This window comes from Rhinolophus ferrumequinum, chromosome 22 (assembly GCF_004115265.2).
Source record: "Rhinolophus ferrumequinum isolate MPI-CBG mRhiFer1 chromosome 22, mRhiFer1_v1.p, whole genome shotgun sequence".
Lineage (NCBI taxonomy): Eukaryota > Metazoa > Chordata > Mammalia > Chiroptera > Rhinolophidae > Rhinolophus > Rhinolophus ferrumequinum.
Window position 1 is genome coordinate 47,214,221 of NC_046305.1, and position 71,318 is coordinate 47,285,538.

General features: G+C 47.8%; 1 protein-coding gene and 1 long non-coding RNA gene across 3 annotated transcripts in view; one reads left to right on the forward strand and one right to left on the reverse strand.

Moving 5' to 3' along the window:
* The window catches only part of LOC117014258 (uncharacterized), a 12,208-nt gene extending 9,745 nt beyond the window's left edge, over positions 1-2,463 (forward strand). Inside the window, exon 3 of the long non-coding RNA XR_004421482.1 lies at positions 2,362-2,463. This is a non-coding gene — a long non-coding RNA (uncharacterized LOC117014258). The remainder of the gene's footprint in view (positions 1-2,361) is intronic.
* A 6,154-nt stretch (positions 2,464-8,617) lies between these two features.
* On the reverse strand, positions 8,618-58,570 carry VTCN1 (V-set domain containing T cell activation inhibitor 1). Of its 2 annotated transcripts, none has more exons than XM_033091932.1 (6): positions 58,469-58,570; positions 28,168-28,232; positions 18,182-18,529; positions 15,213-15,491; positions 10,436-10,596; positions 8,618-10,126 (listed from the first exon to the last, which is right to left on the reverse strand). In XM_033091932.1, the coding sequence occupies exons 1-5, from the start codon at positions 58,498-58,500 to the stop codon at positions 10,472-10,474; spliced, it is 849 nt and encodes a 282-aa protein (XP_032947823.1). In that variant the 5' UTR covers positions 58,501-58,570; the 3' UTR covers positions 8,618-10,126; positions 10,436-10,471. The 2 variants fall into 2 exon arrangements, with proteins under 2 accessions (XP_032947823.1, XP_032947822.1); XM_033091931.1 differs by having other exon boundaries at positions 10,427-10,596.
* Between the last annotated feature and the right edge of the window lie 12,748 nt (positions 58,571-71,318).

Sequence of the window (71,318 nt, forward strand, 5' to 3'; positions counted from 1 at the left end):
TTTCGCTGCCTCCTGCAAGGAACGTTCTCCTTCTCCAGGTCTTGCCTGTCTTGGTTTGGTCCCTCTCTGCTGCCCCTAAACTACTTGGGATTGCCTCCCCCTACCCAACAGAAGCTTAACGTTATTTGGTGCATTTCGTCAGGACCCGGTGACAACTGACTGACTAGGTCTCTTACCACTGCGCTAGGTTCTCCGGAGCATGGAAACGTGCGGTATCTGTGGACAAGTGGCTCACAATAAAAAGGGTTTTCTTAGAAACAAAGCATTCTTAGCTGAAGCAAAGTGTTAGGAGTTAAACATTTGTGTTAGAGATCTTAGAATTTATCTTACTTTACATTTGTATAATTGGTTAGTATATTAATATTGTTTCTAAAATTAAATTGGAATAAGAGTTTATTCTGTTTCAATCTGATTTATTTCAGTATTGTGTTAGATCTGTTTATCTTCTCATGCATTCTCAGTGGGAGTGATGGTGCCTGTTACGGAGCAAACATTCAGTCTTGGGTATGAAAAAAATCTTACTCTTTATAGGGTGTGTGTGTGTGTGTGTGTGTGTGTGTGTGTACACAGTACAAAACCCGATATACAGTATATCAGTATATTAAAGTTTCCTGAGGGAGACAAATAGAAAAAAAAGGTCTGAAAATGTTCCTTAGGGGGTTGGTCATGAAAAAATAGGTTGAGAAACTCTGGTTTATCTGGACTAGGTATTCCTAGAGTGTGCACATAACACCAGCATGTTTTTACAACCAATTAGTCTGCAAGTTTCTCGAGGATGGAGAGGAGGAAAGACATAGAAAGATTTTACTACAGGTTGGGAAGAGGGAGCATCTGAAGAGTGTTAGAAATCTCTACCACCAATTGTTAATATTTTGCCAAGTTAATTGACTGATTAATTAATTAATTAATTAATTAATTAATTAATATTCCCTCTCCCTGCCATTATTGAGATGAAGAGTATATAGATATTTACTGCTCTATTTTTTCTGTGTTTTCTAGGTATGAATATTTGCAAAATTAAAGTTGGGGTAAAATGCCATTCTTCTCCATAGCCTATTTCTACCCACTCATGTACCCCCTATTGAACCACAATTTCTTGGTAGCATGTTTTCTCTCACCTTTGACCTTTTGCATATATTGCTCCTCTGCCTGGATATATCGTCTGGCTTCCCCTTCTTCCTTCATGCATAGCCTTTGCCTGGACAACTTCTAGAAGTCTTTTAAGGTTTCACTTCCTCCAGGAAGCCCTCCATGACCACCCAGCCCCACTCAACTCTAAGTTAAGAATCCTGCATATATTCCTTTTATTGTGATTGTCCTTATTTTTGCCCTTGTCATATAATATTATACTTGCACATTAAACTGGTCTGTCTTCACTGGACTATGAGTTCCTCAAAGGCAAGGATTATGAGTTATTCATCTTTATTATCCTCTGTGGTCACCACAGGGCCTCACACAACATTTATGAAATAAAGCAACAATACATTTTTCTATGAGATGCGTATTTGTTTTATGTAATTCCAATTAAAAGGGAAAAAAAAACCTTGATGTTTTATTTAGCTTGGAAAGCTTTATTGCTGATAACAGTATAATTTCAGGATAGACTTTTATAAATATTAAAAATAACTCCCAGATCGCTATTGTTAGCCCTGTAAAATTCTTGATGAACTGTCCCTGACAATCCCAGGAAAAATTGGTTGGTTGTTTCTCTCAGTTCCAACAGAGCTCTGTTTTTGCCTCTATATTAGAGCATTCTGGGGCGTGGAGTGGGGGATAGAAAGATAGGAGCCGAGAGTGTCGTTATTCAGGACTGTGGCGTTTAGTGAGAAATACGAATTCATGAGTGATGCTAATAGTTTTTCCTTAACAATTGTATCATTTTTTAAATAGTTTACAGTGCAATTTCACATAATTTATTCCTGACAAAAGCCCTGTGAAGTAGATACCATCTTTCCCCCCGAAAATAAGACCGGGTCTTATATTAATTTTTGCTCCAAAACACGCATTAGGGCATATGTTCACGGGATGTCTTATTTTTTCACGTACAACAATCCACATTTATTCAAATACAGTCATGTCATCTTCTGGAACATTGTCATCACGTATTAAGTGCGTCCGTCTGGCTGATGGTCTTAACTGGGGCTTATTTTCGGGGTAGGTCTTATTTTCGGGGAAACATGGTATTATTAACCCCATTTAAAGGATGCTGCTAATAAAAGTCAGAAGGTGCTATGAAGGGAAGAGGGTCTCTTTTTCATTTTCTAGACTTTAGGCATTTTCCCCATATCTGGGTTCCACCAATTTAAAATGTACAGCCCCCTTACCTGATTTCACACCTTTCCTTTATATAAAATTATGCAGGTACCACTCAGGCCGCAGCGTTACCCTTCGCCAGCAGGAACCACTGTCTAACGAAGAATGTCCTCCAGACTGAAAACCCCCGGGTGAAATGCATGAGATGAGGTAAGGTCAATTGTTTTTCTAACTTAGTAAATCTTTAGGTAGTTACCCAACCAAAGGCTATGTATGATTGCAGCTACATGACACGTGTGTGCGGTGGGCGAAGACTGGGAAGGCACGTACAGACACGGTAATCATTATTAGGCTGGTGGATTTAGGAGAAACGTTTTTCTCTCGAAGTTAAAAAAGTTGTTTGTTATGTTTAGAGTATTACGTACCCAAGTTCTTTTTCAGTGAAGGAAAGCTAAGGGTCACCTATCTTGAGTCCTAAGAGGTTCTTGGTTAATTTAACCCATTAGTCGAATAGCCATTTTCCTTCTGTTTTCCCATCAAGAACATCTCCTTCCCATTTCCTCTCAAAAACATGCATACAACTCTGCCAGAATCATTCGCTCAAACTACAGCACCATGCCACACACACTGGGAAAGACTTGGTCCTCTGTTTCTCAACTTTGTCACTCTTCTGTTGTGAATCAGGCTCGGTGAGTTCTTGCTTCTCCCTTACTGAAGCAAACTACTGTGTTCAGAAGAGCTCAAATTGATATTGCCTCAAAGGGGTGGTTCTCGGATCAAAAATCAAAAATCAAAAGGAAACTGGAGGCAGGAAGATGAGTTTAGAGGCTGGGCAGTTGTTCTCTTGAGAGAAGATGCTGAATTAAGGCAGGAACAATAAGGATGAAGAGGAGTGGATAGATGATAGAGGCATTTTGGCAGGAGAGTTGATGAGAGTCGATGACCAATTAGTTAGGACATGTTAGGGGTCAAAGATGACCCCGAGAGCTTGGATGACTTAAGTAGATATTGCAACTCACAAAAATGAGTTTGTTTTGGATGAGTTTAGAGTGAGGTAACTTTGGGTGGAGGTGCCTGCCTGGTCAGTCGTTGGGACCATGTCTGGATCAGGAGAGAGTGATGAAAGCTGGAGATTGATAATAATAATAATAATAATAATAATTCATCATCATCATCAGAGTTTTGTTGTGGTGGTAACTACAAAAAATGTGTGCGTTCTTTCAGTGAAAGTGTCCCTCTTCCTTTGGTGTAAATTACATCTGCTCCACACTACATGTTTGAGACATTTCGACTGCTTTAATACTGTTAACGATAGGATTCTGGACCACCATTCGCCTAGGGAGCAACTGAATACCTGAAGCAGAGAGGAAAGTCAAAGGGAAGGATTCGATCATTTAGTGACCTGAGAACCTTTCTGTGCGCCGGGAATGAGACCGTGTAGTCTTCAAATGACAAAAAAGAACTTAGAGATCCACTTTGGCAGCCCTTTCTGGCAGTGTGACTCCAGAGACGTTTGGTAGGGGGTTGGTTGGTGTTTTTGAATCACAACTTGGGCCCTAATGCAGATCGGAACAGACTCTTGCAGGTGTCCTCCTTCCACCCCGGCAGGGAGCTGGTCAGTGTGGTCTTACCCACGTGAAAACCCTTAAAGAAACGGTCACCCTCTGTGCTGCCATTTCAACCCACCGATAGTGCGATGCCATTTGTATGCAGCTACGATGGCTGGTAGGTCGCAGTGTGATGATGCCTTTCCCTTGGCTGAGGAGCTGCACATCTGGAGGGCCCTGGAATCCTCCAGGGGAGAATAACCTAATACCAGCTCCTGAGCTTTGGGAGACCCTCTTTCTCACAAGGCCGTTTCCTCAACGGGTCGCTTTCACAGCCTCCCAGCTCCTGCTCTTCTTTTCCTACAAACACACAGCATATACGCAGCATTACTGTGGGGAAGGGTCACTCCTACTGGAATGGGGGCCGGTGATCACGCCCTACCCAAACGCTTGGCCCGAATGAGTCCAGAGCAGCTCTGCCTTCCTCACTGCACGACTCTGAACAGGAGCTCAGGGGCTTGTCCTGCCCCTTCTTCAGGTCTGCTCGGAAGTTTCTCCCCAAATAAGCTCTCCTTTATGTTGACGTTATTTTAGCACTAGGAGTGAATGTACTTGTCCCTTTTGCATGACTTTGGCCAACACATAGATGTTTTCAGTCTTCAAGGACGGCAAAAGGATTTTAGTGAGAAGGAGAGAAAAAAGGAAAAAGCTATTTTCTATCCTGAAAGCCCCAGGACAGAACAGATAATAACCTACCTTCAGCCCAGAGGCAGCTTCGTACTTGGCAATTTAGTTTAGTCACATCGGGCCCAACTGCCCCTATCACTCAGTTCTCCTCCTTTGAAGATTGGACTCACAGTGGCGGTATTTTTTCATCTTTTCACGCTCTATGGTCTTTTGTAACATTTAAAATAGGAACCTGCAGTTTGGGGAGGCCATTAGCCAGTTCAGTTCCCGTAACAGCATCCACCCGCTGAGCCACTGTGCTCTAGTTTTCAAGTGTCCTCTGACCTGGTTTGAAGCAGTAGCTGTTTGGACAAGGCTTTCAGTGGTGCCCCAACTGTTGAAATGTTAAACATTCTTGGTCAAATTGGTGGGACGAAAAAGCAAAGTTGTTCATCTTTTCTGTCTGGTTGCCTTGATATGCATTTGCCCTGCCCAACACATGGACTTAATAATAGCTAATTTTTATTAGTTCCTTCATGTATGCCCGTGTTATGGACTGAATTGTGTTCCCCCAAAGTCATATGTTGAAGGCCTAACCTCCGGGGTACCTCAGAATGTGACTGTATTTGGAGACAGAGCCGTTAAAGAGGTGAGTAAGGTTAAGTGGAGTTGTGTGGGTGGGCCCTAATCCAACGTGGCTGGTGTCCTCGTAAGAAGAGGGGTACCAAGGATGCATGTGCCCAGAGGAAAGGCCACGTGAGGACACAGCAAGAAGGTGGCCGTCTGCAAGGCCAGGAGTGAGGCCTCAGGAGAAACCAAAACTGCTGACACTTTGATCTTGGATGTCCAGCCCCAGAACTGTGAGAAAATAACTTTCTGTTGTGTAAACCACTCAAATAAGGCTATTTCATTATGACACTCCTAGCAAATTATTACAGCCAGGCAATGTCACAACTGCTTTCTCTGAGCTATCTCTGTAACGGTCATAGTTACAAATGAAGCAGGTATTATGGCGGCAGGGACTCCCTATGTTATTTTTGCCCACAGCAGGAACTCTGTTCAGAGTATGCTCAGATCTGACCCTGAACATACGTAAGTAGAATACTCTGGCTCATGATTGGGTGAGGTGGGAGAGGAAGTAAAGGGAGCCGCGCATTGTACTGACACATGTATCTCTATCCCGATTGTGTCTAACTGTTCATGACATAAGGGAGAATGATAATATTCTCCCTAATATTCACCAGTGCAAATTCTTACAAGGGTTTAGTTATTGAACTGACAAGCCCCTTCGGGTCATTCATTCTTTGCTTCTAATTTTTTCCTCTATTTTTGGTCTCCCTCACTGACAATCACTGGTCTATACTTTGATGACCCAAGGATCTCTCACCAGTTTGATATTTTTCTTTGATATTTTTCCTTATAACTTCATTTCAGTGAAGTAAGGATTTGCTTCCATGGGATGGCTGTCAATTAATTACCTTCGTATGTGTAGCTGGATGCCACGGAGCATTTTTTTCTTAGCTGGGGGTGGGGTGGTTAGCTGGGTGGAGTTTGATGGAAAGAATGGTGGAAAGACTGAGAGTACTCAGGGCCTAGATTTGGGTTGATTAGGTCAAATGGGAAAAAATGGATAAAAGGAAAGCTGAGAGGACCTGAAGACAATAGTGATTTTCCTCATGGATCTCATTTAGCAGGCTGTCACTGCGCTGCGTCTGGGGCACCTACTGCCTCTCAATAGACACTGCTATCTTTATGCTGTCATCCCGTCACACTTCTAGTCTCACACCTTAGGTATGAGACCTGGACCCACCACTTGAGTGGTGGACCCACCACTTGGCTACCTGAACCATCTCAACAAAGTCGTAAGAGCCATAAGCCCCTGGAATTTTATCTGTCAAAACCTAAATAATTCTCCTTATAATGGTACTGAATGGTTATATATAAAAAAAAAAAAGGTTGGTAACTGCAAATATGGAAGGCAAAGAGAAAGGACATGGTCTCAGTGTGCCATGAACCTCTCGCAGGCTAGCTTAACTGAGCACCACTTTTGTCTTGTTCTAAAGAAGGATATGGGACCAAGGTGGCCATAAATTTCTTACTTGAAGTATTGTTTAGAGTTTTGGGTAAGAGACCTTATAATTGAAAATGCTAAAAATACTTCTTAGCCAGGCAATTCGGTTTGAATTTAAGAGATAAGATAATGCTGAAGGGCAAGTTATGATTTGAGAAAACACAGGCATATCATTATTTGGGGGAGCCAGGCCTTTCAGGAGACCCAGGGGCTTTTTTCTAGGCTGTTACTGAACCGCTTTGGCCTACAGACACCGTCAGTAAGCAAGACTTCCTGGGAGTATCTGCTTGATCCCACTTTTAGAGCAAACTTCTAAGGGCTGCCTGAGCCCCCATCCTTATTTTGTCATCACCTTCAAGGGAGTCCAACTGCTCAGCAATGAAGGACAATAGACAAAACAGCAGGTGATTTTGTGCTAAACTGCATGTACATGTGAAAGAGGAGAGTAAAATCATGGTGCATAGGACCACTCAGAGGCAGCTTCATGGGGAAGGAAGAATCTTTGCTTGAGGGTAAGTAGAAAAGAGAGAGCATAACCTAGGTTCTGTTTTCGTGACTTAATTTTCACTCATGGCAGCCATACTGAAACTCCTGGAGATGACTGATGTGAAAGAGGACGTAAGACAAGGTTAAAGGGAGCAAGGAGCTCAGGCACGTCGTAAGACAGTCTGAGTTAGAGCAGCCAGTCGGATGTGTGGAGACTTCACCAGCTAGAGGGAGGGTGGGAATTACAAGTTTCATCAATAGAACCAAAGCACAGCACATGTGCCGTGGGGCAGAAGCCTTGTTACCGTGTTTCCGCAAAAATAAGACCTAGCCGGACCATCAGCTCTAATGCGTCTTTTGGAGCAAAAATTAATATAAGACCTGGTCTTATATTATATTATACCAGGTCTTATAGTAAAATAAGACGTGGTCTTATATTAATTTTTGCTTATATTATAATATGTATTATATTTAATATATTATATATATTAAATTATATATTGTATTATATTATATTATACCTGGTATTATATTATAGTAAAATAAGACCGGGTCTTGTATTAATTTTTGCTCCAAAAGACGCATTAGAGCTGATTGTCCAGCTAGGTCTTATTTTCGGGGAAACACGGTATGCATCTATACCTCCCGCACACCCTGTCCCCCAATTAACAATGCAGTTACAACAAATCCTCATACAACCTGGGTGTAGCGGGTAGCCTGCACTTCACCTTGAAGTCTGACTTGTTTGTTCCCTCAAATGTGTTAATTTGTCTGAAACGCTTCAGCTGTTGGCTCTAGATTTGAGCTTTCCCAGATGTTTATGGTGTACGTAATACTCCGGTCCTTGCACTTGAGCTGACGTAATGCATCTGTGGTGTAACGCACCTGCTCTGTGCTCATGGTCAAGGCCAAAGAATTGACCTGGGGTGGGAGTGTCCATGTTTTCACAGTTCCCTTTCTTGGTTTGGTTCCGTGTTGGTCTCTTCTTGCTAAAGGCCCCGTGGGAACAAGCCGGGAATGCAGCCAAAAGTCCTTCCAAAAGTCCCTCGGGAATTTGAAAATTAAAATTTCTATAGGTTTCATCCTCCCGTTGACTCCAGTGTGATTTTTGGCAAGTGATAAAACCTGAAGATAGCCAGTTACCCACACTTCAGTTCTGGGTCTTCATCTGAAAAGTGAAAGAACTAGGAAAGGTGACTTTGAGCTTTTTCCACCTCTAAGATTGGAGAATTTGATGATTTCTGAGAAGGAAAAGTCAGATGTTTTTTGACACTAGAGCCATGTGTTTGTCCACCTATATGTATTCAAGTCCACTGTCACCACTTATTTTCCCAGATGGATACATGCCAGGTTGGTACAGCCAAGTGGAATTTTCCTAACACACTAGACCCAGCTGCCTGGTCCATGATCACAGCCTCCTCTCATTCTCTCCCATTCGTTTATCCATTCATCCAACATTTATCCAAGGCCTGTTGTGTGCTAGGTACTAACCTTTAGAATATGACCTATGGCTTTTTATCCATCTTCCTGTATACTCACTTTCTTTGACAAACCAGGCAGACGACAGTATAGGAAATATGTATTTAATCATTCTCTTGAATGGTCGGAACTCTAAAATCAAATTTTCTATAACAAAATGTAATATAGTCATGGCAGGTCAAAAGTGCTAGGGACGCAGTGTCCACCCACGTGAAAAGTGTCGGGAGAGGGCTGCAAAGCAAACATTCTTTCCCACCAGTTTCATTCCTCAGGGCCTCGTCCCAAAGCTCTATTGTCCCTGCTTTCAGAAGTGTCTGTGTTTCCCGAAGATACACGTCTCTGTTGCCTTGATTTGAGTTTTGACTAGCCAGTGTTCTGAGGTCTAAGTTCCGAGTGAGAGAACTTGAGATGGAACTCCAGCAGCTCTCTCACAGAACTTGCCATGTAGAGAAAAATGAAAGGAAAGGAACTTAGAAGCTAAACCGGCTGTACATAATCCCCTCAGGAACCCTGAGTTCTGAGTTCTGGCTCTCTCTTTTTTAGACCTTTTCCTACTCTACATCAGGGTTTCTTAACCTCAGCATGACAGACATTTTAGGCTGGATAATTCTTTGTCGTGGGTTGGTGTCCTGGACATTGCAGGGAGTTGAGCAGCACCCCTGGGCTCTATAGGTGCCAGTAGCACCCACCACCCCAAACTGTGACAACTAAAATTGTTTCCAAACATTTCTCAATGTCCCCAGGAGGTTGCAAAATGGCCCCGGCTGAGTGAGCCCCACTACTCTAGATGCTGTTGGAAGCCAAGGTCATCGCCGTCCATGCAGGATAGAAAGCAGAAGCCTCAAACCTTGTGATGACATAATGCCACGTGCAGTCAAGGTGACAGCTCTTTCCCCGACCACTGAAGGGTGAACATCATCTGAGAAATGAAATGGCTTTTGTTTGTTAAAAAAACAAGGTGCTCAGAACATTTAGAAAATCAGTGTCACCCAACGATGTTTTTCTATGTTACAATTATGATCATTTCCCACATGTCTCTAGCATTGGTCAGTGGGAGGAGGTGCCAAGGCACTTTCGGAAGCATCATAATGAAAAACGACTCATCTGAGCCATCGCTAAAATGCAGCCACCTCTGAATTGTGACGCGGCAGCTGATTAGCAGCTTTTTATTGTGTCCACTACGGTCTAACTTGTGGATTATAAAACGTGGATGTGTTGCCATCGAAACTTTCTAGGACTCTCCTCAGAGCAACATTACAGCAATATAACTAAAGATTCAGAGACAAAGGAGATGCATTATCCCGTCCTCTCCGTCCCCAGATGGGGATGGGTAAGGGGAGGTCCCTAAGATATGGGGGTACACTCGTCTCCACGAGCATTTCACTTAGCAGTCTTAACACGCTTCTCCCGTTCAGATGAATTATTTTCCCAACTTTTAATACATGTCTTTGAAGATGGATATAGCTTGTTCCTATTGGAGTCTTCCATGGGTCACTTTTGGCTTCTTTCTGCTTCTTGATCTTATATGTTCACTCCAGACTTCTAGACATGAATTCATTTCCCCCAAAGAGTATAAAACTAGGTCATATCTTGTGGTGAAATCGCTCTGCAGAATGCTGGGATTCTGAAAATAACAGCAATAAGATACCATTACAACCATTCGGCAAATACCTGTTGAGAACTGGAAACTTCCCTGTCTGTGTCTGGTGTCTGTCTTATTCAGAAGTGGCCTTGTTTGTCTGTATTTTGATGATGTGCTCGCCAGGCCACATGGTACCATGGGCTGCTGGGCAAAGGAGACAGCTTGAGTCTTTCCTTAAGGGCAGGGGTCGCCTCAGAGCAGATGCTGGGGTCTGCTTGACTCTTGTTAGGAACACAAGCACATACACAACTGATCCCCCACGCCATTCAGGATTCATCTCACCTGTCGTACCAATGACTGTGCAGGTTTCTGTGTGGCTAAGGCACATTATTTTAGCATCAGGCAAGAGGAGAGAGGCAGGAGTACCCAGCTGATGGCAAAGAAAGAAGAGACACACCGGGAAGCCTTTGAGTCCAGCAGCTCTAGGTGACTCCGCCTTTTAATCTCAGAGTCTGTGAAGGGAGAGAAAAAGTTCAGGGTCATAGAGGAAAAGCTGGGTATCTTCTTCACATGGCTAGTCAGCAAAGAAAAGTACCCAAAAAACAGAACAACTTGTTCCTAATACAAGTTGTACCCCAATTTGGGGGCAATTTTGTACCCCATTCTCTACCTTTCTGTAATGGGCTTCAAAGCAGAGCTTTCCCTTTCTTCAAAGGAAATTCTGTTCTGTAGTCCACTCTAGCAAGCACTCAGAGAATTGAAAAACTACACCAATAAAGAGATCATTATCCGTTACCAAATAAAGAACAAGCTAAACAAACAGCTGTGACCAGTCCTTGGTTTCAGACACATTTTTTTCCTCTAGGTAGTGACCGTTTCAGGTTCTGTGTTATTCACTTCCTGCACACCACTACAAAGTGATGAGAAAGTATTGTTCTCATTTTGAAGGAGAGAAAGGTAGAAGCGAAGAAATTAAATTACTCTTTACTCCATTTTCTCCCTAGACAGTCCAATCTCATTTAGTTCATTTCAGCTCTGACACTTACTAGCTGTGTGACTTCAGGCAATTTACTCAATCTATATGTGTTCCAGTTTCTCCATCTATAAAATAGGACTAAAATCATAATAATAATCATGTACTTTGTAGAGTTCTTAGGAGGATTAATGAGTTAATACATGCAAAGCACTTAGAACAGTGCCTGGCACATAGTAAGCACTCAACAAGTATTAGCTATAAAAACAATAACAGTCACCCCACTTAAGCCTAATGCACATTACTTTCATTAAGCTGATCATTTATTTCCAAATTCACCTCCTCAGCCTGAACCCTGTCCTGAGTGCCACAGCTGGATATACAGTTGCTATTATGTATGTCAGTCATAAACATAATTGTTCAGTAAATATTTTTGAGTACCTACTGTTGGGGTTCAAAGGAGTCCAAAAAATTAACACCCCCTTCCCACCTGAGTTCTGGATCAATTCACGAGTCGGACAAAAAGAGTGAGGCAACTGGAAGGAAAAACATCCCCTTTATCACTGATAAATCTGATAAAGGATGAGGCTTTGTCTGCAGGGACGGGAGCTGCAGACCAGACTTCTCCAGTTGCAGGCAGCACCACATGGGGCAGGCTTCCTCTTCCAAGGGCAGATTCTGCCCTTGAAAACCTGATGGCTCTGGGGGAGCAGAGTAGAAATTATACTTCCTGAGGGTTAGCTAGAGAGAAAAGGCAAAAGGCGGAGCTGAACTACGTACTTATGTCCAGCTTCTTCGAATAAACTCCCCAATCAGATAAATGAGTAATTCCTCTGCTGAGGAGTGAAGGAGGGGAGAGGAAAGAGGCTGGAAGGGTTACATTGGTGGGGGTCTGTCCTCATGGAAGGAACTATGTGGGGTCGGGGTAAAGCACTCTCCCCCACACCTATCTTATGCTGGGTAATGTGCTAAGCACTGGACACCTATACCTAGGTAACCAGCGGGCACTTGCAGCTCAACATCTCCAACTCCCTCATCTTTTTGCCAAGCATGTTGCTTCTCCTGTGTTTTAATTTTTTGTTGGTAGCTTTCCCAAACCAAGCTTCTAAGCAGCCTGGGTAGACGTGGCAGACCCATTTGACTTGCTCTTTCTCTAGTCCTGCACATTGGTGTCGCTAAGTCCTGTCGATTATTTTCTTCGTGAACTTTTCATTCTTCCCCCTTTCCTCCCTGTTGCCACCACCCCCAGAATCTCTCCCTTGGACATGGACGTAGGCTCCTGACTTCATGCTTTCCTATCTATCGCATCCATTCTTCTTCCTTAAAACCCGGCTTAAACTCTGCCTCATCTACCGCACTAGTATAGTCCTTATTAACAAGTCTTTCCCCGACGCACAGCTACATTGATTAATTTCTCTGTATTTATTGGGACTTACATATTGCTTCGTATATTTCCAGCACACAGTTGATAGTTGTTGAATGAATGACTTGAATTAGCAGTATAGTCAGAGAACAGAAGATGTAAATCCCATGGCCTCATTCAATTGTTTAAAAGCATGTATGGAATACCTCCTCTGTGCGTGGCAAGAAGGGATTATGTATTTTCTTAACTTTGAGCTATGTCATGTTACCAAAAGTTGTATTTAGTCGTAGTACTGATACATGGAACACTTATTCTGGTGTATCCAATGAGCACGTATGGGAAAAAAATCTGCTCACTGAATAAAAGTTGTGCTCAATTTCTGTGGTTTGTTCAGTTATTGCCATTTCTGTTAGAAGGCATCAGTTATACAGTTTGGAGCTTTTTATTGAGATCTAAACTGAGATACTGTTGTTAACACCCATTGTTTTGAATGCCCAATGCTTCATCCCCCTTTCTCTTTTGGTAAGCCTTCCATCAGGTGCTGCCTCGTTGTCTAGGTGAGGGCAGCTGACCCGTGGTGAGCTTCTCTGGGAACGCAAATAGGACCGAAGGATCCAGGTTCAGTCTGGTTCCTCTGAGTGAAAGAGACTTTAAAAGCTAGGAGCTCTCGGCAATCACATTCTGCTCTATAGACGAAAACAAGAGAGAGTAAATTAGAGGGTAAAGAAAGAATCAAGTAGAAACGAGAGAGGAAGAATCCCAGTGGAATTTAAGTTCCCGAAGCCATATTGCAGTGCTGTCCTCAGTTCCGCGGGACATCCCATCACCCTTTTAGCTCAGGCTTATTTGGGTTGGTTTCCTATTATAGGTAACTAAAAGCGTTCTAACCATGGCAGTCACCAATTTGTTCCACAGGATAGTGGAAGAGCTCGCTCTCATATACACAGTTTTTTATCGGAGGCTTTTTTTTATCTGGTAAACACATAACATAAAATTTGCCATCTTGCCATTTTTAAGTGTGCTGTTCAATCGTGTTAAGTATATTCACACTGTTGTGAAACAGATCTCCTAAACTTTTTCATCTTGCAAATCGAAATCTCTATATCCATGAAATAGTAACTCTCTTTCCTTCCTCCTTTCCCTCAGCTGCTGGTAACCACCATTCTACTTTCGGTTGCTATGAATTTGACTACTTTAGATACCTTATATAAATGGAATTGTATAGTATTTGTCTTTCTGTGGTGGAATTATTTCACTTACCATAATATCCTGACAATTCATCCATATTTTAGCATATGAAAGGATTTCCTTCTTTTTTAAGGCTGAATAATATTCATTTATATGTATATACTACATTCTGTTTATCCGTTCATCTGTTGATGGACATTTTAGATTGTTTCTTTCTCTTGACTATTGTGAATAACACTGCTGTGAACATGAGTATTTAAATATCTCTTCGAGCCCCTACTTTCAATTCTTTTGGATATACACATAGAAATGGGATTGCTGGATCATATGGTCGGTTCTATTTTTAATACTTCAAGGAACCTCTGTACTGTTTTCTATACTGGTTGCACCATTTTGCAATCTCACCAACATGCACAAGGGTTCCAATTTCTCCTCTCCTCACCAACCCTTGTTGTTTTCTGTTGTTGTTTTTTCCAAATAGTAGCCATTCTAATGGGTTTGAGGTGATATTGTGGTTTCCATTTACATTTCTCTGATGATTAGTGATGTTGAGCATCGTTTCATATGCTTGTTGGTCATTTGTATGTCTTCTTTGGGGAATTGTCTGTTCAAGTCCTTTGCCCATTTTTTAATCTGATTATTTGAATTTTTTGTTGTTGAGTTGTAGGAGTTCTTTTTGTATTCTGGATATTAACCATTGACCAGATATATGATTTGTATTTGCTCCTATTCCATAAGTTTCCTTTATATGTATGTGTGTGTGTGTATATATATATATATATATATATATATATATATAAAATAATTTTAAATAAAAATTAAGCTGATGAGAAAATAGTCTATTCATTTAAATTCAGCAAACATTTATAGGGAACTTATAGTATGCAAAGTATTCTGCCTGGTATTATGTTAAATATAAGACAGCAGTTCTCCTGATATATTCCTTCCACGACAGCTTGAATTCAGTTCAGCCCCAGGAGGGATGGTCTTCAAAGTCGTAATTCAGTCTGTGCGTTTCCTGGACACTGGCTTCACCCTAGGTTTTGTATCTCTAAAGCCCCCCGGGAGACTGGGGTGCTGGGCCTCCCCGGGTCCCGGCCTTCTCAGCCTGGGGGGCCAGTTCAAATGAGAACTTTCAGATTAATCCTGGGCCAGTATTAGTGGGATCCTGAGTCAGTCCCAGAGGGCTGAATAAGACTACGGCAGACTCTAAGTCTCCAGATCGAAAGACTTCTCAAAGGCAAGCTAGAGCTAAACCAGTGTGGGCGACTTTCTGCATATATCAGAGATGTCAAATCATCATCACTTTTCCACGGCTTCGCCAAAGCCGTCCTACTGAGTTAGATGGGGCCACAGAATCCTAAACACTGCCCTCCAGGCAGTAAGACGGCCTACAGCATGCCAGCTTTGACCTCTATGCCTTAAATACTCTTTTGTAGTCGTCTTCTTATATAATGCAATCTCAACGGGAATTGTGATCAAGGTCTCAGTGAAGAGAACTCTCGAGCTCTCTGTGCCCTGGTACATAACATCTCTGTTATAGAGTTTAATTTAGGTTTGACTATTACCCCGATAAACCCATACGAAAGCGTGAAGGAACCCACCTGTCACTTTGATATCCCCCGTGGCTTTGGCAATGCTGTTCTCGATCATACAGGAGTATGTGTTGTTGACTGTGACGTTGTAGAGGACGGATACAACCTTCATGGTCACGTTCTCAGAGTTCAGCTCAAAGCTGGTGTTGGAGACTTCTGAGAAGTTGGCTCTCTGGTCAACTTGAGACGTCCAGACCACTGTGGGCTGGGGAAACCAGCGGGGAGCCTCACACCGAAAGCTCTCTGAGCTGGCATTGTAGTCCACATCCATCTCGGGGATGCTGAAGGCTGCAGGGTTGAAGGTCAGAAAGGACAGATGGCAAGGTCAGGCAGATAAAACAAGATAGCCTTGGAAATGCTAGATCTTAACAACACAGTCGTTTCTGCCAGTGAAATGACTCCGTACTTCCCCAGTGGGCTGTGTGGGGATGGCCTGCTGTGCAAAGAACGATTATTCCTAGTGTTGCTCTCCATCACAACTCTGGCCAATAGCACAGACGCCAAGGACCTAAGTCCTAGGTATAACTGTTGCCATAGATACATTTCTCCATGTAAGAGGAGTTCTGGTGATCACAGAAAAGCCTACCCGTTAGGGAGATTGGGTGGTTTCCCAGGCACCTGGACTGTATGTATTTTCCTGCCTGGAGAAGATAGTTAGGGCAGGGAGGGAGAGGAAGGAAAAACAGCTTCCACCTCGCACCCAAAGAAATCCCGTACACAAGCCTTGTGCTCATGGGGTTTGGAGTTTTGTTGGGCTGAGACTGTCATGCTGTGGAATCCAGGTGTGGAGACAGGCTCTTGTTTTCTTCTAAGATAATTCTCCTCACTGGGGAGGGAACTGCATTGTGACGGTAAGACTAGCTCCCTCCTCTGTCTAGGTAGAGAGACACTTGTGGAAAATGTGTTGGACTTTCGACTGTAAAATGCTTGTGATGCCTACGGGCAAGGCACAATTTGTTAATTTATTTAGCAGCTGCCTTTGCCCAGGACTGTGCTGGTGCTGCGTGAGCGGTGAAAGGAAAGGCCTTGCTTTGCCCCTAGAGAGCCAGCTGCCTGGCAGGGCAGAGGAGACTCACATGCTGGGAGCAGACAGGGAACAAGCTCCAGGGAGCTGCCGCACAAAACACACATCAGTTATCGAGGGGGTGCCCTGTGCTAGGTGCCAAATTCCAGACATTATCTCGTTTGACCTTTACAACAGTCCTACGGATACCTGTTATCGTCCCCATTTTTTAAAAAATAAGCGTTTGATTTTGGAGTAATTTCAGATTTACAGAAAAGTTGCAAAGATAGCACCGAGTTCTTGCATGCTCCTCACCCAGTTTCTCCCAGGGGCCCACTTGTCAAAACTGAGAACCATGGCTGGCGCATTACTGTTAGCTAAGCTCCACACTGTTTGGATCCTTCCAGTTTTTCCACCAATGCCCTCTTTCTGCTCCAGGATCCCATCCAGAATACCACATTGCGTTTATTTGTCACGTCCTCTCGGGCGCCTCTGGTCTGTGACAGTTTCTCAGTCTTTCGTGTTTTGGATCACCTTGACAGTTTTGAGCAGTGCTGCTCAGGTATTTCGTAGGCTGCCCCTCGCTTGGAATGTTGCTCTGATGTTTTCCTCATGATTAGACTGAAGCTGTGGGTTTTGGCGAGGAAGACTATAGGAAGTAACGTGCCCTTCGCATCATGTCATGTCAGAGTGCGTGCTGTCAACGTGACTCGTCACTGTGATGGCTGAGGACACGTGTGCCAGGTTTATGCGGAAGCTGGACTTTACTAGGTCGGACACACGCTGGGTCGGGTGTGGGGAGGGAGGATGTACTAGGCTCCACCTCCCGGAGGGGGAGAGACCTACGCACATTGTCTGGAATTTATCTGTAAAGATTTCTTTCATCTCTCTCGTATTTATGTCAATATGGACTCCTCTGTATTCATTTTATACTTAGAGTTATAATTTAATACTGTATTGTTTCTTTTGCTGCTCACGTTTCCAGTGGAAGCCCTTTCAGTTGGCTCCAGTGTCCCTTTGACGTGACCATATGAATCCCCATTTGAAGATAAAGAAACAGACTCAGCGGGGTTGCCTTGCCCAGGCCACTGTACTGGCCCAGGCCCGGCTCTAGCTCTGTGCTTCAAACCATTACATACACTTGTTACGAGGTGTCCAAGAAAGGCCTGTGCAGACCAGCTCAGGCTGGGAGACCTCAGGCTACTGTCTGCCTCTCCTTCTAGGCTCCCCTCCAACGCCACCCGCTCTCCATGGGGGCTTTCCTGTCCCCTGTGCTCCCTTTGTGGATATGATGTCTCTCTTCATCTGAATCCCCAAATCAGTCCATCTATACTTCTCTTAGAGCATCTGATACACTCTAGCAATTATTATAGATATTTACATATTTGTCTTATTTCTGCATATTTCTCTTGTTTTCTTAATCATCTTTTTATTCTTTCCAGTATCTGAGTCCCTCGTGCATGCGTTCAGAAGACATGTGAAATTTAGTTGGTAAGGAAGGGCGGATTTCATTGGGGGAGGATTAGTGAGTTTATGGGACAAAACTGTTTTATTTAATTACCTGTGAACTTCTCCTCTAATGAGCTCTACTGTTGTAAGTCCCTGAAGGTACTGATTCCAGACTTGTGCTAGGGCCTGCTTCGTAGAGAAAAGTCTCAGGCCGGATTCTAGGCTTCTCTTACTAGTGGTACCAGAGGCTCCAATAACAGAGACTATATTTATTGTGGCAAAATATTTCAGGGAATACACGTGAAAATTCAGAAGAGTCTTAAGAGTCCTGAAAAGCAAGATTTTAAGACCTGCTATGATAATGGTCTTGGACAACATAGATGGCTGGCTGCTCACAGAATTCTAGGCTCTTGTCTGAGATGAGTCACTCGTGAGCATAATGACGTGACATTTCATTAGCAAACCATGTTCTTTAGCCGCCAGTATCTTTTGGCACTTCCTTTCCCTCTCTGCAAACGTGACTTACCTCCAGTTTTGTACTCAAGGTTAGCATTCCCCTTGCCTTTGGAAGTGACAATGTAACATTTGTAGGTGCCAGCATCTGTGAGTTGCACATTTTTCAACCTCAGGGAGGCGTTGCCAACTCTCACTTGATCAGCAAACACTGCTGTCCGGCCTCTGAACATTTCATTCTGGTCTGACAGGTCATCTTTGCCTTCTTTAAACTCATGGACCAAGCCCATGACGCCTTCCTTTAGCCACTGTATCACGATATCAGACAGCTTGATGTCAGGTTCAAAGGTGCAGCTCAGGATTCCGTCCTCCCCGAGGTTCCCCGCTGAGGTGAGAGTCGTGACTGTGATGGAATGTGTGCCTGAAATTCAGGAAGGAACAGTCAGTGCCAAGGAGTTTGTACAACCAAAACCTTCATTCCTAAGAGCCAAACAGAGACTCCTGTAGTAAATGGGAAATATACGTGCCCAGGAGAGACATAAAAAAAGACATAAGGAAAATAGAAAGAGCAGGAAGGCAATAGTTTTGATAGCTACAGCAGATCTGCCACAAACAATAGCCTTTTGAGCCCAACCAATCCATACTGTGAGGGGCAACAAGAGGAAAATACATTGGACTTGGGGTCTGAAGATGAGAATTCAGGTCCTGGCTTTGTCACTTAATATGTGTGTGACCTTGAATGAGTCAGGTAACCTCTCTGCATCTCAGAAAAATGGAAGTAAAAATATCTGTCTTACCTACCTTAAAGAGTTCTGGTGGGGATCCAGTCAAATGGATGTGAACTTGATTTGCAAATTATAATTATATATAAGAGGCATTGTTATTTTTAGTTAACCAGAAGTGGCTCAGAAGCGAAACTTCACGTTAACTGACTAGTAATTCTGAAGAATGCTAATGTGCTCTTACTTTGATCTCCATTTGAACGATGAGGGGACCAAGGCACAGAGGAGACAAGTTTGTTGGCCAAGGTTATAGTGCTGGCTAGCCATGGCCTGATGAAGAATGGTACTTCATTACATTGTTTTTTGGCCTAAGAGAGAAGACACTCACGCCCTCCTCTCCAGTCATACCACCAGTACAATATTAATTATGGTGCCAGCCCCGTCCATGGCTTCGTTCCCACTTGCCCGGCTGACAGCCCCCTCAGGCTGTGAAGGGTTGACCAGCTGTTCTTTCTGCACCGGGGGCTGCTGACTGGGGACGCGTGTAGGAGTGATTTAATCAAATCACTGAATCTTCTTGAGAGGCTCCTGAGGTTTGGATGTGAAGCTAAGGAGAGGATGGGTCTTTGAGCCTAAAAGGAGACTAGAACAGACACTATGAGAGAAAGATGAAGAGAGTCCCCCGTCCCCAGAGCTGTCTTGGATCCTGAGGGTTTTCAGGTCCAGTTCCCATCCCAGTCTAAGCGTAACCTTTAAACAAAGACCTTATGTTAGAATGGTCTGCACGAACTTCTCTTTCTTCCAGCCCCAGAAGTCCAACATGATGGGTGCTGAGCACTTCTCACCTGGGTTCCTCAGCTTCCTATTGGTATTCCTGCCTCTCACCTTTGCTTCCATCCAATCTATTTTACATGCATTAATCTTACAGGTAGGTCTTAAAGTACCATCGGAACATGTTAGTTTTCTAATCACTAGCCTTCTGTGGCTCCCAAGGGCTGTGGAGTAAAGTTCAGACAACCCAGCATGGGCTTCAACTCTAAATACTGCTTGGCACACAGGAAATGCCCACACGTATTAGCTCTCATTGCTTTATGCCTTATTTCTACCATTATAGCCTTATGTCCCACTACATTCTTCCAGAGTCTGTACTGTTTATTCAAATCAAGTGATTTGTTGATTTTCTGCTTTCGGTGAAAAAATGCATAAGCAAAGAATACTTGGTATTTTTCAAATGTAAGAGGTAAACATTATGGACATACGGATATCCTCTCTGGCCTCTCCCAGCCCATACGGGGTTGGGATTGTATAATTGGCTCCTAGGCCTTTATAAAGTGGATGAAGGTAGTGCATGAGGGATAGACCTGGAAAAGCTAAGCGAGATGGATGCACGTGAGAAAGAACAGAGAGCTACTGATGGGAGAAAAATCGTAAGTACAGAAGAGACAGAGGAACACATGTGCGCCGGCTGGGAAGACGCTTGGGGGCTTTAGAGTGTGGAGAAGAGAGACTGGAGCAGCTGTCACACATGGCCATTCATGTGGGAGGTTGGGAAAGAAGAGATGAAAGAGGGGGGCATGAAGTTTTGCTGTGTGATACGAATGCAACACACCCCATACCCTGCCCTCGCATTTTTTTTTTTGAACACTCCTTTAACCATTTAATCTGCCTTTCAGTTATTTTTACTTGGCAGACTGATATCTGAGACATCCCAGGCTAGTCCTGGTTATACAGTTACACAATGCGTTTTCACACCCCTGTTCATCTCGCACCTACAGGGTATATAGTTCCTTCCTCGCCTTTATCACCAGTTACCCAAATTCTGCTTATACTCAAGGCCGTGCGGGCGGCAGTCCTTGCATGACACTCTTCTGCTCTCCCAAGACACAATGAACAGGCTCTCTCTTTACTCTCCCTGACACTTCCCGTTGACTGTATTACAGCCGCTGCCTCCCTCCACCTTGTCTCAAGTCTACGCCTGGCCTCATTGGTAAGCTTTTCAAGGGCAGAAACTGTTTAAATCATATTTGTAATCCCTATAATGCTGCAATGATTAATTTTACGTGTCAGCTTTACTGAGGCACAGGGTACCCAGACATTTTGTCTACATTTTGGGGGTGTCTGTGAAGATGTTTCTGGACGAGATTAGTATTTGAATCAGTACACGGAGTAAAGCAGGTCTCGCTCCCTAAGATGGTTGGGCCTCATCCAATCAGTTGAAAGACCTGACTAGAAGCGTTGAGTTGGGACATCAGTGTTTGCCTGCCTCGGACTCAAACGGAAACATTGTCTCTTGGGTCTTGAGCCTTCTGGCTTTCGAACTGGAATTATATCATTGGCTGTCCTGGTTCTCAGGCCTTCGGACTCAGACTGGAACTAAACCATCTGGGTCTCCAGTTTGCTGACGGCAGACCGTGGGAATTGTCAGTCTCCCTCATCATGTGAGACAGTTCTTTCTAAATCTGTCTCGTTCTCTCCCTCTTTCTCTATACACACACATACACATACACACATACACACACACACACACACACACACACACGCTATTGGTTCTGTTTCTCTGGAGAACCCTGACTAATACGAATTTTGGTACCAAGAAGTGGGGGCACTGCTGTAATAAATGTCTAAGCATGGGGAGGAAGCTTTGGAGCTGGGTAGTGGGTAAAGGCTGAAAGAATTTTGACAGGCAGGCTAGAGGCTAGAGATACGGATGTTAAGGACTATTCCGGTGAGATTTCAGGTGGGAATGAGGAATGCGTTATTGGGAACTGGAGGAAAGGCCATTGTTGTTAGAAAGTGGCAAAGAACTTGGCTGGACTGTGCCTTAGTGTTCTGTGGGAGGTTGAACTGGTGAGTGATGACATTGGCCATTTGGCTGAGGAGATTTATAAGCAAAGTGTTGAAAAGGCAGCTTGGTTACTCCTGACTGTATATAGTAAGACATGGGAGAGGAGAGAGATGAATTGAAGAAGGAATTGTTAGGCAAAAAGGAGCCGTCCATATTACAGAACCGGAGGAGGTTGTTCTGAAGAGAACGCTAAGGGTGTGGCTGAATGGCCATCTGATCAGGAGACCGTCAATTGTGACCTAAAGCCTGAATCAGCCACCGCAGCAGAAGCCAAGAATAGAGATGGTATCACACCAGCGGAAACACTGCCAGTGGGGGACAGAGAAACTAAAGGGGATAGGAAAAAAACGAGAAAATTAAGAAAGACTCCTTAGATCCTACAGGACTGGACCGTATAGCTATTCAGCTGTGAACATGTGCTCTTCTTCCAGAAAAGGGAAGAACATCCCTAAAGGTGATTCAGAGGTCATTAGGGCTGCCTGCTTGGCTTCCAAGGGTGAGGCCCTCACCTCAATAGGCCAAAGGACCTTTGATGAAAGCCTTACAGATGAGGCCACCTGGCGCCTGCAGTGACTTCCTAGCCTCTAGAACTGTGAGAAAGTAGATTTCTGGTGTTTAAGCCACCCAGTCTATGGTGTTTTGTTATGGCAGCCCGAGCAAACTAAGACAAGTGCCTAGTGCTGTATCTCTACAGAGAAAAACAAAATAATAGTTGTTGAGTGAATGAATGCATGAATGAATGAATTAATTAATGGAACTCAGTAGCAATCAAGGCACAATGGTTCTGTCCGAAATGATTGTAGGAGTAAGGAACATGTGGCAGGATTACCACCTCTAAATTTGGGGGAAATGTGAGCCAGTGAAAAAAAAGGCAATGAATATACACAGATTCTCAGTAAAGTCATGGAGCAAATGCAACTGTGTGAGAGCAAGGGTAAATTTGATTGGAGTTTATAAGAGCCATTAAAGTTGAATTGAAAAATTACTTTTCGGGAAAAAAAAAATAATTAGCACAGTGTATGGAGAGAATGAAATGGTAATGACTTATTTCAGTTTGGTAATTGTGCGACTGAATTAATTCTAATGTGCTGGCCTTGAGCCCAAAGGTGGAGAATTTGTGGAAATGTATCTTTTAGAACTTAATGATTAGAAGTAGGCAGCTGTGGGGTGCCCCAGGGCCCCGCTGCAGGCGCTAGCCAATTTCAGCTTGTATTAAAGAGGTGGCAGATGGAATGAATATGACGTTGAATAAATCCCACCCTCCCCATATCAAATCAAGAGGAGGAGTAAAAGCAAGTGAGGACTTAAAAACTCCCGAGGACCTAGCCATTGCTTGGCACCCAGAAATCAATCAATCAATACTTATTTGTGAGGTAAACAAATGATGATTAAAAGTGCTAAAATAAAATTTAATTTGCAAGCAACAGCATAAACATAGTGCTTCTCACACAAAAAAAGTAATCTGTATACAAACTTGCAAACAAATGTTGGCTCAAGGAGCTGTGTTCTGGGAAACGCAGTCTGCTCTGATAGGCTCTCCAGGCCTGTGGACCCCCAGGGGCTCCTGTGTGACCTGGTGAGCCAAAGGGCTCGAGGAGATGGCTCAGAGGCCGCCGTCTGCTCATGTAGAATCCTGGTCATTTAAACAGACCCACATTTTAAGGATTTCAGTGGCCTCTAAGATTCCATTACACTTCTGTAGAGTTGGAAGACCCAGTCACTTACTGCACATGAATTGTCCAGCCCGTGAGAGCTACTCACTGTCACAGCTCTGGTCTGCGTGGGAAAGGAGCTAGCTGTGAAAGGGAGCCAGCTAACCCCGAGCCATTCTCGTTCACACGGGTGAGCAGTATTTAGCTGGGGCAGGAATTGCCTGGAAAGTGGGGTTACAGGTAACAAGGCAAGGATTCTTTACACAAATTATGATTTGGGGGTGCCCCTCACCGCTGGATAAAACCTGGGAAGTGGACTTCCCTTTGAAATGACTCAGTGAGACAAGTTGTGTGGATTCCAGGAGCTTAGAGAACATACTGGAAGTCTTCAGCAGGTGCTCACTCAGTATCTAGTGGAACCCAGCTGTCCAGATGGGCACCGCAGCGTATGGCGTAAAGGTGGAAACACAAGCGTAAGCTGGCACCCATGGAGCCTGGGGTCAGACAGTGAGGGCACTCTTGCCAGAGAAGAGGCCGGGGTTGGTGGTTGCTGTGGCTCCTGTGAGAAGAAATGGGAAAGGCTCCTGGGCCAGGACTGATGTAGGGAAGCAGCCGCAGACCATGGTGTGGAGGCCCTGGCACAGGTGTCAGCCGTCTGGCCTCAAATCCCGCCGCGCCCCGCCGCTCATTGGGTATATGTCCTCGGGCAAATTTTCTAACTTCCTTATGCCATAGCTTTTTCACCAGTGGACTGGGGGTGCTAATAAGCCTAGTTCCCTCAGCAGGTCCCTGAAAGAGCTAAGTGATACAACACAGGCAAAGAGATGAAGATAGTACCGGACTTGCCACATGTTAAACCTTAAGTTGGTGATATCGCTAACCATTATTCACTGGAATCATTAGGAAAGATTACAGATCAGAGCTCCAGGAGGAAAGGAACAGTTCGCTAAATACTTATAGTGACTCGTAAGCTTGGTAACAACCACGAGAGGGAAAATGATCAATACACCCATTTTCTGGATGAGGATGAAGAGACTCCGTGGGATTGAATGGCCCGCTTAAGGCTGTGGGCCTGGCAGGTCGTGGAGTCTCGTCGGGTTCGCAGCCTGTGCTCTTTCTGCCGTGTTTTGCTGTAGAGAGCCTGCCCTCTACAACGGTCTCCTCACCTCATGTAAAAGTAAAAACAATTACAAACCCTAAAACAAGTGTAAGAAAGGCCAAGAGCTGTTTATTTTGTCAGATGACTACAATTAAAGAAACATAATCAGATTCTTTCCAATTTGTTCAATGCTCCTGGGTCGGGGCCATCAGCACGTGCCTGACTGGCATATTGAGCAGACCGTAACTTCCATCCCTTGTCCGAAGGCGGAGCCGTTATTAAGAGGCAGCATCCTGCGGCTTCCAGAGGAAGCCTGCCCTGGTGTGGCCAGGAAATTGGGCAAGTTTTAGGAGGGGCTGTATGAACGCATTAATAATAACAGATTATTATTCATAGCACTGATGTTATCAATACACATAGCAGCGGCCGCCATTTATTGCACACATGTGTCAGGCACTTTACAAACACTTTGTCATTTAATTCCCACGACTCTGACTGTTTCACCAGTGAGAAAACTGTTTCTGGAAAGTTAAGTTATATCCCAGTGGATACATATAGGGTGGCGGGTAGGAGTGTGGGTTCTGGAACAATCTGCCAGGGTGTGAAACCCAACAGTAGCCACTTGTTAGCTGCATGCTACCTTGGGCAAATTTCTTATCGGGACGTAGTCATAATATTTATCTCCTATTTGTTGTGAGCAGGAAATAAGGTAATACGTGCGAGGTTATTTAGTAGAGTGAGGCGTACATAGAAAGGGTTTGAAAGATATCATCATCTGCTGGGTGCCATTTGCTTAATTTCGCCATCTTGTATATTAAACCAGCTAACATTTTACTGAATTTATTTAAAGTGTGATAACATGATACTGTCCGGTAAGGATTATGGTCTTTAAAATAGAGGCAATGGAGAAAAATCCAACTAGCATTAAACTAATAAATAGCCCATTTTATCCAAATAACCAGCTTTCATCCCATGACTTAGGAAGGAGGCAGGAAACCTCTTCATTGCTGGTAGGGCTTTAATATTATTGGAGGCACATTGTTGGGCCGAGGAGACTGTAGCTTTTATCTGGATAGTCACCCCTGTGTGCATTCATTCACTTGTCCATTCCAAAAGCACTTAAGGGGCACCTCTGTATTGGAGGAGCTGACCCAAAGCACTTGAGGTCGCTATAACTATGCAACAGGAGAAGGGTTAAGTAGCACAAGTTTGACTGTCGCAGGGAAGCTGTGACAATGTGAAAATTCTTGCTAGGGTAGTTAAAGCCACTAACGACCAAAAGATAACTCCATGAGTGCTCTGATGCCAAGCCATTTAGCCCTAAGCCCAAAAAAGCCTAGTCACCAAGATTTGGAGTGAAAGATAAACGCTAGGATTTTAATTCAAGGTGGTATATAAGATCAACAATAGGGTCAGTTACAACTAAGGAAGAGTTAAGCATTAGCAAGAAAGGTACCAAAATGCATTGATATTTTTAAAAGTTAGTCCAAAGTATGTGCTTTACCGGTAAATATTTTATTTCCAATGTACTTGTAATATGTGTGTATTGAAGTATTATTATATACATGCATAAAAGTGTACACATTATAACTGGGTAGTCTGAAGAATTATGACAACTTCATCCCATGAACCACCAAAACTAGAACGTTCCTGCCCCCTGGAAATGCCCTCTTCTGGCTACCCTCTCACTCTTCCCACAGTAGTGGCCATGTTGCACTTTCTCACACCAGAGTCATTTGCCTGTTTTCACATACATGGAATTATAGAGATTGAAGAGTTTTGTGTCTGGCTTTGTCACTCAACATTATCTTTCTCATATGAAAATGTACTCAGTCACCAGGAAATAGAAACGAAAATCACAGCAACATTCCACCATAGCTGGTGTTGGTGAGGAAATGGGGCCCTGGACGTCTCACACACTTCTGGAGAAGAGCAAACTGGTAAATCACTTTGGGAAGCTGAAGGGCAATACCTACTTCAAAGCAGTTTATTGGCTTTCTGGACATAGTATTTTGTGAAGTACTTGTTTTAAGATATAAAAAGAATACAAAAATAGGAAAACAAAGCAGAAAAAGGGACATTAGTAAAGATAAAAGCTAACATTAATTAAATAGGTAAACAATCAGAGGAAAGGAAAACTAAAACTAAAACCTGGTTCTTTCAAAACTACCACAATGCAAATGACACTAATAACGCGTTGTAAATCTGTTTGAAGACGAGAAAGAGAAAAAGAGACAGACAGATAAAAACGCTCAACATTAGGAATAGGAAAAAAGAGAAAGGAACATGAAGAGAAAACAAATTATAAAAGAATATCAGAATGATAGTGATTTCAGAAACAGATCCACACACATTTGGATACTTGATTTATGACAAAATGGCCGTGGCGAGAAATGGTGGAAGGACAGTGTTTTCAGTGAATGGTGCTGGGTCAGCTGGATAGCCACAGGGAACAAGTGAATCTTGACAACCGTCTTTCACCAGGCACAAAAGTAATTCTAGATGGTTCGTAGATGTAAATGTGAAAGGTAAAAACGTCTGCAAGATAGCTTAAAAGAAAATCTTCATGACCTTGGCATAGGTAAAGACTCCGTAACCAAACAAGTGACTGAAAGCTCCAGGTATAAAGAAAAAGATTGATATGTTGAACTATGTTAAAATTAAGACATTAAGAGAGTGAAAAAGCAAGCCATAGAGTAGAAGAGATCTTGAAATACATATAACCAAATTGCATCCAGAAGACATAATTCCTCCAAATCAAAAAGACAATCCAATAGAAAAATGGATGGAAGACCAAATATATGTTTTTGATAATAAAGGAAGTGAGAAAGTGCCCCTAAGTCTTTTCTAGGCAAACACATCTACAGTGAGTTTTCTTCATTTAGGCCTTGACACCACTATTCAACGGCAGCACCCCCCCCCGTCGGCCCCCTCCCCCCACACACACTGGGGGAGAGTGACAGAAAAGACAACGGAAGCTGTGAAACAAAAGTTACAAAGCGACAGCTTTGGCCACAGACGAAGTTAAAATAAATGTGTTGGCCTGAGTCAGGCAGCTTAAGGGAAACAGAGCAAAAAAAAAAAAAACACGTGCCTCAGAGAAGACAGCTGCTGGCCTAACTCACCCAGTGTCTCAATTCATGTGGCATCCATAATAGACGCTTCTGAGACACAAGTCTACACAGAAGAGGAGAGAGAAGACTATTCCTTGCAAGTGGTATCAGGTAGCTGCATTCAGAAAGTCACCATCCATGCCTCAGTGGCAACTGTTTCCTACACGGAACAACAGTCATGGCCAGTATTCTCTTCACCCAAGACCCCTTTGTCCGAAGACTTGATATTCTTTAACACTTCAGCGGAAGTTTCATTGCAAAGACGTCATCCACCCAGGTCAATCATTGCTAGAGTGGCTCAGCCCCAGCACTTGACCTTTGACGCCGAATGATACCTTGAGCGCTGTCTGGTAGATAGAACCCCCTGATAAACGGTCCATCTGATTCTCTCAACTACCAGGTGACGGGTGACGCAGACATTATCTCCTCCACTCTCTAAAATGAGGAAACGGGGGCCCAGGGCGTTAAATGGCTAATGTGGGGAGAACACAGTCAGTGAGTAGACGAACCAGTGCTCTGCTCTGAGGCTTTCTGGGTCCGAGACCTGTGCCCTTTTCCTCCTGCCACCCTGATCGGGGGCGGAATGGTGCGGGGTGAGGGGATCGTGGTAAGGCGAGAAACCACGTACCTGAAATCCCGAAACCGATGATAAGTGCGATCGCTCCCGCCAGAATAATGATGATGCTGATTACGCTGAGGGAGAGAGAGGAACAGGAAGTTACTTCATGCCACTGACCGTGCCGAGTTGCCGCCCGGGCTCCTAGCTGCCATTTGTAAGAGTAGCTGCATGAAGCATCTCAACGTTTTCCTCAACATAAGCCCCTTCCTAGAAATGGGCACGGCAGAAAGGAATCTCAGCAATCCTACGCCCGTCATCCTGCGGCACCCGGAGGGATGAAAGGGGTGGCCCTTCTCTCTGACTGTGTGTGTCGTCTTACTTTCCTATTTCCAGATCAGGGAAGACCATGTAGAAAGACTGTTGGGGCAAAACTGGTGGCCTCTGTAATGGCAGGTGCCCCCTGAGGGGGCCTGGTGCCACACTCAGCCTGCCCTGAGCACGACCGTCCCTCCTCCTTCCATCCTCAGTTTACCCGTTCTGCCTCCTTCCGTAGATTTTAAACTCCGCTAAGGACAGTGTGTTGTCCCCACTTGGTACCTGCTCACCCCTAGTCCACTGCACCCCATATGTCTTCAACGGGAGCTTACTGTCCCTTATTAAAAAAGTAATCTGTATTTATTACAGAGCGTTTAGAAAATACAAATAAACAAAAATGCCATCATCCAGACATAACCACTGTTAGTTTCTTGATATGGATCCTGCCAGTTTTCAGCGAACAGATCAACAAATGACATTTGGGAAATAAACAAGGAAGTACTGCTTGTATTTACGGAGTGCTAGAATTACGTGGCAGACTTGTTCCTGGCACCATTTATGGATTCTATCCTTTGCCCGTGTGACGACCTTGAGAGGTAAACAGATTTGTTGCCTCCGTTTTACAGACGACGAAATGCCGGGGAGGCAGGGCACCGTCCCTAACATCACATGCTCGGTGAGAGGCAGAGCAGGCATCAGAATCCATCTCTGGAATCCGCACTGGACTGCTTCCCCCACTGCCGCGCAAGGGTGGGGGCTCAAACGCCTGGGGTGTGTCCATCCTCTATTTCCAGGGGAGCCCAGGGGACACCAGCTTTAGCTCGTGAGAGCGACTGAGGCAGAACAGAAGGTGCAGGTCAGAGCTGGTGTGTGGACAGAGCAGTTCCTGGGACGCGTGCCCACGGCTGCCTGCCCTGCTGCAGAAGGCATCAGGCAGGTCTCCTGGGCCGCACTCCCACACCCGCACTCAGTATGCAGGACAAAAGAAAGGCGCAGACAGGCAAAGAATGACGCTGCAGAGAGAGAAGGGAAGCACGGGGGTGTTTACTTTCTGCCCTGAGTAGGTTCACTGTACCCGGTCCCCTTGGCTCGGGGTGGACCCAGCAGGGAGAAACAGCAGACACACGAGACACCATTTAAGTAAACAGTTCCCCTGGCGGTCGAGTCCTCATGAGGGGCAGCCATGGGGCAGCAATGGAATAAGCAGGATGAAGCTTTCAATACCGTGTTTCCCCGAAAGGAAGACCTAGCTGGACCATCAGCTCTAATGCATCTTTTGGAGCAAAAATGAATATAAGACCCGGTCTTATTTTACTATAAGACCCTGTATTACATAATATAATGTAAGACCAGGTCTTATTTTACTATAAGACCCTGTATTACATAATATAATGTAAGACCAGGTCTTGTATTCATTTTTGCCCCAAAAGACGCATTAGAGCTGATGGTCCGGCTAGGTCTTATTTCCGGGGAAACACGATAATAGGCATCTGCGACTGATTCCAGAAGGAGGCCACATTTGAGCACTTGTCCTCTCTTTACCCACCTCGGTGCAGCCTCAGTTATTACTGGTCCACGTGTGTGAGAACAGCTAGACAAACTCACAGCAGGAGGTACTGTCTGGCTCCCTCTGACCACGGGGTCTGACAAAAGACTTGCATTTGTGACCCAGGGATTCACTTACCTTGTGGAAATGACTTCATCTCTCTGAGACTCAGTTTCTTTGTCTTTAAAATGGGAATAAGAGTAATTCTTACTTTACCTGCTATAAAGGTATTATGGGGTGAAATGTGACCTGTCCCCCGCCATTCATATTTTGAAGTCCTAATCCCCAGTACCTCAAAATGTGATTTCATTTGGAAATAGGATCATGGCAGATGTAATGAGTTAAGTAAGACAAGATCATACTGGAATCGAGTGGGCCCCTAATCCAATGTGACTGGTGTCCATTGTGACGAGGGGGGAATTAAGATACAGACATGCAGATACACACACGGGGAAAACACCATGTGAAGAGGAAAGCTGAGATCTGTAAGCCAAGTGTCATGCAGGGTGTCACGCAGGGTCTCTGGTCTGGTTCCCCACATGAGAATGCAGGACATGGTGAGGCCAAAAAGGAACACCCACAGAGCCACAGGTAGGGGCGTCATACCACTATATTCTCACTAGCAGATGGGTTGGAGACACAGGAAGCAGGAGCCACACGATCTGCAACCTGCCGTCTGCTTCTCTGCCAACCAACCCAACTTGCTAACTGCAATCCGCTCTTGCTAGCTCAACCGTCTTCTTGCTAGCCCCCATTTTTTGCTAGCGTAGCCACAGCAGTTATATTAGTGGCCAATGGCTCACTGGTTACAGCTGACGGCCAACTAGCCACAGCTGATGGCCATCCAATCACAGGTGATGGCCATTTACTACCTGAGTGAGCACCTTTCCACGTGAGTCCGAGAGCCTGGAAACTGCACTCCTGGCTCTGTCCCCACACCAAGGAACACCAAAGATTGAAAGCAAACCCCCAGAAACTCGGGGAGAGGCCTGGAACAGATTCTCCCTTACATACCCCAGGGCTGAAGGAACCAGCCCTGCTGTCACCTCGACTGCTGGTCTCCAGAATTATGAGACAATACACTTCAGTTATTTAAGCCACCCGCTCTGTGGTACTTTGTTACAGCAGCCTTATCAAACTAATACGAAAGGGTTGTTTTAATATCAAATTTGACAACAAATGTTGCATATAATCCATAATTCATATATTTCTTTTCACTAGAAAAAGTTTACTTGCAGCCATTTGCTGTAAATTTATTATTAAAAACTATGACTCAAACCTGGAGAATAATCCAACTGGTAATAATAAAAATATCATAGTATTTTGAAACATCAAAAAGAGCATGAACCAGGCGTGGTGCTAAGTGTTCAATGTGCATTTTCTCATTTGTTTGAATCATCAAGTCCTGTTATCTTTTTACTTTTTCTCATAACCCTCCTGTGGGGACAGAGCCCCAGAGAGCAGTTTTCAGGCTCTCGGCCTCACGTGGAAAGGTGCTTGCTTGGGTAGTAGATAGCCGTCAGCTGTGACTAGTTGGCCGTCAGCTGTAACCAGTGAGCCAATTATCCACTGATATAACTGTCGCGGCTGCGTTGGTTGGTCAGTCGGTCGGTTGGCAGGCAGAGAAGCGGACGGCAGGTTGCAGGTCATGTGGCTCCAGCCTCCAGTGAGACTATAGTGGAGCCACCTGTGGCTCCGTGGGTGTTCCCTTTTTGGCCTCGCCACATCCTGCGTTCTTATGTGGGGAGCGGGACTAGAGACCCCTCAGGCCGCCTCGCACGATGAATGGCACAGCGAGCAGGGTCCCTCACACGACACTCCTGTCTTTTCTGCTTCTTGTCACCACCGTGGCTCACGGGAATTATCGCAACACTCCTGACAGTTATCCTAACAGTTATCCCTGCTTCCAGTCTGGCTCTCTCCAACCCATCGTTCGCACTGCCAGAATCAGCGGTGACTTCTGGATTTCTATATAAGAGCAGCTTAGGGGAGACAGCCTGGCTCGTGGACCCAGCTCGCATAGCTTCAAGTAACAGCAACACCGCTTACTAATCGTGTGGCCTTAGGTCTCCATCTTGTGAAGACTGAGTTAACACATTTTTAAAAAAAAACATTTAGAATAGCACCTGGCCCGTAGGAAGCGTCAGTAATTGTTAGCTGTTCTCGTTCTTCTGCTATGGGTATAGAACAAGCACATGTTTCTAACTTAAAAGATGTCTCCTTGGTGGTGCTGATGGAGATTGTTGTGGGTCTATCCTTGGGTCCGCTCCTGAGCTGTTGGCAATAATGATTACACAGCTGACCGCAGTGGGCCTCTGCATAAAACGTCAGGGGCCTCCCCATTTCTCCCACGATAGAAATCCACTCTCTGATGAAGCCCACAGTGCCTTTCGAAGGGGTTCTCGCCCGCTCTCCCCACACGTCCCTGGGATCCTACTCCAGCCACATTGAACCGTCATAGATTCCCTGCCACAGGCCTTCACATCTGCTGTCCCCCACCCTCTCCAAGGGGGGGCTGGCCAGCAAGGACACTCAGCAGGTACCTGGACACTTATCAACGGGAAGGGGACAGTGGAGGTTGGGCGTTTCAGTCAAAGCAGCTGAGCCCTTCCCCCCCCCAAGGCCCATATACCCCCCCTGCTGTGGAAGCAGAACCCTGCTGTCCATCCATCCCTAGCCATCGGTCAGCGAGTTTCCTAGCTGAGCAGGAATCACCTGGAGGTTTGCTCTGAAACCGTCTTCCCTCGGGAAACAGCTCACCCTCCAGGTCCTTGAAAAAAGAATCAGGAACTGTCAGAGTCGCCAAATTAAATAATTCCTGGCTGCTGCTTCTTAGTTTTTTTAAAAAGACGAACAAAGTATTTCACGTAAGGTGCTTTTACATTGCTTTTTCGTTCTTACTTCCCCAGAATAATTTCCAACCAGTAGGCTACAGGGAATTTTTAAGGTGAAACTGTCTTCTAACCACTGCCTTGGCATTCACAGTGCACAGTTGTTAGACATTCCTTACAAAAGGGCCCGGATGTAAGCCAATGCTTTGGGGGATTCGTTCATTTAGTGAACATTTTTTAAGTACTTACTATGTGAAAGACATTGTACTGGGCAATATGGAGGAAATACAGACAGGAAGTAAACATAAGGAGCTTATAGTGTGACTAACGTAAAACACCCTCCCCCATGCACATACAGCACACACGGACACACACACACACACACACACACACTCACACACACCACAGTAATTACACAAGACAGAGTGCGGTTGGGGCTTCAGTAAAGAGAGGAATACATTCTCACAGGAACTCTAGGGAGGTAGCAAGTATTTGAATCTGAGAGAAATAAGGAGACTCCATGATCAAGTTTCAAAGACAGCAAAGAGAAAAGTTTTATTCAGGAATAGATTTAGCTGATTCACGTTGCTGCACTCCAGGGCAGAAACACAGAGAAAAGTGGTTATTTCTGCTGCCCTGGGTGGGGTCAGAGCCCAGGGAGCACATGGTAGTCCTGAGGGCTGGGAAAAAGTGCTTTCTGGGGCCGCAGAACGCAGAGCCTTCTAGGGGAGGGGCCAGCCTGGCAACCTGGGGTCCTAGCACGCGATCCAAGCGACCCCAGGATGGCCTTGTTCAGTCCCTGTACACGTCTCTGCCCCGGCTGCTGCCGCTTTCCACAGCATTTCTGTTCAGAAATGACATGTGTTCCTGATAAACCTCACATTCTAGAAAAGGTAACGGGGCTTATGGGAAACAACAAGGTTTGGGGCAGAGCCCTGGAAACCTGAGACTTTGTGATGGATCTGTAATTGGAACTGCAGGACGTAACTTGGACAACCAAAGCAGGCAGCTTGGTAGGACCAGAGCCGCTTCAGGGGACATTAAAAATGCACAGAAACAGTTGAGCAGAAACTCTGACTTAGGGTGCTGTGAGCCGGTGAAGGTGCTGTGACAGTGGGCACAGAGGAGGTGCCAGCTGGGATGTCCAAGGCCAGGTATGCTTCTCTGGGGACGGAGCTCCAGGGCAGGTGTTCATTTAAAATCTAAAGCGAAAAAGAGCCGAAAGCCACACCACACCGAGCCCTTCAGGTGTTGTCATTCTCCTCTGCTACGCCAGCTCCCCTTGCCTTGGGGAAAATGACGTGAACCAACAGGACTTCCATTCTGTGTTGTCATCATTCCCCTATTTGCCAACCGCGTGTGAGCTCATTGGTGCTATGGATACATATATTGCAGCAGACAGACTGTATCATTGAATGACCAAGAAATAAACGAGGATAGAAATACCTCTCTCCTAAGGACAAACTTTCATTGTATCCAACTGAGGTCCCTGAGGGTGATACAACAACAGCTAATGCTTGCTGGGCACGTCCTGTGTGCCAACGCTCAATACACAGTGTCTCAGTCATTCTTACAACAATGCTATGAGGTAGGCACCACTGTTTACATGTGGGGAAACCGAGGCTTAGCTTAAGTAACTGACCAAGCTCTCACAGCTGGCAAGTGGGAGAGCCAGGTCTCAAACCCAGGGAGTCCAACTTGTGAGCCTGGGTTCCCAAGAGCCATACTTCTGGAAAAAGTCCCATGTGGCAGGAGGCCACAAGTTCAGAAGGCTCCCCTCGTCCCCGCGTCTGCGGATCTCCTCTGGCTCCATCTCTGAAAACCAGGGCTTCTTGGATCTGCTACCCAGTGGTGTACAGGACACTCGAGTTTCTGCTTCCTCCTCAAATACGGACACCACTGAGAGGTACCACGTTCCCTATAGACCGTCAGCTTCCTTCCACTTGTGTAACTGATAAATGACTAAAGCTCTGAAAAGTAGATTAAGTTAGCACACGTGTGATTAATCTGAATAGATTCTACTTTCAAATTAAATATACCAAGCAGAATAGTTGAGTAAATGAAGTAAGTCTTTGAATAAATCAGATATATTACTTTGTCTGTAAACTAACAAAGTGACTAGGTTTATGAAGGAATGCTGAAATTGAAGGCATTTATTTCAGCCGATGCAAACAGTTTCTGTCTCTCGCTCTTTTTTCCCCCCATAAAGGAGCAAAGGAATGATTTTTAAACACTGTGTGGGACAGGGCATTGGGCTTCAGGGTAAAATTACGTAATCACTTTGTAGATATTGATTAGGATGGCTTTCAGGTTTATGAGAAACTTAGATTGTTGTCTACTCAGTTGTTTCTTTTCCCTGAAGAATCCCGGCTGTAGAGAATGTTTCCCAATCTCTCCTTCCTCTCCTTCATCTCTTTAAATTGGTAAAATTAAGGCCAGCGTTGATCCAGGGGACCAAGACCGTGAGCATCAAAAAGGGTAAGTGGAGGGTTGGGAAGAAACTGACAAAGAGGTGGGAACTGCTCCATGGCGCTTGAGAAGAGTGTGGAAGCGAGGGCCTCCTTCCTGGCCAGCCCTTCTCTGTCTGCTCTGCTTCAGTGACCGCGGATGGCCTGCCGTAGTGCGTTGGAAAAGGCTCATGCTTGGGAAACGCACAGAAGAGACATGCGTGCTCTTGTGTATCAGGTTCAGGCATCATGTCTTCTTTTCAGCTGCCACTAAGGACGGCGGCCCAGTCTTATGGGGGGACCTCCAGTGCACAGGCCACAGGATTCCATCATACCTGGGCCCCAGTGACATAAAACCAAGGAGACACGACCAGCAAGTAGACTTCATCTTATACGCCAGGCCCTTTTGAATGATTGACAGTGGTGGCATAGGATATTGTGCTGGAAAGATTGCAGGGCTGCCTCCGGGCTCAGCAGGAGAGAATGCCACCACTGATGAGTGATTTCTCAGTGAGCGTGCAGGCCCTATGTGTGCCGTCCCTGGCCTAGCGGCGACACGGGAAAGGGGGCTTTAACTGACCGCTAACTACAAGCGACCAGAGTTTTAGGCTAATTGAATAGGCAAGTAATGACAGTACAACGACAATGTTACCTGACACTCCTCTTTGCACGTTTTTGGCACAGACTTTAGGAAGAACACTGATTCAAGTGTATATTTCGGACAGGGTGTCTCAAGCTCAGCACTACTGACTCCTACGGGCTCTTCTGTACATTGTAGACGTTCAGCAGCATCTCTGGCCTCCACCTTCTAGATACCAGTAGCACCTATTCCTCTTGTGACAGCCTAAAATATCTCCAGGCACGTCATCCCGGTGGAGAACCATTGATCTAGCAGAAGCGGGACCAGTGTGATGATGTGATTAGAAGACATGTTTTTTGAAGAATAGTTGAAGAAACTAGGGTAGTTTAATTTGGTGAAGTCTAAATGTAACAGTGATCATTTCAAAATTTGAACGGTGCCATATGGGTCTATTCTCCATCACTCAGGAAGAAACGAAGCCAGTCGGTGAAAGTCCTTGGAGGTTTGATTGCGATTCCGTGTACAGGGACGCTTTCCAACCAAGCCAGCTAGCTCTCTGCGACTGGCCCGAGACCGCCGTTTCGTATCATGGACCGTGGGGACGTGTGTGTACGAGCAGGGCTGAGTGACCGCTGAGGCACAGATGTGGGCCAGGAAGCGTTTCTGGCACCAGATACGGATTGGAACAATTTCGAAAGCCCTTTTCAAACATACTTGGTCATACGATTCTGTAATTTGATCTTTCCTGGGATTTGCTCTGGCCCTGCCCTTGCCACAGTTATGTGTTCGGATATGCCTTCTAAACCCTTGGTTAATGACATAACAATGATAGTTGCTATTTACTGAGCGTGTGACCTCGTTTATCTCATTTAATCCCCACAATAACCCTGTGAGGCGGGCGCTGTGATCTTTGTTCTGTGGGTGGGAAAACTGAGTCCTGATGGTAAATAACTCGTCCAAGGGCTCACCCCCAGAGAAATCAGAGCAGGATTAGACTCAGGTCTGAGACTCCCTCATCCATGGCTTTGATTATTATACTGTTTTATATAAACCTCACATTTTGTAGATCCCAGGGTTCAGATCCATTTCCAGTGTCCTGTTTTGTGCAGGTGTAACCTGTGGAACGACAACCTGTCCCGTCTTCCTCTGACTGAAGAAGTCCATGTCTGTCAGGAGGTATCTTTTGCCTGAGACTCTGGAAGGACAACTGGAAGGGGCGTATCAGGTAGAAGAACACAGACTGTTAATAAATAGATATCTTTCCCTAAACAATGTTGGAGTTTGAAGCCAAGCCATTCCATTTTATTCTTAAGCCTGCTGTGTTTGGAACTGTCCCCTGGTACCCATGATGCACACGTTAGCATTTCAGCAGCCCTGCGCACACTGCTTTCTGGTGGCACAAGCTGAGCGACACAAAAGTCAACACAAGGTTGATTACTAGTCCTTTTCCTAATCATACCTGTATTGCCTGTTCCTTCTTATTCTCACCACAGAGAAAGAGCGTCGCCAAAAGACTCCTTCTGCAGGATAACTGATCCCATTGTGTTGAATGACTAACATACTTGAAACGCTTTATGAACCTCCCACGAAGTGTCTGTGCTGTTAGAAGAGCCAGGGAGCCCCTAGCAGTCCGTGTGGTCTGAACTGAAACAGCCCCGGTGCGGTCCTCTCAAGCTGGAGTTCAGGGCAGGCTCCCAGGGGGCGCTCAGCGCACCTGGACTAAGGTTTGGCGGCTCATAAGCAGCTCCTTCTTATGGCCGCTGCTCTCCTGTGACACACAGCCTCCCCCCATGGCCTTGCTCCCCTCACCCTGCTCAGTGACAGCCTGGTCATTTCTGGAAGGGGCGAAACAGAAAAGGTGCTGCTGTCCCTCTGCCCTTGTCAGCTGCACAGAGGACCTGCAGCCTTTTCCTAATGGCGCCTCCATGGCCGCGGCGGGGGCTGTGTCTGGCTGAGCGAGCCCCTGCAGCTCAAACTGAACCTTCCCGTCCCCACAGGAGTCTAGTGAGGTCCAAGGAAACAAACCCTGCTTCGTACAGTGTACATACCAGCTAGCATTTTGAATTGTAAAGGTTAATTTATAGTTTTACCCCTTCTCATTATTGCCAAATTTAAGTGACTTCTCATTGTCATTGCTCATCGCTTGTAGATTCAAGTTCGAACTAAGCCTAGAATTTAAGAGCATCCCTAAATGGCCAACTGTCTAACCCTTCTCCGTATCTGGAGCCCTGTGTTCTCGTCGCACTGACCTGATTGTCCCCTGTTGCCCTCTGCCTGGACGTCCCTCCACCTCCTCCCTGGCCACCAGAAGCGGCCCCCATCCAAAGCCCAGGTCAGCTCTGTCTTGCCTCTGACACCGTTCCTGGAGATCCAACCTAGAGCCTGCTCCCTTTCTCTTTCCTTCATGGACTTAGGGGAGTGGTTAGGAAGGTGACCCTCTGAAGCCTGGGCCCCATGGCCAGAAGAGGAGGGCCAGAGGTTTGGGACGGAGCTGGCAGGCGGGGGCTGGGGAAGGACAGGGCAGCCTCCCTCTGGGGAGAGTGCATCCCCCTACCGCTTTCTCCCCCCTCAGTCACAGTGAGCTGGGCCTCAGGCAGGTGCGTGGCCCACAGAGCTGCATGACCGATCGTCTACATTCCCTTTGCAAGACCCTGAAGCCCCAGTGACTATCTGACTTTTCATCCTTTTCCTGCCTTCAGGAAACACGTGCTGTCACTGAAGAGGTTCAGAGAAGTGATGGGCTGTCTTCTATCGGGAAGCCTAGCCCCGGGATCGGTTCGCTATTTATTCATTAATAAAGCGGGAAACAAGTGCATTTGTCACCCTCAGAGCTTTTCTCTACCAGAGCAGAAGTACCTGTCTTAGGCAGTCTGATGCCTCTGTGTTCTGAAATGGGATACGATGTCATGTTTATCTGCTCCAAGGCTTCTGTCATTCACTCTTTATTTCAGTGACACCCCAGTGAAAAGCAGATCACTGTATCTCAAAAATCAACAGGGATGTGTTGTACGGTCTTCCAGAAGGCCTAAGGAATTCCATGGCATTTTGGCACCCACGTTCTCATCTTTTAGACGTGGGCACAGTTCTGCAGGTGTGGCCAGGTAAAGCTTGTGAGGACAGAGATGTGGAAATCAGTGCCTGAGCCACACTCATCAGCCACAGACCCTAGGACGGTCCTATGTGCATGACAAGCCTTGGCTGCCCACACCAAGGATGGTTCTGAAACCCGAGGCAGGGGAGACACCCCCTGTCTTAGGATCCACAGTTGTCCTTGAGTGGAACCCCTCTGTGGACCTGTCCATCTGTGACACACAAAGGAAGTTCCCCTGGCCTTCCCTCCCGGGGTCTGTACCCTGCTTCTGCCCTGGAGTGGGTCTGAACCCAGGGCCACCTTCTGATTTCAGGCTCTTCTGCTTGGTCTTTTCCCTCTGGTCCAGCCTAAGTTCTGGGGCCCTGGTCTCAGCTTTCTCCTCTAGATTCATGGTTCCCGCATAGCCCGTGGTAGGGACTCCCAGCCTGGTGTTGCATGCAGGAAGGTCCTACTGTGTTCTCCTGGACCCACACCAGCTCCCGCCTTGGACCCTTGTGGGCCACCGTCACCCACTGTGGCTCAGGGCCTGGCCCTACCCAGGGATTGGTTACAGAGCTGCTAGAAAACACACGGTGTCTATTTCATCTTGTGATTAAGACGTCTACATATTTAGATACCATATTTTAGTAAAAGCTTATATATATAAGCTTTTACTAAATATATATAACGTATTGATTTGAGCCTGAGAAGTGAAGAATGCATGTTAATTCTGAAAGCTTCAAAAGCTGAACACAAATATAAGCTCAAGAAAAGTTTCCATACCCTTGTAATTCCCTTATCCCGTTTCTTGCCCCATTTCTGGCCCCTCGCCTCCATGCTCCATCTATTTTAATCTAAATATGTCAGCCTGTTTCTTGCCTTTATGCGTTGTTTATGCTGTTTTTCCAGTTCTTGCAACATGGTGGGAACTTAATAAATGTTTGTTGAATAAATGCTCCACTTTAGAGAATACTTCCCTCAGGGTATCTCGCAGATAGTATTTAAAACTTGTTGAATTAATGAATAAATGAAACATCCATACTGTGTTACTAAGGGAAACTAACATATCTTTAACATGTGAGCAGCCATTTGTGGGAGAAATGACCATTTATCTTTCCCTCTAAAGGAAAATAATCTTTTATAAAATTGCGGTATGTGAAATCTTGCTGATGCTACAAAGTATTACACAATGCCTGTTGGCTGGGTTCAAGAAAGGATCTGGAGAAGGAATTCATTGATAACAGCTGTGCCAATTACTTGTGAAACTTCAGTCCTTTCAGTCATTTCTCTCCACAAATGACTTAGAAAACAGAGGCATTCCTTTAAATCAAAAAAGGAACTTTGCAGGGAATGGAAATTGAACTTTCTGGCCGTAATGCATATAAATATTCTTAAAAGAAAGAATAATCTTATTTTAAAAATGCTTAAAATGCTGACTAAAACAAAACAAAACGACACACACATTTTTGAACACTTGGTTTTGCTGGCAAGAAAAAGAAGGGAGAGTTGCAGCGTGAAAAAATGAAGCAAAAGCGTGAATCCAGGCAGGTAAGAGAGTGCCGAACACAGAGGCTCTCTGTTATTCCGGTGACAAAAGCTTGTTTCTTAAGAGCCATACAGAAGACTAGATCAAATCTAAGGGGCCACATGAGACCCCCAGGCCCCCAGAGGACAACGGCCTCATTTACTCTTGGTTCTGGGTGAAGAGAAAAACACTCCCCGAGATTGTCTACATACCAGCCAGTCATTGTGTGGCTTGGAGTCTCTAAACCAAACTTAAGTTGAAAGGGTTCCTCGGTGGTTAAGTTCTAATGTGTAATAGAAGCACAATCATACATTCTCCGGAGAAATGCATTCGCAACCCAGGCCTCAAAGAATTTCAGCAGATAAAACTCCCCCAAATATAAGCTCATACTAAAACATCACCGAGTAGTACACAAGGAAAGAGAGAACCATGAACAAAAGAAACAAGCAGCAGATTTGGAATGTAAAGACTTCAGATATTGAAACCGTTATATACAGAATATGAAAATAAGACTTTTTAGTGTCTTATTTAAAGTAAATGAATGAGGGACTGGAAAGCCTGAGTCAGGAACAAAAGACTAAAAAAACTGACCAGATAAAGATTTGAAAAAGATACAAACAGAACGTCTAGAAATTAAAAATAATTGAAATTTAAAACTCACTGGACATATTGCAGAGTAGATTGGAAAAAGCTGGAAGAGAGAATTAGTTGAACAGAAGACTTGAAGAATTACATGTAGTGCAGTACAGAGAAACAAAGAAATTAAAAATATAAAAGAGATGGTAAGACACACGAAGACCAAAATGAGAAATGTTGGATATATATATATATAAAATCAGAGGTCCAGAAAGAAAGAATAGAGAGTGAGAGAGAGAGGCAACAAATGAAAACAAAAAGACCGAGTATTTTTTAGTATTTACTTGAACCCAATCTTCAGATTCAGGAAGCTCAGTGAATCTCAAGTAGAGTAAAAAGAAAACTACATGATACTTCCCAGTGAAACTAAAGAAGAACAAACACGAAAAAGATCTTAAAAGCAGTAAGACATAAAAGATCACCTAGAAAGGAATGAAAATTAGACTAATAGTGTGCTTTCTATGGGAAGCCAGAAAAATGGTGGAATTATGTCTTCAAAGTGCTAAGAGTAAAGGAGGCGTGAGATATGGAGTATACCTATATACTCCAGCGGGTGTTACAGACACTGATGTCATAGGGAGAGAATACGGCCCCCGCCATTAAGGCTTCGGACCCAGCAGAGAAACTACTAGGTGATGGCATAACGACTTAAAAGTAAGAGATGTAATTTCACCTTAGGGTACAATCAGCCTTAAGGGTCACCCAGGGCATTTGGTTCAGGCATATTAAACAGCTTGGAGAAACAAGTCACAGACGAAGCTTTGCTGCCCAGGGGTCCGAGCTATCAGGGACTTTAAGAGATGGACCAAGATCAGCTTTGCTGGGCCAGCACCGGGCAGCCTGCAGCCCCGGCAGCCCAGGCCATTCGCTAGGCTGACTCAGCTTGTCCTGTGGCATCAGCAAAGCAGGGATGGCCACCTGTTCCTGCAAACACACTCACCGAAAGGGGCCAGAGGCCAAACTTCAGGTTCAAGGAAATTGACTAGAAACTTACAATCAGGACAAGTAGAAGGAAGCGTTTTCTATTTTGACTCCTGTACATGTGTTTTGTTTCATGGTTTCGTATTCTTTATACTTTGAATTGCATGCTGGCAGGTTTGGGGGGGCATTGGTTGGCACCACTACCATCTTTTTAATGCTAAGGGCATTATTTCCGAGCTTGAGGTCAAACATATTTGAGCACCAAAGAGGTGCTCAAAGCACCTTCTTTCCTGGGTGCCTTTCTTCATGATGTGTGCAATTTCTGCAGGATAGAGCCTGGCAAATGCACTAAAAATGTTGGTTCCCTGTCCCACTGCCAGAGGCTAGGTGCACATCCAGAACCAGGGAGATTGTGGCCACAAAGTGGGTTGTATTTCAAGGCCAACGGCGGGGAGGGTAGAGTTAGGGGAAGAAAATCTCCTGCAGAGACACTCGGAGACAGATTCTGTTAGGAGCTGAGAATCCTACTAGGCCTGGGAACAGTGTCTCCCTAGTTTTCTCTTGGTTTTCGAAACTGAAGAGCTTTGCCTTCACTAACCTAGAAGGAGATGAGAAAAGGAGCCAAAGCTGGCGCCCTTAGAGCTGCGTCATCCAAGTCAAGTCTTAGATTTTAAAAATTAGGATAAGAAACTAGCTTTGTTAGTCTCGTATCTACAACGTTTTAGATTCTTCCCCGTTTCTAGGGGTATCTCACCCAAACCAAGGACAGACACAGTTTTTCACATTTCAGCCGAATACAGCAGTTCTGGTGGCCCCCGGAGCTGAGAAGCCCAGGAAAGATGGCGAGGGTGTGGTAGCACAGACAGGAGGCCCAGAGGAAAGAGGCAGCAGTAACTGCAGGTCCTCTCCCATCCGGGCAAGTTTCCTAGGACCCAGGGAGAGCAACCACCTTCTCCCAGATGACATTTGTGAGGGCTGCCATCAGGGTCAGAATCTAGTGGGGTTAGGACACGAAGGAGCATGAAATGCTCCTTCACTGCTCTGTAAGGGTCTCTGGTTATGGGAGCGCTCTTTCCAAAAGTGGGAAATGCGGTTTGACAGTGGTCACGTGTGTGACTTCCAGGTGTGAGAGGTCTGAACAGCGTAGTTTGGGTTCATAACTATTTGAGTTTCTGGGATGTTGCAATGGCTTGAGGGGACAATAGGTGACATGATTGCAATTACAATAGTTCTGCCGACTCTGGGCACGTAGCCGTGGTAGGGTTTTCTCAGTGTGTGAAGTGGACTGGACTTGTCTGGACAGCAGATGGGACTCTCCAGGGCCCGGGGCTTAGCAGCATAGACTTGAGTGAGGCCTCCAGGGTCACAGCTCCTTTCTTCCCTGCCCTAGCAGCACGAGAGGAGCAAGCGCGTTCTTAGGCTTTTCTAGTATTTTCCTTGCTATTTCATAATGCCATGTTTCATGTTGGGGTGGGAGGCTTGGGAGACTACAGTGTACTATTTACTGCAAAGGAAAAGAAAGAGTTGGATAGGAGACAGAATTCAGAGAATGAGAAGGCAGGTGTAGTGGATGGGGCCCCTGACTCTCCCTCTCCTCTTCTGATATCTGGGGCTGTGTTTGTCCACATGGCCTCAATACATTCCCTGAATGGAACCAAGAGCACAGCAGTGAGACCCATCGGAGTGGCCCAGGCCCCAGGACAGCCCTGTTTCTACAGTGCCTCAAGGCAGATTCAGAGAGCGTTACTGTTTTTGCACTGGGCTGCCAAAATTTCTGGGCCTCCCTTCAAACCCTTAAAAAAAGAATCCTTTTCCTATGCTCTTTAACCAATTATACAGCATTGCCAAGAACCTAGAATTTAATCGTCCCTCCAGCCCTGAGTAACTGGGGAATGAGTTAGCATTTGTTCTGGAGCATGAGGTTCCCAAAAAGATACTGCGTTCTTTCAGTTCACTTTGTAAGCCACACCAATTCCTTATTCTTTCATGGATGGCCTTCCTCTAGATAATTTCTGAGGGAAAATGGTGGCAACAGTGTCAGAAACTGTCTCCAAGCCCTCACTGTCCCTTGTGCATTTCTCTATCACGGCGCTTGTCACCTACTGAAATGATCTGTTTACACATTTGTGCCTCCTTTCGTCTCCTCTAAATTTCTCAAGAACAGGGACTATATCTTTTTTATTCCTGTGTAATAGGATGTTAAATTTAAAATTGCAACTGAAGTTCCAAGATAAAATAGATGTTGCACACTAAAGCGAGATACCACATCACTGAAGAACTTAAAAGGAATCTTTGACAACCATTTCCATAATTCTTAGCCACCTCCATCAGATGAAGGATATAAAAATGTGTCCAGGGTAGGGAGAGAAGATTTGTGAAGCTATTTCCTTGAAGAGAAAAATGTTTTCTGTGCTATAAGGACATAGTCCTCCCCCCGCCCCAACACACAAATACAAAGCATGAAGTTGGGGTGTGGTGGGGACCTCATGGACTAGAGCTTAAATGACACTTGGGAAATATAACGTGGTCTAGGACAGGTCGGGGAGGGGGAGAGAGAGAGAGAGAGAACAGCTGTATTTGAAGGTCACTACTCTTTTATGAGAAAGGAACATGTGAGCTCGTTCAACAGGCCAGAGAGCCTAGAGCCATGGGGCGCCCTAATCAATAGGAATACCTGGGAGAGGGGACCTCAACGTTGAGAGTCATGTGTGACGTGGACCTGGTGGGAGCCAGGGGCTGTGCGGATAGAAGCCCGCTGAAGGAGAGGCCAGGGTTTCATCACGCATTTCCCTACTGAAGTCACTTGAAAAGGTTAGAGGGAGATAAGATTTCACTTTGATTATTACCTGTTAGTCACATTTGTTGCCCTAAGTGCCTGACTCATCCTAGCCATTTGATAAATGCCAAACTGAGCTCATCTTCCACTGAACCAAAATGTGTTCATGAGGCAGCTCAACTGAATGGCAGTTCATATTTTCATTTCAGGGTTATGTCTCCTTAAACGACACGTTGGGAAAGATTTTATGTGAACGATTAAAAGTAGCAACTACATATGCACATTTAGAAATTAGTTCTTATTCCATATACGTAGCATCTAGCTCCAGAGACATGGTCCTATGGTAACCTACATAAAGCCCAGACATCTTATGGTCTAGTTTTTGATAACATCACAGTCAAACAAATATCAGTCCAACAGAAAAGTTTAACTGAAACCAATGGACATCTAGGAAAACATGAAATTTCCTCGAAACTCTCTCTCTCTGAAATCCACTCCCTGGTCTCTTCTGCCTCAAAGCCCCCAATCTGTTTTCTCCTCTCTCACCAGCAAATCCCCTGTCCTCTCTTCTTTCTGTTATACCCTCTCAGTCTTCTCTGTGTGGTTTTCTCCATGGACTCATCACCGTGAGTTGGAGGGTAGAGAGACTCAGCAGAAACCACCAAGATTTTTCCAACGAGTTGGGTAGAGAAAAGGCTGTGAATATTTCACTGTTTTTCCCTGTGACTCCATAAAAGGGACACTTGACAAAGGGCAGCTCAAGAGTAAGAGGAACAACTGGCTTCTGTTTTACTACCTCTGGGTCTTTCTCCGCCCCACAGTAACTCTCATTTTTAGCTTGATAATAAAGTGAAACTCTATAATTAAGACAGTCCTTTGATTTTGTTCCCCATTAAAATGCGTAGTATAATATTTTATCTCGTTAGTCATTGATACCTGGATATAGATGCATAGATTAGTTACTTTACTGCAAGTAATGTTAGGTAGTAAATTAAGAAAAGGGAGGCTAAGTAAGACATGAGAAAGAAAATCTCAAAAATGAGAAAAAGTGAGATTAGATACAAAGTCCACCATTTTCTTTTTCAGAAACCTTGGCAGGAGTTAGTGCTGGTGACAGAAAAAGGCTTAGGCAGAAGTGATTACTCGGGGAGTCTGGATGGCAGGTAAGAGTGGGAGTCGGTGCACCTTGAGGGTGGGGAGAGGAGCGGCGGGCTGTGTTTATTTATCCATCTCTTGTAGTCCGCGCTCTCAATGATGGTAGGCCCGGTACCATGTACATGATTGTAACCCTAAGAGCTCTGGTGCCGGGTACACACGGTAGGTGTTCAATAAATATTTGTTACATGGATTCAGAACGTATGCAGGACCTGTAGAAGTGTGCCAGCACACGGGAGGAACCCGATGCCGGGGGCCACGGTTATGAGGTTGTGGGACCCTGAGATGATCCCACAAGGCCAACCCCAGAACTGACGTAAGTTGTTGGCCGACAGATCCGAAATGTCAGCCTGCATCTCTGATACAGACAGACTCTCTGGAAGCTGAACCCACAGGGAAATGAACGATGGGACATGTGTGGCCGTGGCTTTTAATGCTTTTGCCTATTTTAAAGCCCAGGGAGTGTGGACCTTGGTGCTTTTTTAAAGCTATCTTATTCCTGTGGGCAAGGCAACATGGCAATGAAAGATGTAGACACGTCAGGTAAAGCAAGAGAGCTATGTGTTGCCATCAGTGTCACTGCCGGGATCATCTTTTGTTCCTTATCACCTTTGATCTTCAAGGCAGTTCTGGGAGGTCCATTTATTGTCTTGACTTCACAAGAGAAATGACGGGACTGTCATAGGATCACACACAATACATTTGGAAAAGGAAGTCAAGTCAGGCCCATCTGGTTCCAAGTGTATTACGCAGCTGCAGAGAAGTAGCAGTGTCCGTGCCCCTGGCTTTCCACTGCTCTCAGGGCGCTCAGTAGATGTTGTTAAGATGATCTGACGTTTATGCATAGAAGACAGATGAGCTGTGGGCACCTGAGAGGTGACAGGGCCTGTGCAGGCTCGTCCATGTTTGCTTTCAGTGAGCCTGAGTCACAGACTTCCTTTCCACTGACACCATGAGACATCAGAAAGGCTCGTTCTTACCCTTCCTGCTAATTGCATGTTTGTAGCAACACGTTTGAGAGGCCAAGAGTTTCTTCTGTGGGCACGCTCGCTCTGGGCAGCGTCTTGCCCTGCAGGGCACAAAACTGTCAGGGTCCCATTTAATGTCACTGAAACTCCACCCGGCTACAGGGAACCACTTTCATTCAATTAACTCTCTGCTCTCATAGGAAAAACCCTCTAGCTTTCAGCTCTCATCTTCTACTCCCCCGGAGTATTAGATAATTCCTACCCACACCTAACACAGTTACACTGACGACCATTAGGGAGCGTGTGACTGACAGACAACCCAGTTCAAGCCTCATCTTGTGGGAAGAATTCCAGACAGAGGAGCAGTGGAGAGGGGGAGAAATGCGGAGTGGAAGCACCAAGGATGGAACCCTGGCCCTGCGCTGTCTCGCTGCGCTCTACCTGAATCTGACCTGCCCAACCATCCATCCTCTGTCTTGGAAACGGGGCTCTGGCACCCAGAGAACAACAAATTCCCCTCTGGCTGAGTCCACCTCCTTTGTAGAGGATGTGAGAGGCTTCCTGAGGCACAGGCAGGCAGGGCCAGTCCCCTCCCCGTGTTCAGATTAGCGTAACACCCCTCGCGGTTGTAAACCACTTACATGATCACCTATGACCTGGGACGGTAATAATACCCTGAACAGATGAACTAATTAGTCATTACAATAATGAGAGGGCAGGCAAAATAATAGCCGTGTTTATTTAGGCTCTGTCACTGGAGTAATAGGGGAGAGCCATTGATGTCACCTCACGAATCCTCCCTACACGTTCATGAAGGAGAAAAGGGCAGAGGTTAATCACAAAACAGCCTGTGTGGAGGAAGGTTAATCATGGAAGATTGACTGTAGAAGGGGAAGCTCTGAGAAATGTGACGATTTGGGTATCAGAGATGGCAGGCATTCCCGGGAAGGGAAATCCCATCCTGCCCTTTCTCTCCTGGGCATTTGCTCAGCCCCGATGTTGCTCTGGGCGCCCACGTTAACGTGCTTTTCTTTCTACTCACGACTTCTGTACTTTTGTGGTTACTCTAGCCCCTGGTTTCCCAAAGTGTGTCCTGAGGTGTGCTCACCAGTATTATTTTAAAAAGGATTACATTTTCGTAACATTGGGTCAATCGCAATCAAACAGATTTCTTTAACTTTAGAACTTTGATTCGTCAATTACATAGTGAATGTCCCAGGGTATGTATTAGGTTGAACCATTTGAAATAGTCATTTTTGGAGGTCACCATCAATTGAATGTTGGCAATTTCATGTGGTCCAATCTAATACAGTTCAGCGCTTCCAACCAACCATGTGTGACGACAGAATCTGCTGGAGAAAGCTGTGCTGCGGCGTCAGTGTCCTCAGAACTCACCTTGGGAAGCACTGTCTTAGGTACTTAAATACTGACTGTTGGGTGCTTGACTCATGCCTGTCGTTGGACCCCACGGTGCTCAGATGTGACTGGATAATGGACTGAGCACACAGTGGGGGGCAGGTCCATGAAGGCCTCCTGCTGGGCGGTAAGGCTGAGATTCCAGGAAGCTCGGCCCAACAGGGTGTTTCCTGACCCCGGAAAAGTCTAGAACCGCGTGTTACTGTGCAGCCTCTCAACTGTTGCCATGTTGAGGTACACAGATTCTTTTAGCTATCAAATTGCTTTAAAATATTTAGTTTAAGTACACCTAAGTTCAACGGAAGAGGCCGAATAGGAAAGGACACACACTCTATTAATAACTATGTAAAAATTATTTGCAGTTGCGTTTGAAAGGACAAACACAAAAAAGAAAACAGTCATGTCCAATGATAGAACCGTGGATGACTTTTTGTTTCCTCTTTTCAAAGATTCTTTAAACATTATATTGCTTCATGGTTTTATATATATATATATATATATATATATATATATATATATACACACACACACACATGTAACACCATATATATAAAACACTGTGTGTGTGTGCGTGTGTGTATATATATATATATATATATATATATATATATAATCAGCTGCTCCTTAAGCTTTGAGTCCATACCAGAATATCCTCTGGGAAAATCCTAATGTCCCCTGTCCCCATTCCTCCCAGGTAGAGAGTATGTCAAGGAGAAGGTGACCTTCCAGCCAGGAATTTGGTAAATTATGTCCCTCTGGCCCCCTCTCTGAGCCGGGTGGATGGAGTCAGATCCCTGAGAGATGGGTAAAAGGTTACCCCTTGACGGGTCCCTCTGCCGCCCACCCAGACAAAGGACCCGCCCACCCACATGGTTCCCCAAATCTGCAGGCGTCCCCAGCACCCATGGCTACTTTCTAAAGTCTGCATTTAAGTTGGTTGTGTGATGTTTTCAACAGGCTCCCGTCACAACGCTGTTTATAAGTGATGACTCGTTTCTCAGCAAGACCTCAAAAAGCTGTTCAATCCTAATGTATCAGGAATACTGTACGTTTATAATGGGAAAGGAAAATAGAAAATATTACTGTCATAAGCTCACAATTATGGCTAGAGTATATAGACTTTTGTCGGCTAACTTGGGAATCCAGCTCTCATTTAGAGAGCTGTGTCCATAGGAAGATGCCTTCCTCGCTTGCTAAGCCCCTTAGCAGCCTGTGGTAGAGGGTGAGGTGGTCTGTGCCAGGAATTCCTCTGTCTGGCCCTTCAGGCACAGCCTGGGCTGCAGGAGAGACTCCCTGGGCAGCAGCTTTATGGACCAGACAACGACTGAGAAATACTGCTCTGCCCCGTGCTTCGTGGGGAGTCCCTCTACGGGAGGGACGTTCTGAACTCCTGTTTCCTCTTCCCGTCTCACTCCCAGCTCGGGGCCAGCAGTGACCCGCAAACCCGTCCCCGACACCCACTGCATACTGTCCTGCTGATATAAGTAAGTACCGAGACGCAGAGCCCCTCCCCGGGGAAACGCCCACAGAGCAGGACCCAAGGCAGAGGTGACACAGCAGGGGCTGGGAACATGACTGGCTTTGGCTGAATGGCCATGACCCTGTATTAAGGTCTTTAAACAAAGAGTCCCTGACCTAAGGCCACCAGGAAGACACTATGACATCTCCATCAACGCTAGCTGCTTCTTTTTTAGCTGCAAAGAGAATCACCAAGGCTTGGTTTCTCTTCACAAAAGGGAAGACAGAAGGAAGGGGACAGGAGGCGGTTTTGGCTGGAGAGATTCCTGGTCGGACTGCCCGCCCAGGGCTTCCACCAACCTGTCCAGAAACCCTACTCCAGGCTTAGGGCTCCTCTGGGGCATAGAAGAGATTCCCTCCCACGAGCACATGCTAGTACGTGATTGACAGGACTAGAACCCGACCCCAAAGCTGAGCCAGCCACTTTAAAGGATAATTGTCCCTATATTATGATAATTCTGTTCCTGGACCCGGCAGCTTTTTGGCAAAGGGTAGAGCCAATCGTCAGATACAGGAAACACGTGAAAGGATGCGTCCGCACAGCAGAGGCAAATCCCCTGGAAGCAGAGCCTGGTGCTTTGGAGTCAGGTGGGCAGCAGAGCTGGGAGGCGGCTGACACTGGCCCAGGACCAGGCGTAGAGAAGCAGAGGCCTCAAAAAGGAGGCCAGCTCCAGGAGACCCGGCCAGGGTCACAGACGGAGAGGGCGGGGGGACTTAGGCGAGTGTTGTGTCATGGAGACCAAGAGAGAACGTGTTTCAAGAAGGAGGGACATCTGTGTGAATGCCCTTGTGAAGAAAAGAACAGAGATGTCAGAGTCAGATGTGACATTGACAGGAGCAGTATCTGGGTAAAGTGGGGACAGAATCCAACCAGAGTGAGCTAAGCAGAGAATCATAATGGAAGAGTATGCGGTTTACAGAAAGTGTCTGCTAAGTGCTTTGTGTGCACTAACCCACGTCATTCTTATACTCCTTATGGTGTAAATAAGATCGTCCTCATTTAACATATGTGGAACCCAGGCACAGAGAGGGTAAATAACCTCCCAAGGCCACCGGGCTGGAAAGTGGCAGAGCTGGGATGGCACCCAGGCAGCCTGGCTCACGCTCACGCTCACGTCTGTGCTGGGAATCCCCTCCCTCCCTTCCACCACGCCCAGTAAGATCAGTAACTGCAGGCAGCTCTTTCCACAAGTTTTCTGAGAAGAGAAAACAGCTGGGACGTTCCCAGAGAGGCTGTGAGGCTGAGACGGGTTTTCTTCTAAGATAGAAAATACTGATGGACTGGCTGCATGCTGCCAGGATAACAGAGGAGCAGAGGGAGATGGATGATTCTGGCTGCAGAGGTGACGTGGACTGGATCCAGGGTGCAGAGGGGTGGCCCTTTGATAGCAGCTGGGCTCGTCCTCTGGTACCAGGAAGGGCGGCAGAGAAAAAGGGCACGGAGGAGGGTAGCAGGTAGTTTGGGAAGAGAAAACATGAAGGAGCGGCTGTCTGCTGGCTCCTATTTTCTCAGTGAAGGATAAAGCAAGATAACCATCTGAGACTCAGGCAGGCGTTGGGGGGGGCTTGTGATAGGATTGAGGAGAAAAGAGGTGTGAAATGGCCATTTTGGGGGGCGGGGCACGGGGTGGGGGAGCGGAAGAGAAAACCTGAGCAGCCTATAGGAAGCTAAAAGAGACAATTCAGTACCTCTCAATTTTATGGATGTTCTCTCAGTTTCTGAAATCTTTCATGGTTTTTAGTCTATGAAATTTTTCATTCTAAATCTGCAGAAAAGGAAAGGGGGAAGTGCCTGCCCTTTCTCCCATTACTGCTGTGCTGGGAGCAGTAGAAGACATTTGGAAGTGATGTGCTAGTAAATCCGAACCATTCCAGGCAGATGGTTTGGGGCTGTGGAAAGCTAATATAAAGAGAAATATCACCTGCAGGAACTTCATGGTTTTTCCCCTTTGTTTTCATCAAGGCCCATCTGTTCCCTCTTTATAACGTTTCTTAAGAAGAAATGGGGAGTGATAAGTGATCCTGGGTGACATTTATCTCTGTCTGGATTAAATCTTTGTGCTTTCCCATAGGAGTCAGGAGCCCAGAGAGAACGCTAAGGCAGTTGCCCCCCACCCCATACCCCAGTCCCCCAGTTTCTGATTCAGGAGGTGGAAGGTGGGCCTGAGAGTCTGCATTTCTCCCAGGCTCAGGTGACCCTGCTGCTGGTCAGCGGCCGTACTTTGAGTTTTGAGTCAATGTTACCACCTCCATCAGCAGGGACTTTCCCGTCTCGCACACAAGGACTAGAAAAGAAGGTATCGTACGTCCACTGAAATCCCAGAATCCGGACCCAGCGGTCCCTTAAACCCAGCTGCTCCTGTCCCATTATTCTCTCCCGCCCTCCAAGTCACCTTGTGTGTCTGTGAAGACCATGGGTGGGAATCGCCGAGTAAGAGTCACTAACACACACAGTGCTAACGTGCAAGGTGTGCTCTGAACGCCCCCCCAGCCCCCGGTCTTCACAACAACGCTACGAGGCAGGTGCTGCTGCGCACCCCGATTTACTGAGGAGGAAGTGAAGACAGGAGGTTAAGTGACTTTCTTGCGGTCACCCACCTAGGGAGTGGTGAGCTGGAATATGTACACAGATCAGACTCAATCCTGGATCCACGTTAGTTCCACCTCCTCACATGTCAAAGGGACATGTGGCTGAAGCTTTGGTCCCTCAGATTTAGGGATCCTTGATGTGGGGTGCATTGTGGCCGGCTGGCGTCCCGCACGGTTTTTAGCGAGGGTCACTGGACAATATAGGATCATCGAAAGAGCTCAGTTCTGTCCTTTTTTTTTTTTTTTTTTAAACTGCATGACCCTTGGGCAAGTTGCAGTTTATTTTTATTATCACAGCGATGAGATGAAGGGCTGTACTGACTTTCTGAAATTTCAGGCTCTGAGAGTATATTATTCTCACTGAGTTTCAGTCACGTCCTACTCCTGCCTTCACTCCTGTGGAACAGCTACCTGAAACAACAGATGGGGGCGGATAAATCGGGGGCTTCAGCCTGCTCTGGGACAGCCCGCCCTTCCTCTTCCTCAGACCTCTTCTGCCCTGGCCGTCACTGGTCCCTGAGGAAGTGAGGAAGTGATGAGCTGGATCCTGCTTTCAGTGGCTGGGGCGGGAGCAGAGCTGATGAGAAAGATAATTTCCTAGTAAAAGTCAGGATAGGGGTATAGGTAGGAACTTGTTGGTTCCTGCCTTGCCTTTGGCTGCCTGGGAGGCTTTGAGCAAGTCCTCTTGCCTCAACATTTGCATCTGTGAAATGGGGATAATTAATAAGAGTGTGGGGCCATTGAGCTCATTACCCAGCTCCCACTGCCCCAGGGGGTGGAGGCTCTTGATGTCAGGAAGATGGAGACACCGACCCTTGTTCACAAGTTCCCAGACGCACCTCACCAGCCTCCATGCTCCTCAAGGCAGGGCCCCACCTGCCTTCTAAACCCTAGTCATCTTCGGGTCTACGGATTGTCCAAGACGCATACACAACAAAAGGAGGGGTGGACTTGATTTTGTTTTCAAACCAAGAATCTGGAGAACTCTATGAGTATTCCCCAGGGAGTTGTGAGAGCTAACTGCCTTTAAGAGACCCCTGTGGCCATTCATCCAAAGTATATCCTCACTAGGGCACCTGTTTCAGGAGCCAGTGGAGTCTTGGAGCTGAAGTTAACAAATTCTTACAGAGAGCCAGCCACATATCAGGCATCGCACAGGGAGTTGTCAGTAGAGACTCTAGCAATAGCTCTTAGAATGTGCCAAGCACGTAATCATCACACGTGACTCACATGACTCTGGGAGCTAGATTCCATTGTCAGCCCCATTTTATAGATCGGGAAAGTGAGGCTCCCAGAGGTTAGGCGTTCAAGGTGACATGAGGATTTGAACCCAGACATTCTGATTCCAGAGCCCAGAGACGCAGCCATGGTGCTCTGTGTCCCTCCAACAATGAACATGACAGAAGCCAGACCCTCCGAACCCCACTAACAGGCACCAGGAATAGATGCTCGTCAACGTGGCCGACTGGCAACATAAAAGGAGCAATTAACTGCGACTAGAAAGATCCAGGGAGACTTCAAAGTGGAAGCAGCAAGAAACGAGTAGCATTGCCAGAGGTGAAGACGGGGAAAGTGCCCTCCCGATGGAGGCAGGAACACGGGGGCCACCTGATGGAGTCTTTTTACCGATGTGAAATTTATCTCATTTCCAGCTTCCTGCCCTGCTCATGGGAATGGGCTCTGAAGGCCCTGGAAGCCTCAGATTTCATAGGTTCAGAGAGTCTGAAACTTGGGCCCATCGTCTTATATCTCAGTGGGGTTTCTGGTGTCAGCATGGCCTATGCTGGCATCCTCCGCATGCCAGGCCTGTGGAGATTTTCGCACCAGGCACACTTTCATTCTGGTGCCAAGCATCGTCTTCCCTGGCCACCAGAGTCTGGCACGTCGGACCCAGGCACCAGCTTGAAAACTTGGGGCAATGGGAAACCAAGATCCCTGAGCATCCCTTGTTCTAGGATCCCTCATTCATCACTTCATGCACCTTCCTCGGCTCAGCGGATTCCTGCTCCTTCTCCGCCAGTGGCTTTCTTCACCAATCCCATCGTCACTGGTCATGTCCCCAAATCTTAAACGCTCCAAAGAGCTCTCTTCAGATAGAAGAGCCAGAATGGGACAGATAAAGACTCCAGAGGAAAGGAAGGAAGGGAGGAAGGGAAGGAGGGAAGGAAGGAAAGAAGAAAGGAAGGAAGAAAGGAAGGAAGGAAGAAAGAATAATATTTTGAAATCCATGCCAACTGGGCCTCGCTTCTGCTTTAACTGCGCCTCTGCTTTCTGGAAGGAGAGCTGCCACACGTCACAGCTGCTTCTCGCTGCTGACAGCTCACTCGGTGCAGCCATGAGCCCTCCGTTAGCCCAAACTCAGAGGATTCTCACCCATCTTGGCCTCCTTTGGGTACAGGGGCTACTTGGCATCACGTCCGCCTCCCTTTCTGGGCAAAGCCACGTGAGTTACGCTGAAATGCTGCAAAGGCCACAGTGTTGTGTGGCTTGCATCTCCCCATCAGCCCCTCCAGCCCTGCGTGCTCCAGGAAGCGCTGCTCTGGTGACATCTATGAGCCTTCTGTAGCCCGGGCTCTTCCTACGTCTCCTGCCATTTACTCCCCGCTCTGTCTTCGTCTCCACCTCCTCTGCCCACCGTTGAACGTGGGTGTTCTTCAGTTTCCTGTCCCTGGCCCCTTGCTCCTCTCCTAGGACGCACCCCAGGGCCTGCACTGGATGATTGACGTCCCCAGGCGGGGCGTCTCCCAGGTTCAGCCCCAGGCCTCCCACTGCCTGCTGAGCTTGTCCCCCTGGACGTCCCAGGGGAATGTCCAATTCCACGTGTGCCCACGCGAACTCACTCTTCCCTCTCTTCCCTCTTCCCCAACTCACTCAGTCCAGTCCAGAAACATGGGGGACCCCCTTTGCCTCTCCACTTGTGCTCTGCACCGCCCTACCTGCCCCTCCATCCATTTGTCAAATGTCACCAGTTTCAAGTCCTAAATGTTTCTGGAACGGATTGTGTCCCTCTGGATCCCAGCTGTCACCCTCTGCTCCGCGTCCTTATTGTTCCCCGTGCTTCTGACTGCAGCTGTTTTCCTGCTCTTCTCCCTGCGTCCTGGCTCACGGCCCTCGCGTCCGTCCTCCACACTGTCTCTGGGGCCACCCGCCTACGGTGAGGCCTCTTCCTGGAGAGGCTTCGATGGCTCCTCCTCACCCTCAAGTCTGCAAATCAGGCGCAGCATGAGCTGGCTCGGCTTCTCCAGTCTCATCTCACGGCCCCTGCCTGAAACCTCGTGCTCTGTGATGACACAGCACAGCCTGTAGCTTTCAGACACCCCAGTATTATCCTTCATGAGTTTTTCTCTGTAGTCCCCTCCTCTCCCCTCCTCTCCCCTCTTCCTCTTCCTCTTCCCAGACCCAGTCCTGCCCTATCCTAACCCCTCTGCCTAGAGGGTCCTTCCCACCCTTCTTTACATGGATCTCACTAACTCATCCTTCAAGACTTAGCCGAGCCATCACCTGGCTCAGGAAACCTTCCCCAAAGCCTGTTCATCCTGCCCTGGTTGTCTTACGATGTACGAACAGCATTACGGAAGTATCTATCTGGCAGTCTCTCCCCGTTAGCGTCTTCGTCACCTTTGCCCCAGTTGCCAGTGCAATGTGCAGCACACAGTAGGTGCTCAGTTAATGTTGTTGACCCGAGTGTAAGCCCTTCAGAGCAGGGACCGTGGCTTGTCCACACTTGGACTTCTAACAGGCACTCACCAGCTGTCCCGTGGGTGACTGCTGTCCCCACTGCCAGCCATGACGGGAGCAGGGGAGGACAGTGCCGACCACAAGCTCCTAAATGTACCAGGGGTCACACCAGCATTCCACCCTGGGTGGCACGCACTTCAGCATGAGACTTGACGGTATTACGCTCGTTGGTGATTATTTAAGAGAACAATCTACTGGGTCTGCAGAGACGCAGGCCCTCTCATGAGTGCTCCCCCACCACAACGGTCGTGAGCACCTCAATGAAACGTATTGTTATGAATTAAGGAAATTACGGCAAAGAAGGAGGGTTTGTGGGGGCCCAGAGCGGACACCAGGTTCCCCCCGGTGGGGTCCCCCTGCTTCCCCAGGCCGAGCTCTCCAGACCCTGCTTCCCACCCAGCCGGCCCTTTGACCCTCTTCCTGGCGGCCCCTTTGCACAAAGGACCTGCTGCCCTTGTGGCCTGTCGTTGCTTTTGCACCTGTAGAGCGTGACTAGCTAAGCTGGCAACAAGGGGAGCCTCTGTTGACTCCGATGGGTCTCCAGAGGGTGGGGGACCCGCGATTTGAACACCCACCTCCTGCTAACTCTCCTGCACAACCAGTCAGGCTGGTTGTGATGTATTCTTAGAAAGCCCACATACCCTTCCTCAGAACAACAGAGCTGCTTGTGGCCTGAGGAGTGTTTCCCACCTGTGGAACCAGGAGTGGAGGTGTGGGGGCCGAGGATGGGGCTGGGATGGCAGGGAGGGGCAGCATGGCGCCGGAGGGGGCGAGGGTGGGGGTGTCAGACGTAGGGAGAGTGGACGTCAGTGCTGCTCTGCCTCTTCCACCCTGTGTGGCCTTGGCCACATGACTTAGCTTCTCTGAGGTGGTAATGAACCCTCACAGGCTGCGGTGAGCATTAAAGGAGGCTACTGCATGGCCTCAGCCCAGGGCGTGGAGATAGAAGGTGCCGGCAGAATGGGGGTTCCTCTGACCTAGGTGCCTTTTGGGCTTTCTCACAGGGCAGGAAAGTCCAAATGGAAGCCACCCCACCACCAGCACCACCTGATGCTTTTCTAGAGCAGAGTGTCCTTGTGGGGCACAGGAAGGGGGGTGCTACCCAGCAGCCCTGCCCACCATGCAGAGTCCCCACCCCTGTGTGGCACTGGCCGTGCCACCTGCCCACAAGGGAGAGCGCTGACGGGTTTTTAAAGGAAGCGAGTTCTCGGCTGCCCCTGGGCAGTAGCTTTCTCTCAGTCTCTTCACAAACTTTTCCCTGTTAATCTGGGATTTCTTCTCCTTTCTCCCTTTTCCCCCTTTCACTGGAAAAGACACAAAAACCCCTGGAACGGACAAACACCAGTCTTCCCAAACACTATCAGGAATTGTGAGGAAATTGAATCACCAACATTTCAGGAAAACCCTCCCTTCACTTCCCATTTCTTTCCTTCTAGAAAGGACGTCCTGAGGGAAACGGAGGCAAGTAGAGGAGCTAAGTGAGCCGAGCAATAGGTACAGGAGGGGAATTCATGCGTCTTCATCTCGGGAAAGTTAGGCTGGTCCCATGAGCCCTCCGCCTCCTCCTCCTCCTTCCTCTTCCCCCTCCTTCCTCTTCCTCCCCCTCGTCCCTCCTTCCTTCCCCCGCCCCAGTGTTTGGCTCTCCATCCTCCCAGTTCTGCCATCACTCACTTGCACAATAGCATTTTACACGGTCCACTTGGCCCTCTTCTCCTGTTGCTTCTTTCTCTGTCCCTCCCCAGCCCCCAGGGTGGGCTGACGCTGGCCAGCCACAGCCACACAGGTCTGTTTCCTCAGCAGCAGCATCGGGGGCTCCTGTCCAAGGAGCCCCCAGGAAGACTGGGGACCCCACCCTGGAGCTGGGGTTGGCGGGGGCTGTAAATTACTGTCCTCAGCAGTACTCACACATCCCACCCACAGAGCAGAGACGAAGCATGCTCACCTCCCTCATCCTGGGGGCTACAGAGAGGGTCCCCCGCGTTCCACCCGTCAGCAGTCATTGGGTCCCTCCCTTCCCACACCAGACAGCCCCATGCCACCCTGCTCGATGCCCCCACAAGAGCCTTGATGCCTCTGTGGAGCGCCCAGCCTGGCACCCATGCTCCTCGGTCCAGAGCTGCCCCAGCAGGTGTCAGCCCCTTATGGCAGAAAGCCAGCCTCGCCCTGAGCGGGTGCCCCACATGGCTGGGGTGTGACACTGAGTGCAGTTAGGCTCTTGTCTGGCCAGGCTCCCGCCAGCCCCACGCTGGATCAGATAGGGTACAGGTGGGGACCGATGGGACAGCCCAGAGGTCCTCAGCATCCCCAAAGACCTGTGAGGAGAGGAAAGTGCACACTACCTCCAGAAGATGACCTGCCCCAGGGACGCCATGGTGAGGGGAAGCGTCCCTTCTCGCAGCGCTGGGTGCTGGGGTGAGTGGAGCCGCGCTGCCCTCCAGGTGCCGTGACTCACAGCCGGCGCGGCGGTGCTGGTCTTAAATAGTGTTCTGGGGCTGGGAGTGGTGCATGCAGCTGTGGACGGCTCAGGTATGAGGAAACAGCCCTGCCGTGCAGAGGTCCCAGCCAGCCGGGGGGCCAGGCGTGCACAGCTGCCTTTCCAAGCCTTGACCTGGGGAGGAGGGGGGACAGAAATGCTTCCCATGCCCCCTGCTTCAGGGCTGGCCTTCTGCACACGCCTGCCTGTTCCTCCTGAGTCTGCAAGGGAGCGCTGGGGGTGAAGATTTAATCTCCAAATAAGAGGGGCCTGGGACAGCTCAACGTGTCAGGCGGTCCCAGCAGGCTGGGAGGCTGCGAGTCCCCGTGCCTTCTGGCTGCTGATGCTCAGACAGAGGCTGGTTCCCACGGGTGGGGTCTCTCGGGGGGGGGGGGGAACATTCATGCTGGGAGACCTCGGGAATGTTGGGAGACACAATGACAAGAGTGCTGAGTTTGTCCCTCAGCGCTGAGCTCGCCCGCCGCAGGCCCTGAGACTGCCCAGCTGGCAGAGCACATCTCTCCTGGCTTCACCTCAGTGCAGGGCCAGCGGGTCTGCCCTGCCCACCTCACGAGGATTTTGAGACTCCAAAAGGCACTGAATGTGCATTGCGTAGAAGCTCTTGCTTCCATGTAATGTGACGTGGGTTCGAAAAGCTGGTCTCTGACACTTCATCCAACACTCAGATTTTCAACGAGACAGGACGTTCTTAAGGCATAGAACATTGTTTCCGCCGTTCCCTGCGTACACCGGGGAGCATCTGGATAGCAAATGTGCCCTGACTGGCTGGCTGGTTCATAGGCTGCGGCCGGACTGACTGTTTGCTTCGGGGTGAAGGTGCCCAGGACTTAAGTAGGATGATGGCTGGAGTTAGCGTGGGGTACAGCTGGGAGAGGGAGAGGCTAGCGGGGAGGCAAAGGTCTTCAGAGTCAGCCAGAGCCGGGTCCAAATCCTGGGCTCCTAGTTCACCACGTGACTCTGAGGAAAGCACCTTTCTTCACAGCATCTCTTCCTGAGTTGAAGTGGGGAGTAGATGAGAGGGGCCCCTGTGCCTCCCCATTCCCCAGAGTAAGTAAAGGGGTGACGCCTGGAACCTCCAAAGCTCCCGTGCTAACTGGATCCTTCCCCGGCTGGTGTGGCTGGGGAAGTGAGAGGTGATTCCGATGATTCTTGTACCTTTAAAAAGATTCCTATACATTTTCACCTCACCCCATAGGCGCAGGGTTTCTGCCCACTTTTCAAGGAGCCTTGGAAAGAACAGCCCCACCCCAGACACCCCAGAGCAGAGTCCCTGAGACCCTCCTCCAGTCCTCCATCGTCACTACAGGATGGGCTAAGGAGAGCCCTGGAGGAAAGAGCGAGGCAACCACTAGGTGCCGCTGAGTGAGAGAGAAGGTGACCGAAGGGCAGCTTCTGTCAGGGGATGGCTGGAAGAGCCCACTGCCACGAGGCCAGCTCGATCAGGCAGGGACAGAGAGCGAGCGAAAGTCTTCTGCTGCCTCTGGAGAAGTGAAGGGACGTGGCTCTGGTTCTGGCCCCAAAACCTGAGGAGCAGTGCACATAAAATAATGGGAAAATCATTGCAAAGCAACAGACCAATACTGCAAAATGGTAGAATAACATAAATATGCGTGCGCGTGTGTGTGGAGAGAGAGAGAGAGAGAGAGAGAGAGAGAGAGAGAGACATTGACCTCTCCAGGACCTGAGAGCCTCTCTTGACACTTCCTTCTCTGAAAAATGCTGACTGCCTCCCACTCTGTCCTGGGGTTGCCTGAGATTCGGCTCTCTGCCTTCCCACAGCACTCACGTCCCCTGGCTATCTCATCCTCATGCCTCTGCTTCAACTGCCCCTATGTCTGAAGACCTCGAGAGCTGTTCCCACAGCCCGCGCCTCCTGACTGCGCCCCACCCCCACACCCAGCTGCGTAGTGGACATCTCCACTCGCTGTCCTACAGGGACCCCGAAACCTGTACACGCCCAAGCTGGAACGCACCATCTTCCATCTCTGCACCTGCCAGACTGCCCAGGTCAGAAAGCTGAATGTCACCCTCTCTCCTGTCCCTTCTCTCCCCCTCGCCCCCTCCATCCCTGCGCTCCCCAAGTCTCCTGAGTCTTTTTCCTTCTATCAGTTCGCTCTGGTTCCCGTAACAAAGTACCACAGACTGGGTGTCTTAAACCACAGAAGTTCATTTTCTCACAGTTGTGGAGGCTGGGAGTCCACGACCACGGTCTCAGCAGGGGTGCTTTCTCCTGAGGCCTCGCTCCTTGGCTTGTACGTGGTGGTGTGTTTTCCCTGTGTCATCACATGGCCTCCTTCTGTGTGTCTCTGTCCAAATCATATGAGCACAGCAGTCGTATAGGAGTAAAGCCCACCCTAGTGACCATTAACCTATCACCTCCTTAAAGAGCCTGTCTCCAAATATAGCCACATTCTGAGGTACTGGGGGTTAGGACTTCAACATAGGACTTTTTCCAGGGAAGAACACAGTTGAGCCCGTAGCACTCCTTTATGCCTCCTAGATTCATCCCTTTCTCTCCGTCCCCAATAAATTTAATCCCCCATCACTTCCCCTTTGAAGTGAATTATTAAACAGTCTCCTATTTCATTGTCTGGCTCTCAGTCTGCCACACACACACACACGTACATTTATGTTATTCTACCATTTTGCGGTATGTGCCAGTCTACGCACTTCTGCTGGAAGGATCTTTCTAAAATGCAAATCTGACCAGACCACGTCCCAGGTTTCAGTAATGAGTGGTTCTCCAGCGCCTCTGGCCTCTGCCAGCTCGCCAGACTTGTCTCCCCTCGTCACTCTGTGTGCCAGGCGTGCGGAGCTGCTTTGGGTTCCTCCAACACGTCAGCCACTCCCCAGCCACTCTGCCTTTGTACATGTTGTTCTGTCTACCTGGAATCCATCCCTCGCCTTGTTCTTGTTTTATATAAACTATGGGAAACTTCCTGCCACTGCATCGACCTGACAGGTGCCATGCTCTGGGCTCCCGTGTGACCCTCTTGCCTATTTCTCTGTTCCGAAATTGTGACTGCAGACTCATCCGACTCCTGCACTAGACACTCCTCAAAAATAGAAAAGGCGTCTTACTCATTTTTATATTTCACACCAGCACAAGGCATGTACAGAATAAGGAATCATTCATTACATGGTTGTTGAATAAATGCACTTTTTTTCTTTCACAGCACATAATGATAGGACTATTTCCTGTTTATGCATCTATCTCATCCCTAGTCCGTGAGCTCCTAGAGGATAAAAACCATGCCTCATTCATCTTTGTGTCAGCAGGTCCTAGCACCATGTCAGATACATAAAAATGACTTGGTAATATTTGATGGATGGGTGAGCAGGGATCAACTTGGAGTGTAATCCATCAAACACTTTAGAGGAGACATCTTTTAGATGGATTGAAGCTATTAAAAGCAGGAGAAAACAGGTTGCATTTGAGATAGAGGAACAATTTAGGGGTAGAACAAAAGGTAAAGCAGATGTGTGAAAAAACCACAAAATTTGTCTTCTCCTTGTTGGTCTGGGGTGGGGGCGGCGAAGAGAGAGAGAGAGAGAGAGAGAGAGAGAGAGAGAGAGAGAGAGAGAGAGAGAGAGAGCCTGAGACGAACTTAATGTATCTGGAACCAAAGTTCTTCTCCTGAATTCTTTTAAAAATTATTTAAACAGCCCACTCACCTGGAGCTCTGTTTTCTCACTGAGTATCTGTGCATTTCCCTGTGCACCAGCCTAATGTTTCCGTTATGGCCTGTTCTGGCTGCTAGGAGCACATCCGTTTATGTGTGGTGCTTTGCACTTTTCACAAAAGGCTAGGAGCTCATGTGGTCCTTACCATCACCCTATGGGGAGAGTTTTACAAATGGAAAACTGAGTCTCCGAGATTAAGGGGTTTGTTCAAGGTTCATAATTTGAGTTTCCCCAGGCCTGCTTGCCTGTGTGTATAGCTGGCATCCTAGTAATGAAAGTAACAAAGATTTCTCTAGCTCTCGTACCGACCTCCTAAGGTAGAACTTCCAGCTGGCAGCAAGTTTTTCCTTTGAGGGTTTCAGGACACGTGACAAAGGTTCTCAGAAAAGCAAACTGTGGAAGATTCTTATCCTGAAAGGCCCCTAGGGAATCATGACTTTGTGCAGCTAAGCCTTTGTATAGCCGCTCCCACACTGACTCTGGGCTTGAGATATTAGCAAGTGGGGTGAAGGCACAGGCCTGAAAGGTGTCTGTGCACCTGGGCTTGCCCTCTGGCTGTGGAGGACTCCTCCGCCATCTTGTGATCAGGCCGTGGAACAGAGATGAGTCACCCCTGTTAGGTCCCCTCTGTCAACTAGGCCCTAAGTGACATACCAGCTGATTCACAGCAGCCCGCGAGTGACCTCGGGCGAACAGAAGAATCACCCAGCTGAGCCCAGCCCACATTACTGACCCACAGAATTATGACCAAATAAAATGGCTGTTGTAAGCCACTACTTTTGGGGTGTTTGTTACATAAACAATAGATACACTGTCCTGTTTCTCCCAGATGGCCTCTGAAGTAACTTCGGATGACAGACATCTCACCATTACTACTACTGCTGGGGGTCTGCTAAGTTAACCCTAATATCTATAGCAAAAGTTCTATCTGGCTTCCAAATTGGAAGGGTGTTGCACGGAGCACCCAGGATGCTAAGACATATTTACACAAATACACGCACACAGACACGCGTGCACACACACATGCACACACACTCATGTGTAAAATTTAAAAAATAGTTTAAAATAAAAATGTTTGTTGTTGAATCTGCCTGCGGGAAGGCACTAAAGAGGGGCCCTCACCTGCCGAAAGCAACTACTGCGCCCACACCTCTGGACTTTTCCTCAATATTTCAGGCTTTCTCTTATACACGAGTGCACTCTGAGACCTGCTCTGAGAAATACCTTGTCATCAGCAGGGCTTTGGAATCTTAGGATACTCTTCTAGCGGTGAAGAGAGCTCGTACCACTCAGCCGAGCCGGGAAGAGCAGACCTTGCCGTCTTAATATAGCAAACTTCAGAAAGGCTAATGGGCTGGGATGCTGACATCTGGTAAAATATTAAGGAGCTGTCATTTTGGCTGCGACTTTGGCTTTCTTTGGCTGGTTGCTAGAGCTCTGTTATTAGGGAACGGCTGATTGCTTCATCACTGGCTGGGCTGGGGACCAATATCCAGGCAGGTGCCACTCTGGCTGCCCATTCTCCCTTCCTCGTTCTTCAGCATAGCCCTCAGGCGTGGACTTCTGGGCAGCAGCGTCCTTCAGTTCACCAGCTTGTGTGACCCTTCTGTCATCACTCCATCATAGTGTGCTGGAACCTACCAGCTGAACCTCCCTGCATGCATTTTCTGGTCAGCTGACTACAAATTCAGGTCAGCTCCCCACCCCACATGCGTGGAAGGCCTTGCTCATGGATCGTGGGTCTCTTTCCTGCCAGTCTGGCATGGCTCCAAAACCCTTTCAAAAGGCAGCTCCTAGTAAGCAACTGGAAATGTTGTTCCTTGTGTGAGTATTAGTTCTTGAGGGCTGCCATAACCAAGTGCCACAAACTGGGTGGTTTAAGCATCAGGTATGAATTGTGTCCCGGTTCTGGAGGCTGGAGATCAGAAATCGAGGTGTCAGCAGGGCTGGTCTCTTTTGAGGGCTGTGAGGGAAGGGTGTGTTCCAGGGCCCCCTCCTTGCTCGTCGACGGCTGTCTTCTCCCTGTGTCTTCCTCTCATCTTCCCTTGGAGCATGTCTGTGTCCAAATTTCCCCTTTTTCTAAGGATAACTGTCATATCAGCTCAAGGCTAATCCTAATGACCTTGACTGGAACTTGATTACCTCTGTGTTCAAATGGGGTAACATTCCGAGCAACTAGGTGGCGGGTTAAGGCTACAGTATGTCTTTTTGAGGAGACACAATTTCACCCTTAACAGTCTCAAATGAGGCCCATTGTTCCTCCCTTTCTGTGCTCTGCTACTTCAAATTGTACACACGCCCTCTGCTCTGATCAGAATGCACGATCTGGGGGAGAAAGATTGCATGCAGGGCTGTTTTGGCTCTGAAGTGCGTCACCCTCAACCAGCGGTGAGGTCCCCAGCCTGCCTCAGGCTCCATGGGTGTCCTTTCCCAATGCTGCACGTGCACAGAAAGGATGGTGATGGAAGATTGAAATGCTGGTCTCAGACATGTGCTGTCCCTCCTCAGGGGAGGGTTACACTTCTCCATCCCGTTGGCAGCAGGGTGGGTCGTGTGACTCACTTTCGCCTGGGAATGTGAATGGAAGGGACACGTGTTACTGCTGAGAGGAGGCGCTAAGTGGCAGCACGTGCTCAGTCATGGTGTGTCTTCTGTGGAAGACTGGCAGTGTTCCAGATGCAGGGGTTCATCAGCCTGGGCCCCTGAGTCAAGATGATGTGGAGCAGAGTGTGTGCCAAACAGGCTGGACGTGTAGTGTGAGCCTGGAATAAACCTCTCTGCTAAAAGCCACTAAGATTTAGGAGTTGTTTGTTACTGGGTGTAACATTGCCTCTCTGACCGATACAACCTTCCCTAATAGAGGAGGGCTATGTGTTAGTTAAGAATATAAATGTGAGGTGAGCACAAGGATAAATTCCAAATGGATCAAAGTTTAAATGTAATCAACAAAGCCATAAAAGTACGAGAAGAAAAATAGGACTTATTTCTAACCTTTGAGTGGGGAAGGGCTTTCTACTTATAATGCAAAATCCAGACGCTATGAAAGAACAGACTGACAAACGGTATAAAAATTTTTTTTAAATGCATAGAAAAACTAATAACAATAACACCAAGAAAAAGAACACAAACCCCAAACAAACAAATAAATCTTGTTAGTGTGGTAGATTGTTTGCAAATAGGGCCACAAATTCACTTCCCTTCATTCACACCTTTAAATATGCCCTACCGACTCTGACTCCAGCCTCAGCCACTTGCTTTGGCCATTGGGATAATAACAAATGTGACACAAGCAGAGGCTTAAAAACACTTGGGGACTGGGGCTTGCCCTCTTGCTGTTTTTTTGGAACCGGTGACCACAATGAGAAGACAGACTAGCCTGGGGGATGGCTTGTCACCTATGTGACCTCTCCTGACAGCCAGTCACCCACCAGACCAGGAGTGAGGCCCTCCGCCACCATGCGCTGATTTGAAATAGCGAACATTTTTGCTAGCGTTTTGGGGCTTCCCTCTCTTATTTCCTCTACCTGCTTCTAAGTTCCTTGAGACCTGAGATCAGACTTTGTATAATTTCACATATGGGCTTGTTGTATCTTTCAGGCCTAACTTCCGGCCGCGTCATTTCCCATCAAGTTTCTGACTCCGTGGGGTCAAGCCCTGCTGTGACCAGCGTTGACACCCAGTCCTCATGTTTGTCCCTTTGTTGGGTCACAAGAGATCCCACACATTCCATCCCAAAGCCTGAGGGTGCCATTGAACCAAGGGATCTAGTTCCTTAAGAAATAGTGGATCCATTTATAGTGTAAGGGCGGGGAGGGGAGGCTGCTTTAGAAGCACATCCAGAAGTCGCTATTCGGGTTGATTCGGTTATACAAACAGACATCGGTTAACCGAAAGCACAAGGCCAAGATGGAATCTCAAGCTGAAATCATGGTTTCAAGTGACTATTCTTCACTCTTCTGAAATCACAACCTTCTTCTCTTTTTTCCTTCAGAGCCAAGGCCAATAACCTCTGCCAGGACCTTGGAAGTCATCGTCTTACCCCAACAACAAAACCCATAGTTTATTTCTCTGCTTGCCATTCACGAGTGGCAGGAAAACGGACTCCAAGCTAACTCACCTGATGTCATTTCTCTGTGCAGTGGTTACAATTAAGTGAGAAATGCCACTTGACTAAGCATCTGGGTTGGCCAGTGGCTCCTGTTGTTATTAACTAAAAAAAGGGGGAAAGCAGGCGTCACAGGAGGGGCCCTGGCCAGAGATCTAGGTAGGGGTCCAGGGGCTGTGTGTTTATTGTCGGGTCTCACCTCTGACACTGATCTGCTGTGTGACTTTGAGGAAGCCCCTTTGCCTCTCTGTGCTCCTCATCTGTAAGGTTACACTAGTGATCATCTTTATACCTATTTATTTGATCCTAAACTTTTTGAACCGGGGACTCAGCTCCCTGCCCCACTGGTTTCTCTTCAGAAAGGTGTGGGTTTTTTTCTGTATTACACTGCTTCCCAAATACAATGGACAGTGTTATGTTTGGATGATTGGATTTACTGACTCGTTAGAGTTTTAAAATAGAACGAGTCACTTAGAACTCCTACCGGCTTCCCCCGAGGCTGGCAGCATGGGTAGGCAAAGAGACAGCACTTTCCTCTTTCAGGATTTAACTTGAACACGCGTGTTGTGTGGCGTAGGAGGGATCCAGTGGAGACCCTGACCTTGAAGTATCAGAGGATGGAGAGGGCGGTTGGCTCCGTGGCTCAGAATTTCGCACCTCTGAGCTCTTGGTCTGCCAGCTGCCTCTCCTCCAAGGCTTCACAAGTCTCTCCGCTGTGGCCGTCCTCACTCCTTCTCACTGCCTACCTGGAAGGGGTCCCCCTCTTCTTTTCCCTCTATATGCACTGCTTTGTTATGACGCGCTGCTTTGGACCATGGGTGTTTGAGCCTCTGCTTCATTCTCTTTCTGGGGGTGGGAGTCACATGTCTGCAATGCCGTCGCCCGCAGGGCACACCCACAGGGTCAGCAAGGCCTGCCCCACATATCTCCTGAAGGAAATAAGAGAGAGTGACAAGGAGATATGTGGGGAAAGAGTGTTGTGGGTGGTTGGAATAACAACTCCAAAGACGTTAGGCCAAAGGAATGGCGAGCGTGGTAGCAGATGAGGCCCCAGAGAGTCAGAGCACGTAGGGCTTTGCAATTTTGGATTTTATCCTGCGTGAGATGGGAAGCCATCGGAAGTTATGAACAGGGAATTTATGTGAGCTGACCTTGAAGAATCACTCTGGATGCAGTGAAATGAATAAATTGATCGGGGTTGGGGGTGGGATACCTGAGGAGAAGCAGAGAGACCAGGTAGGAGACTATTGCATCAGTCCAGAGAGAGGTGATGAGAGCTTGGACAAATATGGAAACGGAGCTGGGAATGGGGGTTAACTGGGTGAGGGGGGCTACAGGGATGGGACAGAGGAAGACCATCGAGTACATCTTACATTCTTGTCAACTTCCTATTATGATTAACTCATTTCCATGCACCTGAAATTTAAAAGAAGAAAGAGAGAAGGAAATGTCTGTTTAGTATCTCCCATTTTAAAATCTAATTGTCAGGCACAAAATTACGCGCCTGCATCAGGGAAACTGTAGTCAACGCCTTCTGCACATGCTCTGGGTGCCCACAGGCCATCGAAAGCCGGCTCTGTTGGATAGTTCCATGCAGGTTGCCAGCACCCAAGCACACGCCAGAGAACCTCTTTGCTTTTCTGTCTCAGGGCTTTCTCTGGAACCAGTCTGTGTGCTGATGGGAATTATCCAGTTGAGAGGAAAAACTGATGATGCAGGAGGGGAAAGAGTCAGCTACAGGAACAGTCCTGAGTAGGCAGGCGTGGAGGGGATGCCGTGTACCGCGGGGGAGGCAGCCTTAGGCGGGAGCGTGTACCACTGGGGGAGGCGGCCTTAGGCGGGAGCGTGTACCACTGGGGGAGGCGGCCTTAGGCGGGAGCGTGTACCACGGGGGAGGCGGCCTTAGGCGGGAGCGTGTACCACTGGGGGAGGCGGCCTTAGGCGGGAGCGTGTACCACAGGGGGAGGCGGCCTCAGGCGGGAGCGTGTACCACTGGGGGAGGCGGCTTTAGATGGGATGCGTGTACCACGGGGGAGGCGGCCTTAGGCGGGAGCGTGTACCACAGGGGGAGGCGGCCTCAGGCGGGAGCGTGTACCACTGGGGGAGGCGGCCTCAGGCGGGAGCGTGTACCACTGGGGGAGGCGGCCTCAGGCGGGAGCGTGTACCACAGGGGGAGGCGGCCTCAGGCGGGAGCGTGTACCACTGGGGGAGGCGGCCTTAGGCGGGAGCGTGTACCACTGGGGGAGGCGGCCTCAGGCGGGAGCGTGTACCACTGGGGGAGGCGGCCTCAGGCGGGAGCGTGTACCACAGGGGGAGGCGGCCTCAGGCGGGAGCGTGTACCACTGGGGGAGGCGGCCGCAGGCGGGAGCGTGTACCACAGGGGCAGGCGGCCTCAGGCGGGAGCGTGTACCACTGGGGGAGGCGGCCTCAGGCGGGAGCGTGTACCACTGGGGGAGGCGGCCTCAGGCGGGAGCGTGTACCACAGGGGGAGGCGGCCTCAGGCGGGAGCGTGTACCACTGGGGGAGGCGGCCTCAGGCGGGAGCGTGTACCACTGGGGGAGGCGGCCTCAGGCGGGAGCGTGTACCACTGGGGGAGGCGGCCTCAGGCGGGAGCGTGTACCACAGGGGGAGGCGGCCTCAGGCGGGAGCGTGTACCACTGGGGGAGGCGGCCTCAGGCGGGAGCGTGTACCACAGGGGGAGGCGGCCTCAGGCGGGAGCGTGTACCACTGGGGGAGGCGGCCTCAGGCGGGAGCGTGTACCACAGGGGGAGGCGGCCTCAGGCGGGAGCGTGTACCACTGGGGGAGGCGGCCTTAGGCGGGAGCGTGTACCACTGGGGGAGGCGGCCTTAGGCGGGAGCGTGTACCACTGGGGGAGGCGGCCTTAGGCGGGAGCGTGTACCACAGGGGGAGGCGGCCTTAGGCGGGAGCGTGTACCACTGGGGGAGGCGGCCTCAGGCGGGAGCGTGTACCACTGGGGGAGGCGGCCTTAGGCGGGAGCGTGTACCACGGGGGAGGCGGCCTTAGGCGGGAGCGTGTACCACTGGGGGAGGCGGCCTTAGGCGGGAGCGTGTACCACAGGGGGAGGCGGCCTCAGGCGGGAGCGTGTACCACTGGGGGAGGCGGCTTTAGATGGGATGCGTGTACCACGGGGGAGGCGGCCTTAGGCGGGAGCGTGTACCACTGGGGGAGGCGGCCTCAGGCGGGAGCGTGTACCACAGGGGGAGGCGGCCTCAGGCGGGAGCGTGTACCACTGGGGGAGGCGGCCTTAGGCGGGAGCGTGTACCACTGGGGGAGGCGGCCTTAGGCGGGAGCGTGTACCACGGGGGGAGGCGGCCTTAGGCGGGAGCGTGTACCACGGGGGAGGCGGCCTTAGGCGGGAGCGTGTACCACTGGGGGAGGCGGCCTTAGGCGGGAGCGTGTACCACGGGGGAGGCGGCCTTAGGCGGGAGCGTGTACCACGGGGGAGGCGGCCTTAGGCGGGAGCGTGTACCACTGGGGGAGGCGGCCTTAGGCGGGAGCGTGTACCACTGGGGGAGGCGGCCTTAGGCGGGAGCGTGTACCACGGGGGAGGCGGCCTTAGGCGGGAGCGTGTACCACTGGGGGAGGCGGCCTTAGGCGGGAGCTGGGATCGCTTGTCCTTTGCGTGAGTAGGAAGGAGCGAACGTGGGTAAGGTTGCAAGGAGGAGGGGTGGTTGCCTTTGTTGTGGGAATATGTGGACGTTCTCCTCAGGTGAATTCTGTTTTCTCAGTGAAGTAAGTAGCAAGGTCAACAGCTGAGTGTGAATTGCAGTGAAAGGGTTTGAGGTCTTTGGAAAGAGAAGAAAGTGTGAAGTACTTGTCCATTACATCCCCTGCACAGGCTGTGTGCCAGGCACTATTCCATATTCTAGGCTCTTGGGGTGGACCAGTGAACAGAAATAAATCTTGACCACGCATGTAGATCTCACATTCCAGGGAATTTACTAGAGAAGTGTATTCACATTGCCTGGCAGCACTTAGGACCCACTTGAGGTTTGGAATCAAGACTATAAATGAAAGCGGTGACAAGATTGAGTATTGGTCAGTTTCTTGAGGGCATTGTTGAATGGTCAGGGGAGGAAAAGCTTTTCCTCTATCCTCTTAGGTTTAGTTCCCGGAGCCTGCGAATTAAACTGACACAAGACGGATTAACAGGAGAAAGTGTTATTTTGTATGCAAGTGGGGGCTCCACAGAAAAGAAGTGAAAATCCAAAGAGGGGTTAGACCCAGGGGCCTATATACCACTTGAACAAAGGGTGATAAATTGTGCAGAAGTGAGTAGACAATGGAAAGCGGGGGCTGGTTTGGGCTTGTAGGGGCAGTAAATTGTGGGGAGGTGACGGGGAAGTACGTGTAGATAAAGGTTGCTCAGGGAGGTGACGGGGAAGTACGTGTAGATAAAGGTTGCTCAGTAAGGTTCGTTATGCTATGCAGACTCATCTTAGTACTGAATGAGTCATCTCCAGTGATTTAAAGCGTTCTCCTCTTCCTGGCGCTAGAGAGGAAGACACCTTCACAAATGGAAATTGATGCTACCATTACAAAGGGAAATAGAGGCCCTGCTTTTAGGCCTAAGGGGGAAGGCAGACAGTTCCTCTGGCATCTATTTCTTAATTGCCTTCAGCTCAAAATAATCCTTAGACCAAAGTGACGTATTTTGAGGTGGCTTATTCTGATCCCCTTCACCAGCTAAGAAGGTCCTGATTTCCAACAGAGCAGTGTCTGGCAAATATGAAATAGAAGTAGACAAATTAAACCGAATAACTAACACTTGAAAATGCCTGTCTAAAACTAAAGAAAACCCAACTTTGTTCATGAATCCACCTCTTAATTCCCACCCTTCTTCTATCCCCAATGCCACTGCTCTAGTTCAAGCTCTCAGCTGGG

Coding starts and splice junctions, on each gene's coding strand:
- VTCN1 (XM_033091932.1), bottom strand. CDS start 58,500: ATGGCGTCCCTGGGGCAGGTCATCTTCTGGAG. Junction 28,233..58,468: donor GGGCAGGTCATCTTCTGGAG/GTAGTGTGCACT, acceptor TCTCTCCCTCAG/CGTAATCAGCATCATCATTA. Junction 18,530..28,167: donor CATCGGTTTCGGGATTTCAG/GTACGTGGTTTC, acceptor CCTGAATTTCAG/GCACACATTCCATCACAGTC.